We start from the raw sequence: 55,995 nt of genomic DNA on the forward strand, positions 1-55,995 counted from the left end.
TTTGGGATTTTTGGGGTTTTTTTTGTTGTTTTGTTTTTTTTGGGGCTGGGGTCACCCCAGGACCCCCCAAAATTCCCGTGACTGCTCCAGGTTCTCGTCCTGATCGAAGCTTTTGAGGGATTTGAAGGAAAAATCGGGAATTTTGGCTACCCTGGGATATCCTGGAACCTTTTGGAACTCCCTGGAATGTCCCAAAATCCCCCAAATCCTCCCCCAAAAAAACCCCAAAATTCTCCCCAAAAAATCCCTCAAAAAATTCCAAGCCCTCCCAAAATCTCCTAAATCCTCCCCAAACCCCCAAATTGCCCAAAAAACCCCAAACCACTCCAAACTCTCATCCTGTCCCAAACTTTTTATTGGATGGAGAAACAAAACTCCCAGAGGGCCCCGAAATCCTGGGATTTCAGCCCAGAATTCTGGGATTTCATTTGAATATCTTGCCCTGGTTGAAAGGCTCTGAAACCCAAGGATTTTTGCCCAAAATCCCAGGATTTTGACCCAATTTATTTAAAGACCTTGCCCTGCTTGAAAGGGCCTGAAACCCGGGATTTTTGTCCAAAATCCCAGAATTTCAACCCAAATTTTATTTAAATATTTTGACCTGCTTGAAGGGCTCTGAAACTCTTCAATTTCTCACCAAAAAAAATCGAATTTTTGACTGCAAACACTGGGATTTTTGCCCAAAATCACGGGATTTTATTTGCAGATTTTGCCCTGGTTGAAGGGCTCTGGAACCCCGGATTTTTTGCCCAAAACCCGAGGAATTTGCCCCATTTCATTTGAAGATCTTGCCCTGGTTGAAGGGCTTGCCCACGTGCCTGAACTCGCCCTCCCACATGAAATACTCGGTCACCAGCGTCCGGCACTCGGCGCTGTCGGGGTCCAGCTTGCGCCAGGTGTACGACTCGTAATCCACCTGCCAGTCCGGGCACAGCTGCGAAAAATGGGGCAAAAAACACAGAAAATGGGAGTTAGTGACAAAAATCCTGAATTTCCTGCAAAAAAATCTGATATTCCTAGCGAAAACCCCGTGAAAATCGGATATTCCTGTCAAAAACCGCACGGAAATTGGGATTTTGGGGTGTAGGACTCATAATCCACCTGCCAGTCTGGGCACAGCTGGGGAAAAACAGGGAAAATGGGGATTATTGACAAAAATCACAATTTTCTGCAAGAAAATCCGATATTCCCAGTGAAAACCCTGTGAAAATTGGATATTCCTGTCAAAAACTGCACGGAAATTTGGATTTTTGGGGTGTACGACTCGTAATCCCCCTGTCAGTCCTGGCACAGCTGGGAAAAATTGGGGAAAAGCCAGAGAAATTAGGTATTAGTTTAAAAAATAAGTTTTCTGCAAAAAAAATTGGATATTTCCATCAAAAACCCTATGGAAATCGGCATTTTTGGGATATTTCAGCGGAGATTTTTGGGGTTTGCTCCCTGTAAACCTCATCAGACTGATTTTTTGGGGGGAATTTTGTGGATTTTTGCAATTTCCTCACCATGAAAGCACCTCCTGCCCCCTCATCACCCAGACCTTGCGTTTTGGGATATTTCAGTGGGGATTTTTGGGATTTTCTCCCCGTAAACACCATCCCATGGATTTGCTGGGATTTTTTGAGGTAAATTTTGTATTTTTTGGTATTTCCTCACCGTGAAGGCCAGCTCCTGCCCCCTCATGACCCAGACCCCCGAGATGCTGCTGTCGTGGTCCTTCCCAAAGAGCACCACGGAGGCGAAGGCATTCTTCCTCAGCTTGTCCAGACGCTGGAACATCCCTGCGAAAACGGGGGAAAAACGGGAGAAAATGGGAAAAATGGGACAAAAATCACAGAAAAAACATGAAAAAACGGGGAAAAAAAACAGGAAATAATGGAAATGGAAAAGAATGGGGAAAACCTGTAATGAGGCTGCAGCTCATGAAGGTGTGGCTCAGTTCCTTGGGGTGGGACAGGACAAGGACAAGGACAGGGATAGGGATGAACACAAGGAAAAAGAGAATGATGAAGACGCTGAGGATGAGGACGGTGAAGATGAGGGTGAGGAAGGCGCACCTGTGATGAGGTTGCAGCTCATGAAGGTCTGGCTCAGCTCCTCGGGGTACCGGTACTGGCAGTACCACAGGGACCAACCCTCGCGGTCAAAGTGCTCCCAGAAATGGGGCAGGGCCACGCTCAGCGTGTCCTCGTTGGAGTACTTGCGCTTGAACTCGTCCAGGACAAACGGACTGCGGACAGACAGAGTGACGCCTGAGTGACCCACAGTGGCCACTGACCCCTCACAGTGACCCCGACCCCACGGTGTGACCCTAAACCCCGTGGTGGTGTCCCCCTGTCCCCACGCTCAGCGTGTCCTCGTTGGAGTGCTTGCGCTTGAACTCGTGCAGGACAAACGGACTGCGGATGGACAGATGGACACACAGAGTGACCCCTGAGTGACCCTGAGCCCTCAGTGATGACCCCTGACTCCTCAGTGTCCCCAGGTGTGCCCCTAACCCCCCCAGGTGTGTCCCCACCTCTCGAGCAAGTGTGCAAAGGCCTTGGCCTTGGGCTCGGCTGCCAGGACCTGCCAGGCGTGTCCCTAACCCCTCCAGGTGTGTCCCAGGTATCTCAGGTGTGTCCCAGGTGTGTCCCCACCTCTTGGGCAGGTGTGCAAAGGGGTCCTTGGCCTTGGGCTCAGCTGCCAGGACCTGCTCGCACTCGTCCAGCTCCTCCTCGGGCTGCGGCCGCTTCTCCTCCTTCCGGGGGGGCTTCTCCTTCTTGGGGGGCTCCTTCTCCCCCTTCTCCCCCTTCTTGGGGGGCTCCTTGTCCTTGTCCTTGCGGGCCTGGCTCTCCGCAAACTTCTTGGCTTTGTTAACAAAAAAAATCTGATTAATTTGGAGCTTTTTTAGGGAAAAAATGCACAAAAATTCGCTGCATCTCCCCCAGGTTTGCCCAGGTGCCCACAGGTGTGTCCCACTCCCCAGATGTGCCCATGTATCCCCCCAGGTGTGCCCACCGTCGAACTGGGCCATCCTCTGGCACAGCTGCACCTCGCCCAGCACGGCCTTGAACTGGGGCTGGTTCAGGCAGGTGAGGAACCAGCGCGTGACGTTCCCAAAGGGGCCCCGGAACGCCGGGTCCAGCACCTGGGGAGGGATAAACACCCTAAATACACCTGGGATCTCGTAAATACACCTGGGATCCCCAAAACCACCCCCAGAACACCCCTAAACCCCTCTGGGATTCTGAAAAAACCTCCCTGACACCCCCAGAATGACCCAAAATGGCCCCAAATCCCCGTGGTACCTGTTTGTAGAGCCAGAGCAGGGCGCAGACCAGGCTGATGTCAGCCAGGCTCACCCTCTCCCCCACCAGGAACGTTCTGGTTCTCAGGTGCCCGTCCAGGACCCCCAGAACCTTCCGGACCTCCTCCTTCGCCACCTCCGTGGCCTGCGGGACCAAACATCGGTGAATGGAACCCAAAATTGGGATGGGGGACCCCAAAATTGAGGAATGCACCCCAAAATTGGTGAACGCATCCCAAAATTGGGGAATGGACTCTGAAATTGGGGGATGCACCCCAAAATTGGGATGGGGGACCCCAGAATTGGGGAACAAGGCCCGAAATATGGGAATGGGTCCCAAAATTGGGAAACAGACCTTGAAATGAGGGAATGGACCCACAAAATGGGGAATGCATCCCAAAATTGGGATGGGTCACTCTGAAATTGGGGAATGCACCCCAAAATTGGGATGAGGAACCCGAAATATGGGAATGGACCCCAAAACTGGGGATAGGAACCCCAAAACCACCCCTGACCCTCCCAAATCCCCTCAGATCTCCCTCAAGACCCCCCCTAAAAACCACAAATCTCCCCAGACCTGTTTGTCATAGTGCAGGATGCCCAGAGTGGGGAACACCCAAATAATAATATAAAATAAATTAAAAAAAAAAAACTGAAAAAATCTTAAAAAAACCCCCAAAAAATCCCAAAATGTCCCCAAATCCCCCGGTACCTGTTTGTTGTAGTGCAGGATGCCCAGCGTGGGGAACACCCAGGTGCTGGCCGGGGGGACGATGTCGCTGTCGGCGAAGTTCACCCACTGCAGGACAGCAGCTGCGGCCTCAGGGGTGCTGCCCCGCAGCTCCTCCGTGCTCACTGGGTGGGAAAGGGTTAATTCATTAACCAACAGGGTAATTAATTGCCCAGCATGGATATTAATTAGCCACGAGGGTCGTTAATTAGCCAAGGGCTCCGTTATTAGGTGAGACATACATTAAAGGGTAAAGGAACAAGGAACGATCAGAGTTGTGAACTCTTGTCTTGAATTCACTGAGAAGTAAAAAGGGTTAATTAATTGGCCAAGGAGGATCGTTAATTAGTCAAAGGGATCACTAATTAGACAAAGGGGTCATTAATTAGCCAGGAGGGTCGTTAATTAGATGCAAAACTGGTTAAAAGGCAAGAACACATTAAGAGGGGGATTGAAGCAATGAGGTTGGAGCTGACTGGGGGCAGAAGAGTTAATTAATTAACCAGCAGGATAATTAATTAGCCAAGAAGAGCATTAATCAGAGGAAGGACTCGTTAAAGGATAAGAGGAGTCATTAATGAGCAAAAGGGATCATTAATGAGCTATCCCTGATTGATTCTAAGCCCCACAGGAAAGGGTTAATCAATTAATGAATTAATTAACCAAGAGAAAGGAGACCAATTAAGAGCAGAACTGCACTAAATAAGGCCCAATTAGGCCAATTAATTAATTAATGACCCACCATAGTAGGCGATGGCGTTGCTCTCGAAGACGCAGAATCCGTCGTCGCCTTCGAAGGCCGGGACCTGCGGGGGAGATTTGGGGTGAAACTCCCAAAAACCCCAAAAATAAACCCCCAAAAAACCCCAAAACTTTAAATTGTCCCATCAAAAATTACCCCAAACCTTTAAATTCACACCTAAAAAATCCCAAATCCCCCCAAAAACCCCAAATCCCCCAGAAACCTCAAGTTCCCTCCCCAAACCCCAAAATCCCCAAACCCCAAATTCTGTTAACGCCAAACTTCCCAAATTCTGATTTTTGGGGTTTTTAGGGTGTTTTTTGTGGTCAGACCTCAGCTTCCCCAATGGGAACTTCTTGCGGAACTGGGGGGTCTGAACCCCCCCCAAAACCCAAACCAAATTTTTAGGTTATTTTACCTTTCTCAGGGAACTGGGAGGTCTGAATGTCCCAAACCCCAAACTCAAACCCCCCAAACCCCAACTTCTGCGTTATTTTATGACTATTTTACCTTTCCCAGAGGGAACTTCTTGAGGAACTGGGGGCTGCGGTTGGTGTGGCCGAAGCTGAAGTGCGGCGGGGTGGAGAGCACGCGGAGCCGGGCGCCCGAGTACTGAGCGGCAATCAGGGCCTTGAAGGCTCGCCAGTTCTCGGGGTACGTGTACAGGGTCTGGGGATGGCACTAGAGCGTCACCAGGGTGTCCCAAAAAAGTCCCCAAAAATTTGGGACATTGGGTGGCACAGGGGGTCTCGAATTTGGGACCTAAAGTTGGACCCGCGGTGATTGGGGTGTGAAATCGTGAGATTTTGGGGTACAGGATGTCCTGAGGGTCCCCAAAGTGTCCCCAAAAATGTGGGACATTGGGATGGCATAGGGGGTCCCGAATTCGAGAGCCGCAGTGATCGTGGTCTGAAATCGCGCCAGATTTTGGGGTACAGAACGCCCAGAGATCCCCCAAACTGTCCCTAAAGTATCCTCAAAATGTCACCAAAGTGTCCCCAGGGTTTGGGACATTGTGGCACTGGGGGTGCTGAAATGGGGACTTCAAGTTGGACCCCCAGTGATTGGGGGGTGAAATCCCCCCGGGTTTTGGGGTACAGGACAGCCAGAGGGTCCCCAAAGTTGCACCAAAATGTCCCTCAAAGTGTCGCTAAAGTGTCTGCAAAATGTCACCATAGTGTCCCCAAGATCTGGGACACAGGGGTGACAGAGGAGGTCCCGAATTGGGGACTTAAAGCTGTGATTGGGGTGTGAAACCCCCCGGATTTTGGAGTACAGGACGCCCAGAGGGTCCCCAGAATGTTCCCAAGATTTGGGGCTCTGGGGTGACACTGAGGGTCCCCATACGAGGAGGCACAGAGGAATGAGGGCTCTGAAACCCCCCGGATTTTGGGGTACAGAACACCCAGAGGGTCCCCAGAATGTCCGCAAGATTTGGGACAGTGGGGTGACACTGAGGGTCCCGATATGAGGGGGTACAAGAGAATGAGGGCCCGAGCCCCCCGGATTTTGGGGTCCCCGGGCAGGATTTGGGGGGAAATCGGGGCAGGGAGACCCCAAAATGTTCCCAAGGGTGTCTCCAAAAGTGACACCGCCCCCTCCCCTCATGAGGGGACACCCCCAACCCCCCCCCCGCGCCCTCCGAGCCCGGCTCCCCTCAGGGCCGCCCCCCCCCCGCTCCCTTCCCGCCGCCATCCGCGCCCCCCGGAGCATCCCCGCCGCTCCGGATCCGGCCGGGCCTCATCCCCGGTGTCCCGCGGCTCTCCCGGTGGCGGAAGAGAGGCGGCGGGGCGGCGGGGGAAGGAGGATGGCGGCGGATGGCGGCAGCGGCCGCACTCACCCCGGACACCGCCATCTTGGAGGGCGCGGAGAGAAGGCCGGGCCGCGGCCGCAAAGCGCGGAAGGGGGACAGGGCGACAGCGCGACAGCGGCGCGCGGCCACGCAAAGCGCGGTTGCCGTGGAAACGAGGGTGCGCTTAAAGGGGCGATGCCGCCTTAAAGCGGTGATGGCGCGGTGGGGCCCGCTCCGAGGTAAAGACCCCTCCCCAAATTCCAAACCCCGCCAAAAGAAGAGGATAAGGCGCAAAATTGATGAAAAAAGCCTTTTATTTGGAATGTGGAGGGGAAAGGCAGAGCCCCACCAGCTCTGGGGGTGGCCCTGCCACCAGAACCCCCCAAAATTGGGGACAGACCCCCAAAACTGGGGGGGCACAAATTGAGGAGGGGTCGCAGCTGCTGCTGGGGCTCAGCTGACGAGGCCTGGGGGGAGAAGGGGAAGGGGTGAGGGCGGAGAGATCCCAAATCCCCCTCCCCCAAATTCCCCTGGGGGTGCCCCCAGCCCCAAAAGCCCCCCGAGGACCCCCAAAAATCCCCCCTGGACTCCCAGAACCCCTCTGAGACCCCCAGAATCCCCCCAGGACCTCCAGAATCCCCCCAGAACTCACCCAGGTAATCATCCATCAAGGAGCCAATGGCAAACTGCAGGGGAGAGGAAAGAATTTCAGGAATCCTCCCCAAATTTTGTGATTTTCCCCCAGAATATCAGGATTTCTCTCTCAAATCCCAGAATTTTCCCCAATTTTGAGCTTTTTCCCCCTCCCAAATTTTGGAATTTACCCCCCCCCCAAAATATGAGATTTATTTCCCGGATTTTCAGGATTTCCCCCCAGATTTTGGGATTTCTGCCCCCCCAAATTTTGTGATTTTTTTCCCTTCATTTTGGGATTTTCCTCTCCAAATTTTGGGACTTTTCCCCCTCCTAATTTTTGGGTTTTTCCCCCCATTTTTGGGGTCCCCCCGCACTGACGATGTCGTTCTTGTCCACGCGGGTCCCCACGATCTTCAGCCGGATCTCATCGTCCTGCTGGATCACGATGTCCTGGGGGGGACAGACGGACATTGGGGACCCCCTGAGACCCCCCAAAACTCCTCAAACCCTTCAGGACCCCCTCCCCAAATCCCCCAGACCCCTTAGGATCTCCCCAAGCCCCCCAGGGCCCTGCTGGATCATGATGTCCTGGGGAGGTGGACAGACGGACAGACAGACATTGGGGACCCCCTGGGACCCCCCCAAAGCCCCCCAGGACCCCCCAGACCCCCCCAAGTACCTCCAGACCCCCCCGAAACCCCCCCAAACCCCTCAGAACCCCCCCAGGATCCCGAAGAGCCCCCAGATGCCCCAGAACCCCCCCAAAACGCCCCAGGACCCCCCAAAGACCCCCCTCACCTCATCGACGGTTTTGTAGCAGGGGGGGTTGGAGTTGGGGTCGAATTCCATCTCGGAGGGGATGGACTGGGGGGAAAGGGGGCGTCAGGGCGTCCCAGGGGGTCCCCAAAGGGATCCTGGGGCACATTTGGGGTCCCCAAAGGGATTTTGGGGCAGTTTAGGGAGATTTGGGGTCCCCAAAGGGATTTGGGTGGAAATGAGGGGGGGGGTGTTGAGGGGTCAGGGAGGGCCCCAGGAGGAGTTTTGGGGTCCCCTCCCCCCTCAGTGGCACTTTGGGGTGTCCCCTCCCCCTTTTGGGGTGTCCCCTCCCCCTTTGGATTGTCCCTGCCCCCTTTCCCTGTGTCCACGCCCCTTTAGGATTGTCCCCGCCCCCTTAGGGTTGTCTCCGCCCCCTTTCCGAGTGTCCCCGCCCCTCTCACGTGGCGGGAGATGAAGCAGGACATCGGCCCGATCTCGGTGAACAGCCCGACCTGGGGAAATGGGGCAAAAAGGGACAGAAACGGGAAAAAGGGACACAAAGGAACAGAAGGGGAAAACAGGGTTAACAAGGGGGTAAAAAGTGACAAAAAAGGCACAAAAAGGGACAGAAAATGGGTGGAAAAGGGATGGGAAGGGGGGTCAGGGCCCTGCAGAGCCCCAGAATTGTCACCTGGGTGACCCCAAAACACCCCCAGGACCCCCCAAACCTCCCCGGAACCCCCCAAAATCCCCCCAAACCCTCCCGAGACACCTCGGGGTCACCCCCGAAGTGTCACCTTGTCCCCCTGTGTGACCCCTGACCTTGTTGACCTGGGTGACCACGGCGTCCACGACCTCCCCCTTGAAGGGCCGGAACACGATGGCCTTGTAGCGAACGGGGTACAGGACAAAGCCACGGCCGGGCTGGATCACACCAGCCCCAATATTGTCAATGGTGGTCACTGCTATAACGAATCCGTACCTGAAATGAGATTAACTGGAGTTTTATTGGGATTTATTGGGGTTTATTGGGGTTCCCTTGTAGCGGACGGGGTGCAGGATGAACCCCCGGCCGGGCTGGATCACACCGGCACCGATGTCATCGATGGTGGTGACAGCGATGACAAACCCATACCTGAAACAGGGGATTTATTGGGGTTTATATGGGATTTATGGGGTTATTGGGGTTCCCTTGTACTGGACGGGGTAAAGGACGAAACCACGGCCGGGCTGGATCACACCAGCTCCGATATTGTCAATTGTGGTGACAGCAATCACAAATCCATACCTGTAATGGGATTTACATTAAATTTACTGGGGTTTATTGGGGTTTGTATGAGATTTATTGGGATTTATTGGGGTTTTATTGAGGTTTATTGGAGTTTATTTGTGTTTATTTGGATTAATTTGGGTTAATTGGGACTTATTTGGGTTTATTGGGGTTTACTGAGATTTATTGGGGTTTATGCGAAATTTATTGGGGCTTATTGGGATTTATTGAGTTTTTGTGGGTTTTTTGGGCCATTTGGGATTTTTGTGGGTGTTTGGGGTGACCCAGAGGCATCTCAGCAGAATTTAGGGGGATTTTGCGGGTTTTAGGGTGGATTTGGGGGGTCCCGGGGTTGTTTTGGGTTCTTTTGGTGCCGTTTTTAGCATTTTTGGGGTTCTCGGGATACCGGGAGGTCCCGGGGGGCATCCCAGGGATGCCCAAGGGAGGGATTTTGGGTTTTCCGCGGGTGGATTTGGGATTTTTGGGGCTGTTTTTTGGATTTTCGGTCCCTCCCGGTCCGCCCCGGTTCCCGCGCTCACTTCCCGGTGCAGGTCCCCTCCACCTCGGTGAAGAGTTTCTGTTTGACGGTGTTGAGCAGGTTGGGCCCGAAGTACCGGGGGTGCAGGAGGATCTCGTGCTCCAGGGAGATCTGCGGGGGCACCGGGAGGCACCGGAAGTTACCGGGAACGCTCCGGGAGGGCTCCCAAGGGCGGGAACACCCCCGGGACCCCTCCCCGGTGTGACACGTGACCCCCGGTGTGACACGTGACCCTCCCGGTGCCGCACGTGACCCCCCGGTGCCGCTCACGTGGTAAAACATCCTCGGGCCGCCGCCGCTTCCGCAACGCTTCGGCTTCTGCCGGAAGTGACGGAATCCCGCCAGCAAGCGCGGCGCTGATTGGTCGCCGAGGAGCGAAGCCCCGCCCACCAAGATGAGAGCTGCGCCCAGGGAAGGGGCGGGGTTGCGGCCCGAGAGAGGGCGGTGATTGGTCGGTTATGGGCGATGGGCGGGGACAGGTGGGTGATTGACAGGGCGGGGATCGGGAGTGCCCCGGGAGCGCCAAAGACCCTCAGGGACCCCCGGGAGCCCCCAAAACATTCCGGGGACCCCCAAAACACCCCCAGGATCCCCAAACCTTTCCCCAAATCCTCTCTGGACACCCCCAGACCCTCCTGAGACCCCCAAACCTTTCCCTAAACCCCCTCCCAACCCATCTGGTCACCCTCAAGGAGCTTCTGGATACCCAGACCCTCCTGAGACACCCAATACAGCCCCGGGACTCTCCTGAGACCCCCCAAAACTCCCCTGGGACCCCCAAACCATTGCCCCCAAGCCATACAGACACCCCCAAGGACCCCCCAAACACCCCCAGCCCCTCCCAAACCCCCCTCAGGACCCCCACACTCCACACCGTTCTCTCTTTTCTTTCTTTTTATTACAAATCTGTATCTCCGCCTCCCCTGACCCCCAACCCCAAACCCCCGCACCCCCTGTTTTGCCCCCTCAGGGGTAGAACCTTGCGGCCAGCAGCCCCAGGCGGTGGATGTTCCTGTGCAGCACAGCGTGCAGCACCGCCAGGTGTTTGCTGAGGTCGCCGTCCCTGCCGAAGTCCCTGCGGAACACGCCCAGCTCGGGCTGGAAGGTGAATTTCTGGGGCAGGGGGCTGTTCTCGCGCAGGTAGCCCCACACGCTGAGCAGCAGCAGGTGCACCTCGAAGGGCGCCAGCTCGGGGAACAGCTCGTGCATGTTGCCCAGCACAGGCGGCAGCAGGGAGCCCTCGGCCAGCAGCGCCACGAGGGAGCAGGACGCGCGCAGGTGCCAGGGCGAGGCGCCCGTGCTGGGGTCCCTGCAGGCGTCCCAGTGCGCCACCAGCCCGGCCAGGAGCCCGCGGAGCAGCACGGAGCAGTAGCACAGCGCGGGGTGCCCGCCGGCCACGAGCCGCAGCAGCGGGAACAGCAGCGGGTGCTGCCGGAAGCGCCGCAGGATGCGCAGGTCCCGCTCCACCGTGGCCCGGGCCAGCTCCTCGGGCGGCCAGGCCAGCTCGGCGCCCGCAGCCTCAGGGCACACGGCCTCCACCAGCGCCGCTGCCACCGCCTTGGCGGCCTCGGCGGGGCCGGAGCCGCGGCAGCAGCGCAGCAAGAGGCTCAGGAAGGTCTGCGTGTTGCGGTTCAGCTCCTCGGGGCTGCGCTGGCCCAGCCCGGCGTGCGGTTTGAGCCCGCGGCCGATGACGCCGGCGTGGAACACGGACCAGACGCCGCCCGCCGTGGTGAGGCCGGCGGTGAAGCGCTGGTTGGTGTCCAGCAGCGACAGCGGCGGCGGCGCCGGGGCGGCCTCGGGGCCCGGTGGGTCCGCGCTGCCCCCGAACAGCTCGGCGTTGTGCCCGCCCAGCGCGCCCTCCACCAGCTGCGCCAGCACGGCCTTGGCGGCCGCGGGGCTGACGGCGCTGAGCCGCGCCAGCAGCCGCACCCCGGGCGCCAGCGCGGCGGCATCGCCCCGGCGCAGCCCCGCGAAGAATCCGCGCACAGCGGCGCGCACCGCGGGCAGCAGGTGCGCGGGGGGCAGCGCCCGGGGCAGCGGGCACGCCGCCAGCAGCCGGCACGCCGCCTCCGCCACCTCGGCGCACGGGTGCAGCAGCAGCTGCGCCAGGTCCGGCAGGTGCCGCGCCAGCGCCGCGCCCAGCGCCGCATCCCCGGGCTCGCCGTCGTCGCCGCGCGGCTGCAGCAGCAGCGAGAGGTTGCGCAGGAGCTGCGCCAGCTGCGGCTCAGGCAGGCGGCCGGCGTGGATCTGCGCCACGGCCGCGGCCACAGCGGCGGGCAGCGGGTCGGGCAGCACGGCGCGCAGCCCCGCGTGCAGCTGCGGCGCCAGCGCCAGCTCCTCGGGCGTGCGCGCCAGCGCCAGCAGGTAAAACAGCGCCTCGGCGGCGCCGTGCGGGGCCGAGTGCACGGCCAGCAGCGCCAGCAGCTGGTGCTGCCACAGGCAGCGGCGCCGCTCCAGCCGCAGCGTGTCCTGGCACAGCTCCCGTACGTGCGGCCGCAGCGCCTCCAGGAAGGGCACCGGGCGCGCCGGGCACTCGGCCAGGCTGGCCGAGCTGCGTGAGTGCACCAGCTTCTGCAGGTGCAGCAGCAGCAGCTGCAGCAGGCGCTCGCAGGCCTCGCGCACGCCCTCGTGCAGCGCCGGGCCCGGTGCCGTGATCACCGAGGCGGGCGCGGCCGTGGCCAGCAGGAAGCGCAGCGTGCGCAGCGCCCCCGCCGAGGTGTGGCACAGCAGGTGCACCACCACGCCCACCACGCCCTCCAGCTCGTCCCGGGACACCGAGGAGAAGTGCTGGTGCAGCTGGTTGAGCACTGGTGGCTTGAGGGAGTCCACCAGCTCGGGGGACACGGCGGCCAGCAACGCCGGCGACATGAGCGCCAGCTGCAGGAGGAAGGGCACCGTGGCCTTGTGGTGCTCGCGGGGCGAGCCCAGGCTCTCGTGGAACATCCGCAGCAGCTCCTGCTTGATGCTGCCGGCGTGGCGCGAGGCCAGGTGGCCCAGGATGCCCACCACCGAGGCGATCTTGGGCACGCGCTTGTCGCCCGCCGTGCCTGCGGCCTCGGCGCCGCCGTGCGCGCAGAAATCCTTGAGGCCGCAGGACAGCACGCGGCTGATGATGGTGCCGGGGAAGGAGGAGCCCACGTGCGCCACCACCCAGTCGAAGTGCGGCGAGTGCTGCACCGACGTGTCCAGCAGCGCGTCCACGCACGCGTCGGGGCAGCTGCCCACCATGGCGGCCAGGCACTGGCTGTAGATGTCCAGCAGCGCCCGCGTGGCCGGGCACGCCATCCACAGCTGCAGCAGCTCGTTGAGGCTGGCGGCGGGCGGCACGCCGGGCCGGTTGGCGTACTTGCTGCTCAGCTGCCCCATCAGCTCGCTGGCCCACGCGGCCACGCCGGGCGCCCACGCCCGGGGATTGGCGGCCACCAGCTCGGCCAGGGCCCGGCGCGCCTCCTGCAGCACCTCGGCGCCGGGCGTGGCCTTGGGGGCGGGCCCGGGGGCGGGGCTCTCGCGCTGCAGCAGGTGCTGGCACACCTGCTCGTCGAAGAGGCCGCGCAGGTGCTGCAGGGCGGCGTGGCGGGCGGGGGGCAGGCAGCGCAGCAGGCGCAGGGCACAGCGGGCGTGGGCCGGGGGCGACAGCGGCGTGCCCTGGACGGGGTCCAGCCCGCTCAGGAACGCCTTCACCTCCTGGGACAGCTCCTGGGCACTGGGGATAGAGGAGAAAATGGGTTAAAACAGGGTTAAAATGTGTTAAAATTGGGGTACAGTGGGTTAAAATGGGTTAAAAGCGGGGTCCCCTGCACGGGGTCCAGCCCATTCAGAAACACCTTCACCTCCTGCAACAGCTCCTGGGCACTGGGGATAGGAGAAATGGGTTAAAATGGGGTGAAATTGGGAAAAATGTGAATAAAATAGGGTTAAAGAGCGGTAAAGTGGGTTAAAAGGGGCTTTAAATTGTTAAAAAGGGGTTAAAGCGAGGTTAAAATAGGTTTTAAAAAGTTTAAAATGGGTTAAAATGGAGGTGAGGGAGATTCCCAGAGGGGTGAAGGAAGGGGCGGGGGGGGCTCCAACTCGGGGGGACAACGGCGGGATGGGGGAACCGGAGGGGAACCGGAGGTCGGGCCCAGCTCCGGGGGTCGGGTCCGGTACCGGGGGTCTCTGAGGGGCGGGACCGCTCCCAGCTCCGGGGGTCGCGGCTCCCACCCCCAGGGAGGTCCCGCCGCCCTCCCCTCGCCCCCCGGACTGTCCCCGCTCCCCGGACTGTCCCGGTGTTCCCGTTTCCCCCCCGGTACCTGAGCGGCGGCCGGGGGGGGCTGGCGGCACCGGGGGGGTCGCACAGCGCCATGATGGCAGCGGCCGGGCCGGGCGGCTGCGCATGCGTTGAAAGAGTCCAGCACCGGAAATACCCCCCGCCCCTGCGGCCCAGCGCGATGGTTCCGCCCCTCTCGCGGCGTCACCGTGAAAAGGGTCCCCCCTGGGAGGGACTGGGGACTGGGATTTGAGACACTGGTGCCAAACTGGGGACACTGAGAGGGACTGATTTTATTGGTTTTTAGGGGTTTTTACTGTTTTTCCTGGAGCTGTTTTTTTCTTGGACCAGTTTTTACTGTTTTTTACTGGGTTTTTTGCTGATTTTTTTCTGTTTTTTACTGATTTTTACTGTTTTTGGCGGTTTTCACTGGTTTTTACTGGGAGGACCCGGGGGGCGGGGTTCGCGCGCCGCGCGGGGAGGTGGGCGTGGCTCGCGCGCCGCGGCTCGGCCCCCGTCCGTGACGTCTTATATCCGAGCATGTGACGTCATCGCTGTGCGCCGCGGGAGGAGCTCGCGGGACGGCGCCGGTCGGTGGGGGAGGGGTCCCGGGGGTGGGGGAGGGGCTGCCCCGCGTGGGGGAGGGGTCCGGGGGGCGGGGCCCAGCTTGGGGGAGGGGCGGGCCCAGTTTGGGTTGGGGTGGTGGGCAATGATCCCAGTGCGGCCCAGTCTGGGCTCAGGGGCTCCCAGTGTGGGGTCAGCGTGTCCCTGACAGCAGCTCTGGGGACATCTGGGGACATTTTGGGGCCATTCGGTGACGTTTGTGCCGTCCCCCAGCCATGAGCAGTGACCTGGACGTGTTCGTGGGGAACACGACGCTGATCGATGAGGAGGTGTACCGGCTGTGGCTGGACGGACACTCAGGTATGGCAGGGACACACCTGGGACACACCTGGGGACATTGGGGACACACCTGGGACACACCTGGGACACACCTGGGGGATGGGGACAGCAGGGACACAGGCACAGAGGAGGTGTACTGGCTGTGGTTGAACGGACACTCAGGTAGGGACTCACCTGGGGACAGGTGACACCTGGGACATGGGGACACACCTGGGGACGTTGGGGACAACTGTGACACACCTGAGCACACCTGGGGGACATTTACTGTCCCCAATATCTCCAGTGTCCCTTGGTGTCCCCAATGGCCGAGGCGGCGGCCCGGCGGCTCTGCGGCGGTGTCCCATGTCTGTGTCTGTCTGTCTGTCCCAGTGGCCGAGGCCGTGCCCCTGATGTCCCCAATGTCCCCATTGTCCCCAGTGGCCGAGGCGGTGGCCCGTCGCCTGCGGGGCGGGGTCCTCGAGCGCGAGGGGACGTCGGTGGCCGTGCTGCAGAGCGACACCCGCGACCACTACAGAACGTTCCAGATGCTGGAGCGGCTCCTGCACGCCCCCCCCCGGCTGCTGCAGCAGCTGCTGTTCCAGATCCCCCCCGAGAGACAGGCCCTGCTCGTGCAGAGGTACTGGGATGGACTGGGATGGACTGGGATGGACTGGGAACGCTGGGAGGGACTGGGAACGCTGGGAGGGACTGGGGACACTGTTCCAGATCCCCCCCAAGAGACAGGCCCTGCTCGTGCAGAGGTACTGGGATGGACTGGGATGGACTGGGATGGACTGGGAGGGAACTGGGAGGGAACTGGGAGGGACTGGGAGGGACTGGGATGGACTGGGAGGGAACTGGGAGGGACTGGGAGGGACTGGGAGGGACTGGGAGGGACTGGGATGGACTGGGAACGCTGGGAGGGACTGGGGACACTGTTCCAGATCCCCCCCAAGAGACAGGCCCTGCTCGTGCAGAGGTACAAACTGGGATAGACTGGGAGGGACTGGGAGCACTGGGAGCACTGGGAGCTGGTTTTCCCCTAATTTCTCCCCCATTTTTGGGGTTTTTTCCCTGCTTTTATGTTTTTCCATAATTTGTCCCCATTTTGGGGGTTTTCTCTCCCCATTTTTGGCATTTTCTCACAGTTTGGGGGTTTTTTGGCCCCCCCCAGGTACTACGCTTTCGACGAGGCGCTGGCCCGGGAGCTGCTGGGCAAGAAACTCTCCAAGGGCACCAAGAAGGAGCTGGACGAGGTCAGCGCCCGCACCGGGGTGGGGATCCGAAGCTGCCGCCGCCAGGTGCGCCCCGAAAACGGGGAAAAACATCCCAAAAATGGGGGGGAAACCCAAAAAACTGAGGAAAACCCCCAAAATGGGGAGCCCTGAAACGGGGGAAGAAAAAACCCAAAAAACTCGGGGAAAAATACCCCAAAAACTGGGAAAACCCCAAAGATGGGGGTCTGGGGGGGCCCTGGGGGTGTTTTTGGGGTGCTGACCCCCCCTGTCCCCCCAGTTTGACAACTTCAAGAGGGTTTTCAAGGCGGTGGAGGAGCTGCGGGGGCCCCTGGCCGAGAACATCCAGCAGCTCTTCCTGCTGCCCCCGGCCCTGGCACGGTGAGGGGGGGGCACACTGGGGGTCCTGGGGGGTCTGGGGGGGTCCTGGGCTTGGGGGAGCTTTCAGGGCCCCGCAAATGCTCCCGTGGTTGGGGGAGTTTGCCCCATTTTTCCCCTCAGGAACTACACTGCCATTGTGTTCTTTGGGTTTTGGGGGGTATTTGGGGTTTGTGGGGGGTGTTTTGGGGGGTGTTTTGGGGGATGTTTATGGTTTTGGGGGATATTTAGGGTTTTGGGGGTTTGTGGGGGGTGTTTAGGGGATGTTTTGGGGTGCCCTGACCCCCCATTTTCCGCACCAGGGACTATGCCGCCATTGTGTTCTTCTGGATTTGGGGGATATTTGGGGTTTGTGGGAGGGGCTTTGGGGGTTTTTGGGGTCCCCTGACCCCCCTTTCCCCCCAGGGACTACGCCGCCATCGTGTTCTTCGCCAACAGCCGCTTCGAGACGGGCAAGAGGCGCCTGCAGTTCCTGAGCTTCGGGGACTTCGCAGCCTGCGCGCAGAGCATGATGGCCCACTGGAGCCAGGGGGCTCTGGGTACCCAAAAACACCCAAAATCCCCCCAAAAACACGCCAAAACCCCCAAAATCCCCAGAATCCCCAGAGCATGATGGCCCACTGGAGCCAGGGGGCTCTGGGTACCCAAAAATACCCATGACCCCATTGTCCCTGTGACCCCATGACCCCGGTGACCCCACTGACCCTGTCCCTGTGACCCTGTGACCCCAGTGACCATGGTGACCATGGTGACCCCTGACTCCCCTGTGACCCCAGTGACCATGGTGTCCCCACTGTGTCCCCACAGCCCCTGAAGCAGCTGATCCCGACGGGGACCTGCCCAAGTCGTTCCTGCAGGACCTGAAGGAGCTGAAGGTGCTGGTGAGCGACAAGGACCTGCTGGACCAGCACAAGAGGTGGCACTGGGGACGGGGACAGGGACGGGGACGGGGACGGGGATGGGGATGGGGATGGGGACAGGGATGGGGAGAGGGATGGGGACAGGGATGGGACAGGAATGGGGACAGGGATGGGGACAGGGATGGGGACAGGGACAGGGATGGGGACGGGGATGGGGACAGGGACAGGGATGGGACAGGGACAGGGATGGGGACAGGGATGGGGACAGGGATGGGGACAGGGATGGGGACAGGCATGGGGACAGGGACAGGGATGGGGACAGGGATGGGGACAGGGACAGGGATGGGGACAGGGATGGGGACAGGGACAGGGATGGGGACAGGGATGGGACAGGAATGGGGACAGGGATGGGGACAGGCATGGGGACAGGGACAGGGATGGGGACGGGGATGGGGACAGGGACAGGGATGGGACAGGGATGAGGACAGGGATGGGACGGGGGCAGGGACGGGGATGGGACAGGGACACCCCCGGGGACACCCCTGGGACGGAGATAGGCCTGGGAGGGGGACAGGGACAGGGATGGGACAGGGACGGCGACAGGGATGGGAGGGGACAGGACAGGGACACCCTGGGATGGGGACTGGGACACCCCTGGAATGGAGGTCCCCATTTTGGAGGGTCCCTGGGGGGGTGGATCCTGGCTCTGGGGGGGTCCCTGGGTGGGGGTCCCAGGTTTGGGGGGTCCCTGGGGGGGTCCCGGTTTTGGGGGGTTCCCGGGGGGGGGTCTCGGTTTTGGGGGTCCCCAGCCCCCCCAACCTGCCCCTTCCCCAGCCTGGTGTGCTCGGCCCTGCGGGGGAAGATCTCGGTCTACAACGAACTCGAGGCCAATTTCAAGGTGAATCCCCCCAAAACCGGGGTGTACTCGGTGAGGGGAGGGGTTTCCAAAACTCCCGGGGGCTGCTGGGAGGGGGAGGGGCTCCCCCAAAATCCTGGGACCCCCCAAAATCCCGGGGGAGCCCCCGTGCACGTTTGTGGGGGAGGTTGGGTGGGAGGGGAGGGAATTTAGGGGGTTCCCAACGCCCCCGCTGTGTTCCCCCCGGCTCTGGGGATCCCCAATGCCCCCTTGGATTTGGGAGTCCCTGACAGCCCCCGTGCCTCCCCAGGCTCTGTCACGGGCGCTGGTGAACGTGGGGGGGAAGCTGACCCACGCCCGCGACGTGCGGGACTTCTTTGTGGACCTGGTGGAGAAGGTGAGGGGCACCCCAAAAACCGCACCCCAAAAACCACACCCCCAAAATGGCACCCAGAACCCCCCCGGGGACCCCCCTGGAGTGGGACCCCCCCAGATCCAGGTGGGTTTTTGGGGTCCCCCCAGGTGATCGAGCCGTGCCGCTCCGACAAGTGGAGCCCGGGGGACCTGAGGCTCTTCCTGACGCACTACACGGCAGCACCCCGAAACCTGCCGGGCTTCAGGTGGGCCCCAAAACCCAGAAACCCCCTAAAACACCCCATAAACCCCCCCTAAAACACCTCAAATCACCCCGAAACCTGCTGGGCTTCAGGTGAGCCCCAAAACCCAGAAACCCCCTAAAACACCCCAAATTCCCCCGCTGAACCACCCCAAATCACCCTGAAACCTGCTGGGCTTCTGGTTGGACCCCAAACCCAGGAACTCCCCAAATCTTCCCCCAGGAGCCTTTAGGGGAGCCCCAAAGCCGCCCAGAACGGGGCTGGGGGTGGTTTGGAGCTCTGGGGGGATTCCCCAAAAGCGAGGGATCCCCCAGATCCCACTTGTGCCCCCCAAAAATCCCAAAATTTAATTTCTGCCCATTCTGCAGGCACCAAGCGCTGTGGGAGCGCTACATGGCCGCCATCAGCGCCTGCCTGCTGCGCATGTACCACGACTGACCCCAAACTGCGCCCCAAAACTGCACCCCAGAAATGGACACTGCCCTGGAACTGTGCCCCAAAAACAGGACATGGCCCCAAAACCGCACCCCAAAAGCAGCACCCCAAAAACGGCCATCAGCGCCTGCCTGCTGCGCATGTACCACGACTGACCCCAAACTGCACCCCGAAACTGCACCCCAGAAATGGACACTGCCCTGGAACTGTGCCCCAAAAACGGCACCACAAAAACGGGACATGGCCCCCAAACCGCACCCCAAAAAGGGCACCAAAAATGGACACTGCACTGGAACTGTACCCCAAAACCGCACCCCAAAACCAGCGCCCCAAACACGGCCATCAGCCCCTGCCTGCTGCACTTGTACCACGACTGACCCCAAAAACGGCACCCCAAAAATGGGGACAGCCTCAAGGACTGCACCCCAAACTGCACCCCTGAAACGGACACAGCCCCAAAAACGGCACCCCTGGGAAATGAAAGGATCCAGAACCTGCAGTGACCCCGAAATGGGGGTACCCCAAAAGCTGGAGGTACCCCAAAGCTTGGGCAGCCTCCAAATATGGGACCCCAAACAGGACAGGAAACGCGAAAACCCAAAGGGCCGAGGATGGAGCATCAGCACCCCAAAATTTGGGTGTTTGGGGAACCCGCAGGAAGGGACCCCGAGCACCAGGACACCCCAAACCCGGACACCCCAAAACCCAGACACCCCAAATCCCAGACACCCCAATCCTGGGACGCCCCAAATCCCGAGGAGCAGCAGCGGCAGCGCCCCAAAAACTGGGACATTGGGAACGGGGAGACACCAAAAAAGGGGGGATCCCCAAAACCGGGACCCCCCAAACCAGGGGTGCCCCTCCAGTGTGACCCCAAAAATTGGAGTGGGGGGGCAATAAAGAGCCGGAATCGAGGCTGAGGTGGGGCCGTTTGTGGGGGGGGCGGTCCCCAAAATTTTGGTTTTGGGGTGGGAGGGGCAGAGTTTGGGGTGGGCAGAGCGGGGTCCCCAAAATCTGGAAATGGGGAGAGGGAGGGGGGAGGCCCCAGATTTTGGGGAGGGGGGAAAAGGGGAGGAGCGTTGGGGTGGGGGAGGGGCTCTCCCGCGCTCCGGGGCCAATTTTGTGGAGGGGGCGGAGCTGTTGAGCCTGGGGGCGGGGCCAGAGCTGAGCGGGGTGAGTGAGGCCGCGGGGGGTTCTGGGGGGGGTCCTGGGAGGGGGGCTCACACCCCACCCCCCCCCTCCTCTGCGGGGCCCCCCCCGACACCCCTCCCCCACAGAGACGCCCCTCCCACCCGGACCCAGAGGGGCCTTTGGGGGGGGATGGATTGGGGGGGTTCCCGGACGCTCCGGGGGGTCGCGGAGTTGGGGTGACCCCGTGCCCCCCCCCCAGCGCCATGGGCCCCCCCGCGCTGCTCTTCCTCCTCCTCCTCCTCCTCTCGCTCGGCGCCAGCGTGGCCCCCGCGGCCCCCCCGGACCTGGAGGAGCCCGAGGATTACGCGGTGGGGAAGGGGATATGGGGGGAGGGGGGGGCGTGGGGGGGTCCTGGCCCCTTCCCCAAACCTTCCTGCCCCTCCCCCAACACCTGAACCCCCTCCCCAAAAACTCCTCAGCCCCTCGCCCCTCCCCAAACTTCGGGAGCCGCTGTGGGGGAGGGGCTGGGGTGGGGCGGGGGGGTCGGGGGCTGTTTTTGGGGGGGGGTCGGGGGGTGGTTTTGGAGGGGGGGTGACCCCCTCTCGCCCCCCCCCCCCCAGGAGTGCAGCGATGGTTACGAGTGGGACCCCGAGACCGAGCACTGCAAAGGTGGGCGAGGGGATGGGGGTTGGGGGGGTCCGCACCCGGCGGGGGGGGCGGGATCCGCGGGGTTTGGGGGTCCCGGGGTCCGTGGGAGGCGTTCGGGGGTGATTTGGGGGGGGGTTGGGGCTCCCTGGGTGTTTTGGGGGGTCCGGGACAGAGTTGTGGGGATGGGTTCCCCTCTGGGGCTGTATTTGGGTCGGGGGTTTTGGGGCCCCTCTCGGGACGTGTTTGGGTCGGGGTCTCCCCTCTCAGGCTGTTTTTGGGGGGTTTCCATGGCCCCTCTCGGGCAGTGTTTTGGGTCGGGGTCTCCCCTCTCAGGCTGTTTTTTCGGGGGTTTCCATGGCCCCTCTCGGGCAATGTTTTGGGTCGGGGTCTCCCCCCCTGACGCCCCCGTCGCCCCCCAGACGTGGACGAGTGCGCGGTGGGGTCCCCGCCGCCCTGCCGGGGCTCCATGAAGTGCCTGAACCATTTCGGGGGGTACCTGTGCCTGCCGCGCTCGGCCGCGCTGCTCAGCCCCGGGCCCGGGCCCGGCCCCGCCCCGCCCCCCGCCCCGCCCCCGCGCCCCCCGACCCCGCCCCCCGACGGCCGCTGCCCGCCCGGCTTCGGCCCCGCCCCCGACGGCACCTGCGCAGGTAAAGGGGGCGGGGCCTGCGAAGGAGGGGCGGGGTTGGGTGGATGCAAATTGGTGGGCGGGGTGGAAAGGGGTGTGGTTATGTGGATGCAAATTGGTGGGTGGGGAGGGGGACGTGGTAATATGGATGCAAATCAGTGTGCGGGGCTGCGGGAAGGGGCGTGGTTATGGAGTTCCCCATTTCGGGGGGGATTCCCCATTTCGGGGGGCATTCCCCATTTCGGGGGAATTCCCCGTTTCGGGGGTCCCTGTCTCCCCCTCCCACTCTCCCCCCCTCCAGACGTGGACGAGTGCGCGGGGCCCCCCCCGTGCCGGCCCAGCCAGGAGTGCATCAACGTCCGGGGGGGCTTCGAGTGCCGCTGCCCCCCCGGGTACCGGCACCGGGACACCGAGTGCGTGGGTCAGTGCGGGGGGAAGGGGGGGGAGGTCTGGGGGGGTTTGGGTGGGAATGGGGGAGGGTTTGGGGGGGTTTAGGCTGAAGGGGGCTGTGGGGATCCCTGGTGTGGGTGGCTGTGGCTCCCAGGGGTCTTCACGGGCTGGTTTCGGGTTGGTTTTGGGGTGAATTTGGGTGTTTTTGGCGCAGACGAGGACGAGTGCCAGTTCCGCTGGTGCCAGCACAGCTGCGCCAACTCCCCCGGCGCCTTCTCCTGCCGCTGCCACCCCGGCTTCAGCCTCGGCCCCGACGGCCGCTCCTGCCTCGGTCAGAGCCCCCCCAGCCCCGCCGGGACCCCTCCCCGGCCCTGCCGGGGGTCTGGGGGCGGTGAGGCCCCCCGGACCCCGCCCCAAGCCCCGGGGTGTCCCTGTGCCCCCAGACGTGGACGAGTGCTCGATGGGCGCCCGCTGCTCCCAGCGCTGCCTCAACACCTTCGGCTCCTTCCGCTGCCGCTGCCGCGCCGGCTTCGCCCTGGGCCCCGACGGGCACCGCTGCCTCGGTAAGCCACGCCCCCCCGCCCGGGACACGCCCACTGGGTAAATGGACCCGCCCACCAGGGTCTGGGTAAATGGGCACGCCCACAGCGGCAGGGACACACCCACCGCGGCAGGGACACACCCACCGGGGTCGGGACACGCCCAGTTGGTCTGGACACTCTGCCCGCCCCGGGGGTCTCTGTGCCCCCCCCTGGCGATCTCACCAGGGTTTTTCTGTGCCCCCCCCGGGGGTCTCACCTCTCTCTCTTATCCCCCCCCACCCCGGGGGTCTCTCTTTCCCGCCCGGGGGTCTCACGGGGGGTCTCTCTCTTTGTCCCCCCCGGGGTCTCTCAGACGTGGACGAGTGCCGGGGGGGGGTCCGGTGCCAGCACCGCTGCCAGAACCTCCCGGGGGGCTTCAGCTGCGTCTGCCCCCCCGGCTACACCGAGGAGGGGGGGCTCTGCAAGGGTAGGGGGGTTTTGGGGGCAGTTTGGGATGCTGGGGGGGGCTCTGCCGGGTTAGGGGGCGCTGGGGAGGGGTTGGGGGAGATTTGGGGGATGATGAGGGTCTCTGGGGCTGTTTGGGGGGGGTTTAGGGTGGGTTTTGGAGGTTTGGGGGGGCTGGGGTGGGGTTTGGGGGAGCTCTGGGAGGGCTTGGGGGATTTTAGGGGCGGGTTGGGAGTTTTGGGGGGCTGTGGGGCCGTTGGGGACTGGGGGGCACCAGGGTAGCGGGGGAGCCGTTTGTGGGGGGTGGGGGGGCTGTGGGCACCTTTGGGGGGCTTTGGGATTGGTTTGTGGGGGATGGGGGGCACTGGGGGGGGGGGTCTCAGCCCCCTTCCTCCCCCCCCAGACCGGGACGAGTGTTCGGAGGGCTCCCACGGCTGCGGGGGGGCCCAGACCTGCCTCAACACTTTCGGGGGGCACCTGTGCGTGCCTCGGGAGCTCTGCCGGGGGCCCTACGCCCCCCACCCCCGAAACAACGGGTACGAACCCCCCCCAAATCCCCCAAAATCCGGGGGGACTCCCCCTCACCCACCCCGGGAGGGCTCCTGGGCAGTTTTGGGGGTCTCAGCTTTGGGGACCCCCCCTCAATTCTCCATTTTGGGCCCCCAAGGACCTGCGTGTGCGCCGGGGGGGTCCCGGGCTGCGCCCCCCGCCCCCGCTGGCTCCTGCACCGGTTCCTGGCGCTGCCCGAGACCCCCGAGGCGCCCACCGGGATCTTCCAGCTCCGGCACCCCCCGGTCGGGGACCCCCAGAGGCTGCGGCTGCGGGGGGGCCCCCCCGGGACCTTCCGGCTGAGGGTACGGGGGGACGGGGGGCGATGGGGGGGGGTCAGGGGGGCTCTGGGGGGGTTTGAGGTCAATGGTGTATGTGGCTGTATTTGGGGAGGGGGCTCCAGGGTATTTTGAGGGGTCTCTGGGGATCTCTGGGGTCTCTTTGGTGTCTCTGGCTCTATTTGGGGAGGGGTCTCCGGGGTATCTTGGGGGGGGGGGGCGTTCGGTGAGAATTTGGGGTTCATTCGGGCGGAATTGATGTCTCAGCGCGTGGCCCTGCCTCCCCGCAGGCACTGACCAATCACAGCTCGCTGCTGGAGCTCGTGCGCCCCCTGGCGGGCCCGCGGCAGCTGCTGCTGGAGGTGGAGCTTCTGCGCCCGGGGCCACGCCCCCCGCCCCAGGCCCCGCCCCTCGGCACGGAGGGACCGAGCCCCATCACAGAGGGACCGCCCCCCGGCGCCTGGAACCCGCCCCCTCCCACTGGGCGGGGCCTGGCTTTGCTCCGCCTCCATCTGTCAGTGGGGGCCCACCCATTCTAGGTGGGGGGAGACCGCCAAAAATCCACTGGGAACCCCAAAAAATCCACTGGGACAACCAAAAATCCCCCAGGACCCCCAAAATCCACTGGGAACCCCAAAAAATCCACTGGGACCCCCAGAAATCCCCCAAGACCCCCAAAATCCCCCCAGGATCTCCCAAAACTCCACTGGGACCCCAAAAAATTCCACTGGGACTCCCCCAAAATCCCCAGGACCCCCAAACACTCCTTGGGACCCCCAAAAAATCCACTGGGACCCCCCAAAGCCCCCAGGGCCCCCAAACTGTGCCCTGGCACCCCCGAAGAACCCCCAGGAACCCCAAAAAAATGACTGGGACCCCCAGTATGGGGGCAAAGAACAAATGTCCTGATCAGTTTGGTGTGCTGGGAACTGGGAGGGACTGGGACAAACTGGGATGAACTGGAGGGGCACTGGGGAGGGACTGGAGGAACCACGACAAACTGGAAGGCACTGGGAGGAAATTGGGAAGAACTGGGGAGGGACTGGGAGGAACTGGGGGGAACTGGAGAAACCAGGACAAACTGGGAGGGACTGGGAGGGGAATTGGGAGGGACTGGGATGAACTGGGGGGGAACTGGTGCCCCCCAAGGACCACACGGATGCTTCTGCCTCCCCCTCCACAAAGGGGCGCCCTTTATTTGCCCCGCCCACCCGCGGAAGCCCCGCCCCCAGCGGGGGCGTGGTCAGTGCCCCACCCGCACGTGGGGGTTGTTGAGCGGCTCGAGGGCGGGGTCGGCGTCGGCCACGCCCCTGGCCAGGCTGGCCAATAGGATCAGGAGCAGCGCGAAGGCCGCGGCCCCGCCCAGGCACAGGGCCAGCAGGGGGCGCTGCGAGAGCGCGCGGGGGGCGGCACCTGCGGGGGGGGGCACAGGGTGGGGGGGGGCACAGAGGGACCCCTGAGAGATCCTCAGGGACCCCCAAAGGAACCCCCACATGGAACCCCAATTGGTGCACAATAGGACCCCCAGAGGGACCCCATGACCCCCCCCAAGGGACCCCCCAATAGAACCCCAATTGGTGCCCAATGGGACCCCCAGAGGAACCCCATGATCCCCCCCCACCCAAGGGACCCCCAAATGGAACCCCAGGGGTGCCCAAAGGGACCCCATGACATCCCCAGAGGACCCTGAATGACCCCCCAAAGTGCCCCCCAGAAGGATTCCATGACCTCCCCTAAAGTGACCGCAATTGACCCCCACAAAGGGACCCCCAGCCCCCCCAGGGGAGCCCCAAACCCCAGCCGGGAAGCCCCCAGACCCACCCCAGCCCCAGGGCAGCCCCAGACCCACCTGAACCCCGGGGGCAGCCACGCCCGGGGTTTCCTCCGGTATTTTTTCTCCTCCTCGTGGTCGGGGGGGCTCCAGGGCTCGCGACCCCCCAGGGGCTTGCGGGGGGCGGAGCCTGGGTGGAGAGGGCGGAGCGACCCTAAAGCCCCGCCCCCACAATGCCCAGCGTGGGGGGGTCCCAGCCCCAGCGGACCCTTCAGTCCTTGCAGCCCCCAGACTCACCCAGCTCCCCCCAAAGCCCCCAGACTCACCCAGCCCCTCCTGAAGCCCCCAGACCCACCCAGCCCCTCCTGAAGCCCCCAGACTCACCCAGCTCCCCCCGAAGCCCCCAGACCCACCCATCCCCTCCTGAAGCCCCCAGACTCACCCACGTGCAGCGTCGGGGTCTCCCCTCCCCCCATGTGCACCACGGTGTGGGGGCTGGGGGAGCTCGGGGGGGGCTCCGGGGGAGTCACGGGGGCTGTGGGGGCAGAATTGGAGTTGGGGGCTGCCCAGGGGAGTCTCTGGGGTGGTGTTGAGGGTCCTGGAGTGGTTTTGGGGGGGTCCCTGGGGTGTTTTGGGGTCCCAGGGTGGTTTTTGGGGGGCCCCTGGGGTGTTTTGGGGACTTGGGGGCTGTTCCTGGGGGTGTTTTTGGGGTCCCAGGGGGTGGTTTTGGGGGTCCAGGGGCTGTTCTTGGGGTGGTTTTGGGGTCTCCCCTCACCGTCCCAGCCCCTGTCTGGCTCCGGGCACGTCTCAGGCTCCGGCGGCGTCTCCGAGTCCTCAATCTGGGGGGAGATTGGGGGTGTCAAGGGGGTCTCTGTGTGGGTCTGGGGGCTCACTGGGGTCTCTCTGGGTCACTCACCAATGGCAGTCCCAGCCCGGGCCGGGCCCAGGCCGCCGTCCGGAGCCGCGCCCGCAGCGCCTCGGCCACGGGGCCCTGCAGGTTGGGGGGGGGGAACAGCGCCCCCCCGCACTGGGGGCAGCGGTGCCCGGCGGGGGCCGTGCGGGGGGGCAGCGCCCGAGCCCACCCCGACAGGCAGGGCCAGTGGAACACGTCTGGGGGGAAAATGGGGGGTCAGGAGACACCCAGGAACCCCCTGGAATGCCCCCAGGTCACTCCCAGCCTTCCCTGGAGCCCCCCCAGGCCCCCAGACCCTCCCAGACCCCCCCAGACCACCCCAAATCCCCTCAATTCTGCACCCACCGTAGCAGAGCAGGCGCACGGTGTCCCTGTCCCCCAGCGGCGCCTGGCACAGCGGGCACTGCGGGCTGTAGTCGCTGTCCTGCAGCCACTGCAGGTACGAGCGCACGATGCACTGCGGGGACAGGGGGGGTCAGCGCCGATGAGCCCCCCCGGAGCTCCCCGGGACCCCCCGGAGCCCCCAGCCCCACCTTGGGGTGGGCGCTGACCAGGCAGCTCTCGCAGACGTTGACGCGGTGCTCGAAGCAGAAGAGCGTTGTGACGCGGCGCTTGGGGCACTTGCACAGCCCCATGGCGGCCTGGGGGGCTGCAAATGAAATGGGGGGTCCTGGGGGGCTGGAAATGGGGGGGTCCTGGGGAAGAGTGGTGATGCAGCGCTTGGGGCACTCGCACAGCCCCATGGCGGCCTGAGGGGAAATGGGGGGGTCTGGGAGGCTGAAGGGGTCCTGGGGGGCTGGGGAGGCCTGAATTGGGGGGGGGAGGGAACGGTCTCGGGGGGCTGGGGCTTTCCTTGGCCACGAGAACATCCAGGACCCCTCCCCAGAAAAAGCCCCCGAGAAGCTCCTAGGACCCCTCCCCAGAAGGAGCCCCCCCAGAATATCCAGGACCCCTCCCCAGAAGAAGATCCCAAGACCCCCCCGCAGGAGAAGCTCCCAGGACCCCTCTCGCCCTCTCCTGCTGCCCGAGACCCCTCAGGAAGTCCCGGGACTCCCCAGAGCCCCCCGCACACCAAGGGGACACCGCAAAGCCGCGCCCGGCGCTCCCCAGGATCCCCCAGCCCCTCCTGGAGCCCCTGGAGCCCCCCAGACCCCCCAAATTTCTCCCCCCCCCACCCCCCACTCACACGTTCCTATGGCGACGCGCTGCCCCGCTGGCGCTTCCGGGTGCGTCGCGTCCTGGTGGCGTCACCGGCCGCCGCCGCGCGGCCACACCCAACATGGCCGCTCCCCGTGACTGCCTTGGCGCGCGGCGCGGGGAGATGACGCAACTTCCGGCGGTTCGAACCGCCATGGCGGGAGCTGGTGGCGGGCGGCGCTCGGCGGGGGCGACCCCGAGGGGTGAGGGGGTGTCCCGGGAGGGACTGGGGGGTCCCCGAGGGGTGAGGGGGGTCCTGGCGGGACTTGGGGGAGTCCCGAGGAGGGGTCTGAGGGAGGGCCTGGGGGGGCTCCTGGGAGCGTCCGGGGGCTCTGGGTGATTTCTAGGAGGCTCGGGGGGCTTCTGGGGGTCGCGCCCCCCCCCTCACCCCCTCCCATCTCCCCCTCCCCAATTCGCAGTGACTCGGAGCAGCTCCCTGCGCTCGGTGGTCTCGGAGCCGCGGGGGGGCCGGAGCCCCCGGGACCCCCGGGACCGCAGCCCCGTGAGTGGGGGCCGGGGGGGCGCTGGGGGGGCACCAAGGGGGTGGGGGAGGGTCCTGGGGGGGTCTCGGAGCTGGGGAGGTTTTGGGGGGGGTCCCAGGCCGGGTTTTGGGGGGGATGTCTCGGGGCAGCTCTCAGACCACTCCCGTCCCCCACAGGACTTTGAGCGACCCCGACGGAGCCCCCGGGTGAGTTGGGGGAGGGGTGGGGGGGGGGGGTGAGGGGGCGTCCTGGTGATCCCAGGACCCCTCCCCACACTGACCCCCCTCTCTGCCCCTCCCCCACAGCTGCAGAGCCAGAAGGAGAACGGCCCCTCCCCCCCCTGCGCCCCCTCCCCCGTCTGTGCCGCCCCCTCCCCCTCCTGCGCCCCCTCCCCCCCCGCCCTCCCCCCTCCCCTCCCCCCTCCCACGTGTCCGTCGCTCCTACAGCCGCCTGGAGGGGGGGGCGGGGGGGTTCAGCCCGCGGGGGGGGCTCCCCCTGAGCCCCCTCCCTCTCAACGTGCCCCTCCCCCCCCCCGAGCCCCTTCCCCCCCCGCCCCCCCAGATCTCCCCCCTCGGCCTCCCCGGCATCGGCCCCGCCCCCCCTGAGCGCAGGAGGAAGAGGAAGGTGACGCCCATCGATGTGAGTGACACCCCGGGGCCCGCCCACACTGCTGGGACCCCCCCCAGGACCCCCAGGGACCCTCCTGGGACCCCCCCGGGACCCAACCCTAACCCAAGGACCCTTTCCATGCCACTGGGACCCCCAGGCACCCCCCCCAGGGACCCCCGCTGCCCCCTCGGACCCTCCTGATCCCCATTTCCCCCCACAGAGCCAACACTGCCCCAGACCCCCCCCCTTTTCTCCCCCTGACCCCCCCCATTCCCCTCGCCATGCTGCTCCCGGCACCCCCGGGCCCCCTCAGCCCCACAGACCCCCACAGCCCCCCCCCACAGACCCCCCCTGACCCCCCATCTCCCCCTCATCCCCCCCAGGTGTCAGAGCTGGAGGCCTGGGCCGCCTCCATGAACGCGCTCTTCGAGGAGGCCGAGCGCTTCCACCTGGTTGTGGAGTGACCCCAGACCCACTGAGACTCCCAGAGACCCCCGGAGACCCTCGAGAACTCAAGAGACCCCCAGAGACACCTGGAGACCCCCAGAGACCTCTCAAGACTGCCAGAGGCCCCTGGAGACCCTCGAGAGCTCAAGAGACCCCCAGGAGATCCCCGGGAGAAGCCCCCAAGACCCCTGGAGACCTCCAAGGATACCTGGAGACCCCTGGAGACCCCCATGGACACCCCTGGAAAGCCGCAAGAGCTCAGGAGACACCTGGAGACCCTTATGGGACCCCTGGACTCCCCCCAGTGTGTGAGACCCCCCCCCCCCCCCCCAGTGTGGGACCCTTCCCACATGTGAGGTGAAACCCCCCCGATTTTTGGGACCCCCTCGGGTACGCCCCCCGCCCCCGTTTGTTGTTTTTTCCTCAATAAATTCGGGTTTTCCCGCGGCCTCGCTGTGTAATGACGCAGTTTGCGACGTCACAGACCTGCAAAATTCGGTCACTGTCTCTTTAAGAGCAGGGGCGTGGCCGTGCTGGAGCCAATCACCGCGCGGTGTGGTGACATCACCTGCCGGAGGGGCGTAGTTCCTGCTAAGCCACGCCCCCGGGGCGCCCAGGACCCCCCCAGGAAACCCCCCCGGCCATGGAGCCCCCCCGAGTGGCGCCCCCTCCCCCCGAGCTGGAATTTGGGGGGCCCTGGGGTGAGGGGGGGCGGGGGGGGGCACGACCGGGGCCCTTTTTTGGGGGGGGGGGGAGGGGCGTCCTGAGCCCCCGGTCCCCTTCGGGGGGGGCGGGGTCCCTTTTTGGGTCTGGGCCCCCTCGGGGAGGGGTGGGGAGTGACCCCTGTCCATTTTTTGGGTGTGGGGTCACACCTGGGGGTCCCCAGGTGCCTTTTTTGGGGAGGGGGGTCTTGCCTGGTGGTTGAGGTCCCCATTTTGGGTCTGGGGTCCCCCTAATTTGGGTCTGGAGTCCAACCTATGGGTATCTTGGGTCTGGGGCACCTGTTTTGGGTCTGGGGTCTCACCTGTAGGTATTTTGACTCTGGAATCCCCCTAATTTGGGTCTGGGGTCACACCTGGGGGTATCTTGGGTCTGGGGTCCCTGTTTTGGGTCTGGGGTCTCACCTGCGGGTGTTTTGGGTCTGGGGTCTCTCCCCCCCAGGCACGGGGGCTCTGTCGCTGCTCCTCCCTTTGGGGCTCGTGGGGGTCGTGAGTGCCACAGTGGGGGAGGGGCGGGGGGGGGCCTGGGGGGCCCCTTCCCCCCCCCTGGCCGCGCCCACCCCCCCCGCGCTGGCGCTGGTGCTGGCGTGGGTGGGGGCGCTTGGGATGGGGGCCCGGAGACCCCCGAGGGTGAGGGGGGTCGGGGGGTGTTTGGGCGGCTTCTGGGGAAATTTGGGGGTCTGGGAGGGATTTGGGGGGCACTGGGGCGGTTTGGGGGGATTTGGGGAGCCGGGATGGGGGATGTGGGTAAGTTTGGGGGGGGATGTGGGCAGGTTTGGGGGGGGATCTGGGCAGGTTTGGGGGAGATTTGGGGGGTCACGGGGGGGGTTTGGGGGGTCTCGGGGGGGCTCAGGTGCTGTTGGGGGGCTCCGGGGGGTCCCATGGGGGTCTCAGGGTGACGCCGCTGTCCCCCCAGAGCCCCGGTGACCCCCCAGGACCCCTCCGGGACCTCGGCTGTGAGTGGGGGGCGCTCGGGGGGGTCTCTGGGGGGGCTTCAAGCTCCGGGCCCCTCGGGGGGGTCCTGGGGGGGTTCAGGGTCCGTTCAGGTCCTTTGGGGGGGGTTTGGGTGCGGGCGGGGGGCTCGGGGGCCCCCTCGTGGTCAAAGGGAGTCTCGGGGGTCGTGGCCCTTACTGGGGGGGTCCGCTTGGGGGTCTGGGGGAGGGTCCCGGGGGGGTCCCCGCGGGGGTCGCCCCCCTCACGGCCGCTGTCCCAGGGCTGCTGTTGCTGGGGGCGGCCCTGGGGGGGTCGCTGGCCCTGGGGGTCCCTCTGCCCCCCCTGTGCCCCCTCCTCCCCCCGCTGGCCGCGGCCGCCTCCAGCGTCGCCTTCGGCCTCGCCCTCCTCATCCTCGCGCGGCGGCGGCTGCGGGGCGGCGGCACCGGTGAGCGGGGGGGCGGGGGGAAAATGGGGGTCTGGGGGAGAAATTGGGGGTCTGGGGGCCGGGGGGGGAATGGGGGGGGGAATTGGGGTCCGTGGGGGGAGGTTGGGGGGCTGGGGGGGGAAATTGGGGTTTGGGGGGGAACTGGGGTCCTGGGGGGTAATTGGGGGCAGAATTGGGGTCTGGGGGATTTTGGGGGGTCCTGGGGGGGTCCCGGGGGTGCTGAGGCCGTGCCCCTCACCCCCCCCAGGACACCCCGTGTATGAATTCTTCGTGGGGGGAGGAGCGGGGACCCCCCTGGAGCCCCCCGAGAATCTGAGCTGGGAGCGGGTCGGGCTCTGCGCCTGGGTACGGGGGAAACTGGGCAAACTGGGGGGACTGGGGTAACTGGGAGGAACTGGGGGGGGAATGGGGGGACCTGGGCAAACTGGGGGGAATGGGGAGGGAATGGGGGGAACTGGGAAGGACTGGGGGGGGAATTGGGGGAACTGGGAGGGACTGGGGGGGGAATGGGGGGAACTGGGCAAACTGGGGGGGCTGGGGGGTGGAACTGGGGAAACTGGGAGGGACTGGGAGGGAACTAGGGGAGAGACTGGGAGCACTGGGAGCAGAGCCCAGGAGATTAACGAGCTCTTCCCCCTCTGTCCCCCCCGTCCCCACCCGTGTCCCCAATGTGTCGCCCCAGTTCCTGGTGCTCTCCGCGGCCCTGGGGGAGCAGCAGCGCCTTTGGGGCTCCCCCTCGCTGCCCCTGGCGCTCGTGGCGGCCGCGCAGGGGGCGGCGGTGCTGCGGCGGCTCAGGGTGGGGGGGGCACATGGGGGGAGGGGGACACGGTGAGGGCAGTGGGGGTGAGCATGGGGTGGCACATGGGGGGGGCATATGGGGGCGGTGCTGTGGTGGTCAGGGTGGGGGGGGGCAGTGGGGAGGGGTCTGTGGGGTCTCCAGGGGGGTTTTGGGATGTGTTTGGGGGTAGGGGGTGTGTTTGGGTATCCAGGAGGTTTTTGGGGTTTTTGGGGATGTGTTTGGGGTGGGGGCGTTGTGGGATACCCCTGGGGAATTTTTGGGGTGTTTTTGGGGGGGTTTTGGAGTGCCTTTGGGGTGGGGGGGGGGGTTATGGGGTGTGCTTGGGTCTCCAGAGGAATTTTGGGGTCCCCGGGGGAGTATTTTGGGGTGTATTTGTGGGTGGGGGGTCTGTGGGGGTCTCACCTCTCGCCTCTCCCCAGGAGCTGAGCGTGAATCCTGCCCCCGGCCCCGGGGGGTTCCTGGGGCTCTTTGGGGGTCTCGCCTGGGGCCCTTTCGGGGCTCCCCTCCCGGTGCTGCTGCTGCTGAGGAGACCCCAGCAGGGGCTGGGGGGCGCCGGGGGGGCGGCCTGTGGGGGGCTCTACGGTGGGCATGGGGGGCACTGGGGGGATTTTGGGGGAATTGGGGGCATTTGGGGGGCACTGGAAGAGATTTGGGGGGCACTGGGGAGATTTGGAAGGAATTGGGGGCAAGTGGGGGAATTGGAGGAGATTTGGGGGGAACTGGAAGAGATTTTGAGGGGAACTGGGGGGATTTGGGGTCAATGGGAACACCAGGGATTAATTGGGGATTATTTGGGGGAATTAGGGGTGTGGGCAGGATCGGGGTGGGGTGGGTTCAGGGGAACTGGGGGGCTTTGGGGGCGTCCCTGAGGAGCTTGGGGCAGTTTAGGGGGGCCCTGACATCCCCCTCCCCTCCCATTCCCCCCCAGCTCTGGGCTTGTGGATCTTCCATGGCGCCACCACCCAGAGAAGCCTCTTCAGCCGCGACCCCCGAGACCCCCGGGTGGCCGGTGAGAGCCCCCAGGGCCGGGACACCCAAACGGCCGCGGATCTCCAAATGCAGGACCCCCCAAATCCCTGTTCCACCCTCTCCCCAGGTCTCGCCACGGTTCCCACGGCCACGGGGCAGCTGCTGCTGGCCGGGGGCTGGTGGGGGCTCGTGCGACGCCCCGATGACCTCGGGGAGCTGCTGATGGCCTTGGGCTGGACCCTACCCTGCGGTGAGACCCCCAAAACCCCGTGTCCCTCCCAGATACCTGAGCCTCCCAAAACCCCGCCGGGGTGCCCCTCCTTCACTGGGGTCACCCCAAAACCCCGTGTCCCTTCCTCCCAGACACCTGAGCCCCCAAAGTCCTGTGTCCCCCCCAGATAGACGCATGAGCCCCCCAAAACCCCGTCTCTCTCTCCCAGATACCTGAGCCCCCCAGAACCCCGTGTGCCTCCCTGCCACACACCTGAGCCCCCAAAGCCCCGTGTCGCACCGTGTCCCCACCTCTGAGCCGCCCCTGTCCCCCCAGGTCTGTCCCCACCGCTGCTGCTGCTCCTGGCAGGGGCGGCGCTCCGGGAGCTCCGGGCTCTGCAGGGGGAGCGGCGGCAGCGGCGCCGCTTTGGGGGGGCCTGGGGGGGGCTGTGCCAGCGCGTGCCGCACCGCCTGCTGCCCCTGCTCTACTGAGGGCCCCCGAGACCCCCGGCATTGCCCACATTGCCTGTGGGAGCCCCCGGGATTGCCCACATTGCCTGTGGGACCCCCCAGGCCCCCCGGGATAGCGCACATTGCCTGTGGGACCCCCCGGGATCGCCCACATTGCCTGTGGGACCCCCAAGGCCCCCCTGGGACCCTCCTGGGCTCACCCACATTTCCTGTGGAACCCCCCAAGGCCCCCCCCCCATCTATTGAAGCACCTTTGGAACCTCCCCATCTCAACTCTCATGTGGTTGTTTCTATTTAATGTGGTTGTTTCTAATTAATGGCCAATCACAGTCCAGCTGTCCTGACTGTCTCGGTCAGTCACAAGCCTGTTATCATTCTTTTTCTATTCTTAGCCAGCCTTCTGATTAAATACTTTCTTCTATTCTTTTAGTAAAGTTTTAATGTAATATATATAATAAAATAACATATTGGCCCTTCTGAAACATGGAGTCAACGTTCTCATGTCTTCCCTCCCATCCTGAGACCCCAGCGAGCACCACCACCCCACACTCCCACTCCCCACCGTTTACTGGCGCTGCCGGGACCTCTCCCATCAACTGAGGGGCCCCCTGGGACCCCCCACACCCGCCGAGAGTGGGGACGTCCATCAGTCCTGTCCCTTAATGAGCAGCTTTTCTGGAAGTTCATTAATCCTGTTCCTTATGGAGCAACTTTCCCGGACAGTAATCAGTCCTCTCCCTTAACGAGCAGATTTCCCGGATGTTAATCAGTCCTGTGCCTTAAGGAGCAGCTTTCCAAGTCCCGGTTCTCTGGACGTTCATCAGTCCTGTCCCTTGACCAGCGGATTCTCTCTCGGGCCGTTTCCTTGCCGCCTGCCCATCTCAGTCCAGCTCCTCGATCAGCCGCCGACCCTGCACCCCCCTGTCAGCCGGGGGCGGCCGGGGACCCCCGAAACCCTCCTCAACCCCGTCCCTGACCAGCCAGGGTACCCGATCCTCCTGCCCCTCCCTGGGGGACGGCCGAGGCCCTCCCCAGACCTTCTCCAGCCCCTCCCTGATTTCGGCCACCGCCGCCTCCTCCGCGGCCACCTCGGCGTGAACCGCCCGCGCCTCCCGGGCGAGCTGGGCGAGCTCCTCGGGGGCGCCGCGGCTCCAGCTCAGCAGGAACCCGGCCTTCTTGCGCGCCGCTCGGAAGCGGCTCCGCTCGGGGGGCGGCAGCGCCCGCGCCCCCGCCTTCAGCAGCCGCCACAGGTGCCACAAAGCTGCCGCCACGTCGGCGCCGGGGTCGCGACTATCGCGACCCTCCAGCAGCTGCGCCACGGCCAGGAGCGCGCCGCTGTCGCCGAGCGGGCTCAGGGGCAGCCCCGCGGCGCGGGCGTCGCGCCGGGCGCTCAGCAGCGCCTCGGCCGTGCTGCCGAAGGGGCGGCGGGCGCGGAGCGCGGCCGAAGCGGCGATGGCGGCCGCGGGGAGCTCGGGCAGCAGCGTCTCGTCCCCGCCGTGCAGGCTCAGCGCGAAGGCGTAGCCGAACAGCGCGTTCGGCAGCTGGAACCGCACCAAGGGCGACGGGGCCGCGGCACGGAGGGCGCTCAGCGGCGGCACCGAGGCCGGGACGGGCGGCGCGGGGCCGGGCCGGCCTTCGCCGCCCTCCTCATCCTCCTCCTCGACCCCCGAGCCACCGCCGAGCTCCTCCACTGGCCCCCGCCCGCGCCACCACCAGGGCCGCCACTGCGGCAGCAGCGCCGCGGCCTCCCCGGAACTCAGCAGCTGCCGGAACCCGTCGCGCTCCGCCTCGCTCAGCTGCTCCCACAGCCCGCGGCCCACAGGCCGCGCTGGATCCCCGGGCTCGCGTAGTTCGCGCAGCCCGGGCGGCGCGGGGCCCCGGGGGGGAGAATCGCGCTCGGCGCGCAGCGCCTCAAGAACCTGGTCGCGGTAAAAGGCCTCGGCGCAGGGGCCGTGGGCGCGGTAGCAGCGCAGGGAGCAGAGGCGGCGGTGACAGCGCGGGCAAGTATAGGACGCCGCGGAGGCGCTGCAGAACCTACACGAGCCGTCCGCCACCTCCGCCGCCATGGCGGCGTCTGAGGCCGGCGCGGGGGCCGGGCCCCCCGAGGCGATTGGCCAATCAGGGCTCGGAGTCTGGGTGTCCCCGTCCGTTCGTCGCCTTCCGCCGAGCTCCGCCGCTCGGGTTTTTCCGTCTCCGCCCTCTCCGCCATTCGGACATCTCCGGCAGCACTCGGCTCTTTTCGCCGCCCACCTCCGAACCAGACCCCTCTCGCTGTAACTAGTTAATTAACGCTCCCCCTTAATTAGCACCCTATGACAGAGCCTGCCAGGAGAGGAGTGGCCAGGACAGAGGGTGCTCTGGGTGCGAGATGAGGGGGAAGGATGAGCGGGATCCCCCAGGCAAAAATTTTTTACAATTGCAGGGGAAGGGCATTCCCCCTTAGTTTAAAAAAAACTTTTTTCATCATTGGAGAGATTTAAAGTGAGGAAAACCCCTCTTTTCCCAATACTTAAGGAGAATGAATTAAAGGGCAGAAACTATTTATTTACCATTGTATTAGTTTCAGTAGAGGTAACTGCTCCATTTCCTCTTGTTAAGGGGTTCACTAGAAGGAAGCTCTGCCTTTTTCAGCATTTTAAGAGTTTAAAACCACATTTCAGAGCACTTTTTTCTGTGCAGTAAGACCAAGTATCTCAGAGAAGGGTGAGCCTAGCATGCACTTAATCCTTACACTGCCTGGGAGGCTTTTATTTTTCTTATTTTTACTTATAATGTAGATAGCCAAAATTAGAGGTCCTAAGGAGACTTAGACTATTCATATCATTAGTATTCTTCTCCACCCAGCTTAATCACATGGGAAGTACTACTTAGTAGTCACTAAGAATAGGTATGTAAGTTAACAGCAAATTACCCAATTTATCTAGTTATGCTGCCTAAACAGAAAGCTTTATTTCTTACCAGTTTTCTTCACTTGTGCTCCAAGTAGCTGTTGTAAAAAAGAAAGTGCTGTTATTTTTCTCAAGAGTTTTTTTCTATAACAAGCCCTTCACTCCCCTTCAATTCAAGTCTGAGGGGCGAAACAGCGGCAGCTGCTCTGAGGGCTTTTATACCTGGTGGGAGTCGCCCCCTCCCTTTTCCCGGGTGCCATGGGAATGAGAGGCGGGCACAATCAGGGGTATATTAACCCCAGCCTTGGCTGAGGGGCTTCATTTCCTCTCTGGGATGTGCTGGGGTAAGAGCTCTACTCTCATTTCAGTGAAGAGGCTCTTTCAGCTTATCTCAGCTTCTTTTCAGCAGGTGTTTCTGGGCATCTAAAGAACAGAGGCTTTGAAGATTCTGTGAAGTAAACAGCATGGAATAGAAGGCGTATTTAGGTTCATGATTTTAGATTCTGTGTTTAGGGGTGGTAGAGTGCATTTGTAATTTCTGGTTTAGTTATTGTTTGGGGTTTTTTTTTGTTTTTTTTTTTTTTTTTTTTTTTAGAAGGAGTGCAGCTTCCAGAGATTCCTGGTTGTGTCAAGTACCATGCTTTTTTCAGCAGATTCATCATGTCACAAGAGGGATCTGCCCAGTGTCAAGGATGATGTTTGAGATTGAGGCTTCAGGTGAGTTGAGGATTGTGATTAGGAGAGGGAGGGTGAGCAGGTATGCAGGTATACAGTTAGGAATTATTGTGGGTGGGGGGAGGTTTGAAGGTAGCAGGGTGAAAAAGGATGTTTATTTGAGGAGCCCCCTAAGGCTTCTCAGAAGCCTAGCAGAGGCATTCCCATGTCCTACAGCACACAAGGTTATCTACTGCACTCATAGGAATGCCATTCAACTTTGCCTTTCTCTAACCCAGGTGTCACCCCTAATAAAGGCCACAGCCTTGTAATCAGGGTGAAGCTGGAGCCTGAAGGCGCCAGGCACACTCAGGAGAGGGCAAGTAGCTGCCTTGCTGGGATTTGGCCCACATAACTCTGGACTCACACTTTGGTTTTGGTTTTCTTTATTGTAGCTGACCCAGAAGCTCACAGGCCACCACGGGGCCCTCCAAGGCAGACTCATTTCAGGTGCAATGTGGATCCACATCACCAATCATCCAAAAGATAAGTTGGGGGCTATAGCTTGGAGATGGGATGATGGGAGAGTAGCAGGTTGGGAGTTCTGGGGCCAGATTTAAAAATGAGCAGAGGGAAAAGCAATCTTCTCCAAGGGCCTCTTAGGACAGCTAAAGGGAGAGGCTTTACTTTTGATGGCAGCTTTCAGGTGGGCCGTGCAGAACAGCTCTGGTTTGTGTCGTGTTGTCTGGTGTGCCGTGTTACCTGGTGTGTCTTTGGGGTCCCTTTTCCCTTCCCCCCTCAATCCCCTCACCACAAGCATGCTGTGTCGTGTTTCATGTCCCCCTGTTTGTCACGTTCTGTGTCACGGGTGCCTGCACACGTTTGTGCCGGAGCTGTTCTTCCCTGCCGCATGGCCTGCTGCAATAGGACAAGCCTGGGGAGTTGGAATTTGTAATGTGGGGTGTACTTGGGCTCTAGATGCTATTCCTAGGTTGGCATAAGGTGTTTGCAGCTTGTGAGTTGTCCTGCAGATGTTTGACATATGTTCTAACTTTCTTTCAGGTGCAGATGCCTTGCATCCCTGGCCGAGGGTCAGGGTTAGGAGTAGGAGGTGCCGGGCCTTCTTAGGAGCACTGTGAGTAGCACACTGGTGGGGTTTTGGGTGATGTGGTGCCAAGATCAGGCACTGATGTTTAGTTTTCTCTATAATACAGCTGTCTGAGAGACACCAGCGCGGTGACAGCAGGACCTTCCCAGCTGACGAGGTGGCCTTTCTTTGCACCTGAGACCAGCATCCCCTGATGTCTGAGAGATAAGTAGAGGGCCATGACCCACAGAGGGGATGAAAGCAGTGTGCTGGTTTGGGAATTACTGGGAGGGGTTTTGGAGTCCCCTTGGAGCTGGGGGTGTCCATGAAGTGGCCCCTTAGGCCCCGTAAAAGCCAAGTCTCACTTTTGATCACAGTGCTGAGGTGTGCAGGAGGGCAGAGCAGTCCCGGTGTGTATCGTGTCACTTGTCTATTGTGCATTATGTGTTGCTTGTGTATCTCATGTCTTTTTCCTTAGCCCTTTGAGGGTCCTGTCAGAAACCCTGGCATCATTGGTAGCATCTGTCATCTCTGCATTCCTTGGCCTGGCACCCAGGCAATAGATGCAATTCTGATACCTGTCTGAGCTCCCCAGTCAAAAGTTCTCTGTTTAGAAGCATCCAGTCAGTTGTCTTTTCAGGTCTTGTTCTCAGCTGCATGGACAGCTATGCCCCACCAGGATCCATTATGGTGGATTAGGACTTTGTAATAATACGAAGTTAGGTAGAGGCTTCTGATTGTAGGATTCCTAGGCATCCATCTTTGTAGTTCTTGGAAGAAATAATTCAGTTTAGCATCCTCTTCCTCCAGGGTTCTGTGAGCCTCATCAGCTCACCATCGGTCTCAGCTCGGTCATCTTTTGCATTCTCTCAGTCCTTGCAGCTGTTTTCCTTGCTAAGAGATTTCTGTCTGTGTCTTGTGTCCTTTGTTTGTCACGTCTGGTCTGTCCTGTGTCACGGGTGTGTGCACACATTTGGGACGGGGCTGCTCTGCCCTGCCACATAGCCAGCTGCAATAGGAGAATCCCAGGGACTTGAAGTTTGTAATCTGGGGTGTACCTGGACTCTAGATGGGATTTGTAGATGGACACAGGATATCTGGAGCTCATCAGTTATCCTGCAACAGTGTGACTCTTGTCCTAACTTTTTTTTCAGATTCAGATGGATTAAATCTGTGCCAGAGGGCCCCATGTCAGGTGAGGGGATTCCCCCGAGCCGGTGAGGCCCCATTTGTCTCTGCAGCAGCAGTGTATGTGGTGACTCTGTTACAGCTCTGTTCTTTGTATTTCTTTTTAGGAAGTCAATCTGGATGCCAGCAGTCAAGGTGAGCAGCGGAGAGAAGTGGTTGTTATTGCTCAGCTCTCAAGCACAACAATTTTTCAGCAGATTCATCATGTCACAAGAGGGATCTGCCCAGTGTCAAGGATGAAGTTTGAGATTGAGGCTTCAGGTGAGTTGAGGATGGTGACTGGGAGAGGGAGGGTGAGCAGGTATCCAGTTTAGGAGTTCTTGGGAGGGGGTTTGAAGGCAGCAGGGTGAGAAAGGGTGTTTATTTGAGGGCCCCCCCACACAAGGCTTCTCAGAAGCCTAGCAGAGGCATTGCCATGTCTTAGAGCACACAAAGTCATCCACTGCACTCAGAGGAATGCCATTTAACTTTGCCTTTCTCTAACCCAGGTGCCAGTCCTAATGAAGGCCACAGCCTTGGAATCAGGATGAAGCTGGAGCCTGAAGGAGCCATGCACACTCAGGAGAGGGCAAGTAGCTGCCTTGGTGGGATTTGGCCCACATAACTCTGGACTCACACTTTGGTTTTGGTTTTCTTTATTGTAGCTGTCCCAGAGGCTCACAGGCCATCACAGAGTCCTCCAAGGCAGACTCATTTCAGGTGCAACGTGGATTTCCCTCACTGATCATCTAAAAGATAAGTCGGGGGCCACAGCCTGGAGATGGCGGAGTAGCAGGTTGGGAGTTCTTGGGACAGATTCAAAAATGAGCAGAGGGGAAAGCAATCTTCTCCAAGGGCCTCTTAGGACAGCTAAAGGGAGAGGCTCTACTTTTGATGGCAGCTTTCAGGCGGGCAGTGCAGAACAGCTCCGGTCTGTGTCATGTTGTCCGGTGTGCTGTGTTCCCTAGTGTGTCTTTGGGGTCCCTTTTGCCTTCTCCCCTCGAGACCCTCACCACAAGCATGATGTGTCGTGTTTCATGTCCCCCCTGTTTGTCATGTTCTGTGTCACGGGTGCGTGCACACATTTGTGCTGGAGCTGTTCTGCCCTGCTGCATGGCCTGCTGCAATAGGACAAGCCTGGGGAGTTGAAATTTGCAATGTGAGCTGTACTTGGACTGTAGATGCTGTTCCTAGATTGACATAAGGTGTTTGCAGCTTGTGAGTTACCCTGGTGGTGTTTGACATATGTTCTAACTTTCTTTCAGGTGCAGATGCATTCCACGTGTGGCAGAGGGTCAGGGTCAGGAGGTGCCAGGCCTTCTTAGGAGCGCGGTGAGTAGCAGAGTGGTGGGGTTTTGGCCGATGCGGTGCCAAGATCAGGCACTGATGTTTGGTTTTGTTTAATACAGCTGTCTGAGAGACCCCAGCCCCGGTGCCAGCAGGACATTCCCAGGTGACAAGGTGGCCTTTGTTTGCACCTGACAGGGACCAGCATCCCCAGATGTCTGAGAGATAAGTAGAAGGCTGTGACCCACAGAGGGGATGAAGGCATGGTGCTTGTTTGGGAATTCCTGGGAGGGGTTTTTGAGTCCAGTTTGGAAGGGGAGTGTTCATTAAACGGCTCGTTAGGCCCCATGAAAGCCAAGTCTCACTTTTGATCACAGTGCTGAGGTGTGCAGGGCAGAGCAGTCCTGGTGTGTCTTGTGTCACTTGTCTGTTGTGCATTGTGTGTTGTTTGTGTATCTCCTGTCTTTTACCTTAGGCCTTTGAGGGCCCTGTCAGTACCCCTGGCATCATTGTTAGCATCTGTGATCTCTGCATTCCCTGGTCTGGCACCCGGGCCACAGAACTTTTGACTAGGGAGCTCAGACAAGCATCAGACTCTCTTCTCTCTTTGGAAGCATCCAGTCAGACATCTTTTCAGGTCTTGTTCTGAGCTGTATGGACAGCTGTGCACCACCTGGATCCATTATGGTGGATTAGGACTTGTAATAGTACGAGGTTAGGTGCAGCATTCTGACCGTAGGATTCCTAGGCATCCGTCTTTGCTGTTCTTGGAATAAATCATTCAGTTAGCATCTTCTTCCTTCAGGGTTCTCTGAGCCTCATCAGCTCACCATCGGTCTCAGCTCGGTCATCTCCTTTTGCATTCTCTCAGTCCTTGCAGCCATTTTCCTTGCCAAGAGATTTCTGTCTGTGTCTTGTGCCCATTGTTTGTCACGTCCTGTCCTGTGTCACGGGTGTCAGCACACATTTGGGATGGGGCTGCTCTGCCCTGCCCCATAGCCTGGTGCGATAGGAGAAGTCTAGGAGACTTGGAATGTGTAATGTGGGGTGTAGTTGGACTCTAGATGGGATTTGTAGATGGACACAGGATATCTGGAGCTCATCAGTTATCCTGCAACAGTGTGACACTTGTCCTAACTTTTTTTTCCGATTCAGATGGATTAAATCTGTGCCAGAGGGCCCCATGTCAGGTGAGGGGATTTCCCCGAGCAGGTGAGGCCCCATTTGTCTCTGCAGCAGTAGTGTATGTGGTGACTGTGTTACAGCTCTGTTCTTTGTCTTTCTTTTTAGGAAGTAGCTCTGGATACCAGCAGCCAAGGTGAGCAGTAAAGTGGTTGTTATTGCTCAGCTCTCAAGAACAACAATTTCTCAGCAAATTGATCATGGCACAAGAGGGATCTGCCCAGTGTCAAGGATGATGTTTGAGATTGAGGCTTCAGGTGAGTTGAGGATCGTAACTTGGAGGGGGAGGGTGAGCAGGCATCCAGTTAGGAGTTCTTGGGAGGGGGTTTGCAGGCAGCAGGGTGAGAAAGGGTCTTGATTTGTTTATTTGAGGGCCCCTCCCAAGGCGTCTCAGAAGCCTAGCAGAGGCATTGCCATGTCTTAGAGCACACAAGGTGATCCACTGCACTCACAGGAGTGCCATTTAACTTTGCCTTTCTGTAACCCAGGTGCCACTCCTAATGAAGGCCACAGCCTTGGAATCGGGATGAAGCTGGAGCCTGAAGGAACCAGGCACACTCAGGAGAGGGCAAGTAGCTGCCTTGGTGGGATTTGGCCCACATAACTCTGGACTCACACTTTGGTTTTGGTTTTCTTTATTGTAGCTGTCCCAGAGGCTCACAGGCCATCACGAGGCCCTCTGAGGCAGACTCATTTCAGGTGCAACGTGGATTCCCATCACCGATCATCCAAAAGATAAGTCGGGGGCCTTGGCCTGGAGATGAGAGAATAGTGGGTTGGGAGTTCTTGGGGCAGATTTGAAAATTGGCAGCAGGAAAAGCAATCTTCTCCAAGGGCCTCTTAGGAGAGCTAAAGGGAGAGGCTCTACTTTTGATGGCAGCTTTCAGGCGGGCAGTGCAGAACAGCTCCGGTCTGTGTTGTGTTGTCCAGTGTTCTGTGTTCCCTAGTGTGTCTTTGGGGTCCCTTTTGCCCTCTCCCCTCGAGACCCTCACCACAAGCATGCTGTGTCGTGTTTCATGTCCCTCTGTTTGCCACGTTCTGTGTCACGGGTGTGTGCACACACTTGTGACGGAGCTGTTCTGCCCTGCTGCATGGCCTGCTGCAGTAGGAGAAGTTGAAATTTGTAATGTGGGCTGTATTTGGGCTCTAGATGCTATTCCTAGATTGACATAAGGTGTTTGCAGCTTGTGAGTTACCCTGGTGGTGTTTGACATATGTTCTAACTTTCTTTCAGGTGCAGCTGCATTCCATGTGTTGCAGGGGGTCAAGGTTAGGAGGTGCCGGGCCTCCTTTGGGGCACTGTGAGTAGCAGAGTGGTGGGGTTTTGGCCGATGCGATGCCAAGATCAGGCCCTGATGTTTGGTTCTCTTTGATCTAGCTGTCTGAGAGACACCAGCCCGGTGCCAGCAGGACCTTCCCAGGTGATGAGGTGGCCTTTGTTTGCACCTGACAGGGACCAGCATCCCCAGATGTCTGAGAGATAAGTAGAGGGCTGTGACCCACAGAGGGGATGAAGGCCTGGTGCTTGTTTGGGAATTACTGGGAGGGGTTTTTGAGTCCAGTTTGGAAGGGGGGTGTTCATTAAATGGCTCGTTAGGCCCCATGAAAGCCAAGTCTCACTTTTCATCACAGTGCTGAGGTGTGCAGCAGGGCAGAGCAGTCCTGGTGTGTCTTGTGTCACTTGTCTATTGTGCATTATGTGTTGTTTGTGTATCCCATGTCTTTTACCTTAGGATGCCTGACATTAATCTTGGCATCATTGTTAGCCTCTGTGATCTCTGCATTCCTAGGCCTGGCACCCAGGCCACAGAACTTTTGACTCGGGAGCTCAGACAGGCATCGGAATCTCTTCTCTCTTTGGAAGCATCCCATCTGATGTCTTTTCAGGTCTTGTTCTGGGCTGTATGGACAGCTATGCCCCACCTGGATCCATTATGGTGGATTAGGACTTGTAGTAATATGGGGTTAGGTAGAGGATTCTGACCGTAGGATTCCTAGGTATCCTTTTTTGCAGTTCTTGGAATAAATCATTCAGTTATCATCTTTTTCCTTCAGGGTTCTCTGAGCCTCATCAGCTCACCATCAGTTTGAACTCGGTCATCTCCTTTTGCATTCTCTCAGTCCTTGCAGCCATTTTCCTTGCCTAGGGATTTCTGTCTGTGTTGTGTCCCCGTTTTCTGTCCTGTCCTGTCTTTCCTGTGTCACGGCTGTCAGCACACATTTGTGCCGGAGCTGCTCTGCCCTGCCACATAGCCTGGTGCAATATGAGAGGGCCGGGGGATATGGAATATGTAATGTGGGGTGTAGTTGGACTCTAGATGGGATTTGTCGATGGACACAGGATATCTGGAGCTCTTCAGTTATCATTGAACTGTCTGACTGTTGTCCTAACTTTTTTTTCAGATGCACCTCCTCAGATGACTGCAGTAGTTCTGTAGGTTCCTTCTTCTGAAAGGGAATAGGGCTCAAGAATTCATATTCCAGCGAATTTTTGCAAGTCCTGGCTTGTATTGTATCTTCCTATGGTGGCTTATGTTGTATGTACCTATACATCTGTCTTTTATTGGATTTTGGGGTAGAAAATTTATCAGTCCAGAGTGGGGACAAGTCCTAGCTGCCAGATAGCCACTTGTTGACACTTCCTTTCGTCTCGCAGGTCCCTGAGGCTGCTGATTTCCCCAGGATCTGCCATTTCACCTCAAGGAGCGGCAGCCAGAAGATGTGTCAAAGCACCTTCTTCAGCATCTCAGGTAAGGGCCACCGTGAGCATGTAAGTGGAAGGAGTATGTGTGAGAGCACGTGGCTGTGTCTGTCTGCTCGTCTCTGTGTCTGTGAGCGCATGCTGACTGGATTTAACCTTGTGTGTGTGACTTTTGCTTTCCAGGTTTTGCAACTCCTTGTTAAAATGTAGAATAAAAAATCCCCAGCTGCCTTCCACCCTGGCTGATTTTTTTTTTTGGTCCCGGCTAAGGAAAAACCCAGAAAAATACCACAAGATAGGCTAGAAAAGAACCAAAAAACCAAGAAAAAAAACCCAATATGGGTGAGAATACCGAGAAAAAAACCCCCAAGATGGGCAAGAAAAAAATGCAGAAAACACCCACAGAAAACCAAGAAAAAAACCCCAGGATGGGCAAGAAGAATCCCAGAAAAACAATGCTACATGGACCAGAAAAAACCCAGGAAAAACCAGAAAAAAAACCGGAAAAAAAAGGGAAAAAAATCCCAAGATAGGCAAGGAAAAAAACCCCCCCCAAAAAAACCACAAGATGGGCAAGGAGAAGATCAACAAAAAACCCAGAAAAATCACAGAAAACCCCCACGAAGGGCAAGAAAAAACCCAGAAAAAAACACAAAAAAAAACCCCAAGATGGGCAAGAAGAAATCTGGAACAAACACCCCAAGACTGGCAAGAAAAAACGCCAAGATGGGCAAGAAAAAACTGACGTAAAACCGGCCGCAAAGCGCGACTGTCGTAAAACCAGCCGTAAAGCGCGACTGTCGTAAAAGGTGCCGTAAAGCGCGACTGTCGTAAAACCGGCCGTAAAGCGCGACTGTCGTAAAAGGTGCCGTAAAGCGCGACTGTCGTAAAACCGGCCGTAAAGCGCGACTGTCGTAAAAGGTGCCGTAAAGCGCGACTGTCGTAAAAGGTGCCGTAAAGCGCGACTGTCGTAAAAGGTGCCGTAAAGCGCGACTGTCGTAAAAGGTGCCGTAAAGCGCGACTGTCGTAAAAGGTGCCGTAAAGCGCGACTGTCGTAAAACCGGCCGTAAAGCGCGACTGTCGTAAAAGGTGCCGTAAAGCGCGACTGTCGTAAAAGGTGCCGTAAAGCGCGACTGTCGTAAAAGGTGCCGTAAAGCGCGACTGTCGTAAAACCGGCCGTAAAGCGCGACTGTCGTAAAAGGTGCCGTAAAGCGCGACTGTCGTAAAAGGTGCCGTAAAGCGCGACTGTCGTAAAAGGTGCCGTAAAGCGCGACTGTCGTAAAACCAGCCGTAAAGCGCGACTGTCGTAAAAGGTGCCGTAAAGCGCGACTGTCGTAAAACCGGCCGTAAAGCGCGACTGTCGTAAAAGGTGCCGTAAAGCGCGACTGTCGTAAAACCGGCCGTAAAGCGCGACTGTCGTAAAAGGTGCCGTAAAGCGCGACTGTCGTAAAAGGTGCCGTAAAGCGCGACTGTCGTAAAACCGGCCGTAAAACGCGACTGTCGTAAAAGGTGCCGTAAAGCGCGACTGTCGTAAAAGGTGCCGTAAAGCGCGACTGTCGTAAAACCGGCCGTAAAGCGCGACTGTCGTAAAAGGTGCCGTAAAGCGCGACTGTCGTAAAAGGTGCCGTAAAGCGCGACTGTCGTAAAACCGGCCGTAAAGCGCGACTGTCGTAAAAGGTGTCGTAAAGCGCGACTGTCGTAAAAGGTGTCGTAAAGCGCGACTGTCGTAAAAGGTGCCGTAAAGCGCGACTGTCGTAAAACCGGCCGTAAAGCGCGACTGTCGTAAAAGGTGCCGTAAAGCGCGACTGTCGTAAAACCGGCCGTAAAGCGCGACTGTCGTAAAAGGTGCCGTAAAGCGCGACTGTCGTAAAACCGGCCGTAAAGCGCGACTGTCGTAAAAGGTGCCGTAAAGCGCGACTGTCGTAAAAGGTGCCGTAAAGCGCGACTGTCGTAAAACCGGCCGTAAAGCGCGACTGTCGTAAAAGGTGCCGTAAAGCGCGACTGTCGCAAAAGGTGCCGTAAAGCGCGACTGTCGTAAAACCGGCCGTAAAGCGCGACTGTCGTAAAAGGTGCCGTAAAGCGCGACTGTCGTAAAAGGTGCCGTAAAGCGCGACTGTCGTAAAACCGGCCGTAAAGCGCGACTGTCGTAAAAGGTGCCGTAAAGCGCGACTGTCGTAAAAGGTGCCGTAAAGCGCGACTGTCGTAAAACCGGCCGTAAAGCGCGACTGTCGTAAAAGGTGCCGTAAAGCGCGACTGTCGTAAAAGGTGCCGTAAAGCGCGACTGTCGTAAAAGGTGCCGTAAAGCGCGACTGTCGTAAAACCGGCCGTAAAGCGCGACTGTCGTAAAAGGTGTCGTAAAGCGCGACTGTCGTAAAAGGTGCCGTAAAGCGCGACTGTCGTAAAAGGTGCCGTAAAGCGCGACTGTCGTAAAACCGGCCGTAAAGCGCGACTGTCGTAAAAGGTGCCGTAAAGCGCGACTGTCGTAAAAGGTGCCGTAAAGCGCGACTGTCGTAAAACCGGCCGTAAAGCGCGACTGTCGTAAAACCGGCCGTAAAGCGCGACTGTCGTAAAACCGGCCGTAAAGCGCGACTGTCGTAAAAGGTGCCGTAAAGCGCGACTGTCGTAAAAGGTGCCGTAAAGCGCGACTGTCGTAAAACCGGCCGTAAAGCGCGACTGTCGTAAAAGGTGCCGTAAAGCGCGACTGTCGTAAAAGGTGCCGTAAAGCGCGACTGTCGTAAAACCGGCCGTAAAGCGCGACTGTCGTAAAAGGTGCCGTAAAGCGCGACTGTCGTAAAAGGTGCCGTAAAGCGCGACTGTCGTAAAAGGTGCCGTAAAGCGCGACTGTCGTAAAAGGTGCCGTAAAGCGCGACTGTAGTAAAACCGGCCGTAAAGCGCGACTGTCGTAAAAGGTGCCGTAAAGCGCGACTGTCGTAAAACCGGCCGTAAAGCGCGACTGTCGTAAAAGGTGCCGTAAAGCGCGACTGTCGTAAAACCGGCCGTAAAGCGCGACTGTCGTAAAAGGTGCCGTAAAGCGCGACTGTCGTAAAAGGTGTCGTAAAGCGCGACTGTCGTAAAAGGTGTCGTAAAGCGCGACTGTCGTAAAAGGTGCCGTAAAGCGCGACTGTCGTAAAAGGTGCCGTAAAGCGCGACTGTCGTAAAACCGGCCGTAAAGCGCGACTGTCGTAAAAGGTGCCGTAAAGCGCGACTGTCGTAAAACCGGCCGTAAAGCGCGACTGTCGTAAAAGGTGCCGTAAAGCGCGACTGTCGTAAAAGGTGTCGTAAAGCGCGACTGTCGTAAAAGGTGTCGTAAAGCGCGACTGTCGTAAAAGGTGCCGTAAAGCGCGACTGTCGTAAAACCGGCCGTAAAGCGCGACTGTCGTAAAAGGTGTCGTAAAGCGCGACTGTCGTAAAAGGTGTCGTAAAGCGCGACTGTCGTAAAAGGTGCCGTAAAGCGCGACTGTCGTAAAAGGTGCCGTAAAGCGCGACTGTCGTAAAACCGGCCGTAAAGCGCGACTGTCGTAAAAGGTGCCGTAAAGCGCGACTGTCGTAAAAGGTGCCGTAAAGCGCGACTGTCGTAAAAGGTGCCGTAAAGCGCGACTGTCGTAAAAGGTGCCGTAAAGCGCGACTGTCGTAAAAGGTGCCGTAAAGCGCGACTGTCGTAAAACCGGCCGTAAAGCGCGACTGTCGTAAAAGGTGCCGTAAAGCGCGACTGTCGTAAAAGGTGCCGTAAAGCGCGACTGTCGTAAAAGGTGCCGTAAAGCGCGACTGTCGTAAAACCGGCCGTAAAGCGCGACTGTCGTAAAAGGTGCCGTAAAGCGCGACTGTCGTAAAAGGTGCCGTAAAGCGCGACTGTCGTAAAAGGTGCCGTAAAGCGCGACTGTCGTAAAACCGGCCGTAAAGCGCGACTGTCGTAAAAGGTGCCGTAAAGCGCGACTGTCGTAAAAGGTGCCGTAAAGCGCGACTGTCGTAAAAGGTGCCGTAAAGCGCGACTGTCGTAAAACCGGCCGTAAAGCGCGACTGTCGTAAAACCGGCCGTAAAGCGCGACTGTCGTAAAAGGTGCCGTAAAGCGCGACTGTCGTAAAAGGTGCCGTAAAGCGCGACTGTCGTAAAACCGGCCGTAAAGCGCGACTGTCGTAAAAGGTGCCGTAAAGCGCGACTGTCGTAAAAGGTGCCGTAAAGCGCGACTGTCGTAAAACCGGCCGTAAAGCGCGACTGTCGTAAAAGGTGCCGTAAAGCGCGACTGTCGTAAAAGGTGCCGTAAAGCGCGACTGTCGTAAAAGGTGCCGTAAAGCGCGACTGTCGTAAAAGGTGCCGTAAAGCGCGACTGTAGTAAAACCGGCCGTAAAGCGCGACTGTCGTAAAAGGTGCCGTAAAGCGCGACTGTCGTAAAACCGGCCGTAAAGCGCGACTGTCGTAAAAGGTGCCGTAAAGCGCGACTGTCGTAAAACCGGCCGTAAAGCGCGACTGTCGTAAAAGGTGCCGTAAAGCGCGACTGTCGTAAAAGGTGCCGTAAAGCGCGACTGTCGTAAAACCGGCCGTAAAGCGCGACTGTCGTAAAAGGTGTCGTAAAGCGCGACTGTCGTAAAAGGTGCCGTAAAGCGCGACTGTCGTAAAAGGTGCCGTAAAGCGCGACTGTCGTAAAACCGGCCGTAAAGCGCGACTGTCGTAAAAGGTGCCGTAAAGCGCGACTGTCGTAAAACCGGCCGTAAAGCGCGACTGTCGTAAAAGGTGCCGTAAAGCGCGACTGTCGTAAAAGGTGTCGTAAAGCGCGACTGTCGTAAAAGGTGTCGTAAAGCGCGACTGTCGTAAAAGGTGCCGTAAAGCGCGACTGTCGTAAAACCGGCCGTAAAGCGCGACTGTCGTAAAAGGTGTCGTAAAGCGCGACTGTCGTAAAAGGTGTCGTAAAGCGCGACTGTCGTAAAAGGTGCCGTAAAGCGCGACTGTCGTAAAAGGTGCCGTAAAGCGCGACTGTCGTAAAAGGTGTCGTAAAGCGCGACTGTCGTAAAAGGTGCCGTAAAGCGCGACTGTCGTAAAAGGTGCCGTAAAGCGCGACTGTCGTAAAAGGTGCCGTAAAGCGCGACTGTCGTAAAAGGTGCCGTAAAGCGCGACTGTCGTAAAACCGGCCGTAAAGCGCGACTGTCGTAAAAGGTGCCGTAAAGCGCGACTGTCGTAAAAGGTGCCGTAAAGCGCGACTGTCGTAAAAGGTGCCGTAAAGCGCGACTGTCGTAAAAGGTGCCGTAAAGCGCGACTGTCGTAAAACCGGCCGTAAAGCGCGACTGTCGTAAAAGGTGCCGTAAAGCGCGACTGTCGTAAAACCGGCCGTAAAGCGCGACTGTCGTAAAAGGTGCCGTAAAGCGCGACTGTCGTAAAAGGTGTCGTAAAGCGCGACTGTCGTAAAAGGTGTCGTAAAGCGCGACTGTCGTAAAAGGTGCCGTAAAGCGCGACTGTCGTAAAAGGTGCCGTAAAGCGCGACTGTCGTAAAACCGGCCGTAAAGCGCGACTGTCGTAAAAGGTGCCGTAAAGCGCGACTGTCGTAAAACCGGCCGTAAAGCGCGACTGTCGTAAAAGGTGCCGTAAAGCGCGACTGTCGTAAAACCGGCCGTAAAGCGCGACTGTCGTAAAAGGTGCCGTAAAGCGCGACTGTCGTAAAACCGGCCGTAAAGCGCGACTGTCGTAAAAGGTGCCGTAAAGCGCGACTGTCGTAAAAGGTGTCGTAAAGCGCGACTGTCGTAAAAGGTGCCGTAAAGCGCGACTGTCGTAAAAGGTGCCGTAAAGCGCGACTGTCGTAAAACCGGCCGTAAAGCGCGACTGTCGTAAAAGGTGCCGTAAAGCGCGACTGTCGTAAAACCGGCCGTAAAGCGCGACTGTCGTAAAAGGTGCCGTAAAGCGCGACTGTCGTAAAAGGTGTCGTAAAGCGCGACTGTCGTAAAAGGTGTCGTAAAGCGCGACTGTCGTAAAAGGTGCCGTAAAGCGCGACTGTCGTAAAACCGGCCGTAAAGCGCGACTGTCGTAAAAGGTGTCGTAAAGCGCGACTGTCGTAAAAGGTGCCGTAAAGCGCGACTGTCGTAAAAGGTGCCGTAAAGCGCGACTGTCGTAAAACCGGCCGTAAAGCGCGACTGTCGTAAAAGGTGCCGTAAAGCGCGACTGTCGTAAAACCGGCCGTAAAGCGCGACTGTCGTAAAAGGTGCCGTAAAGCGCGACTGTCGTAAAAGGTGTCGTAAAGCGCGACTGTCGTAAAAGGTGTCGTAAAGCGCGACTGTCGTAAAAGGTGCCGTAAAGCGCGACTGTCGTAAAACCGGCCGTAAAGCGCGACTGTCGTAAAAGGTGTCGTAAAGCGCGACTGTCGTAAAAGGTGTCGTAAAGCGCGACTGTCGTAAAAGGTGCCGTAAAGCGCGACTGTCGTAAAAGGTGCCGTAAAGCGCGACTGTCGTAAAAGGTGTCGTAAAGCGCGACTGTCGTAAAAGGTGCCGTAAAGCGCGACTGTCGTAAAAGGTGCCGTAAAGCGCGACTGTCGTAAAAGGTGCCGTAAAGCGCGACTGTCGTAAAAGGTGCCGTAAAGCGCGACTGTCGTAAAACCGGCCGTAAAGCGCGACTGTCGTAAAAGGTGCCGTAAAGCGCGACTGTCGTAAAAGGTGCCGTAAAGCGCGACTGTCGTAAAAGGTGCCGTAAAGCGCGACTGTCGTAAAAGGTGCCGTAAAGCGCGACTGTCGTAAAACCGGCCGTAAAGCGCGACTGTCGTAAAAGGTGCCGTAAAGCGCGACTGTCGTAAAACCGGCCGTAAAGCGCGACTGTCGTAAAAGGTGCCGTAAAGCGCGACTGTCGTAAAAGGTGTCGTAAAGCGCGACTGTCGTAAAAGGTGTCGTAAAGCGCGACTGTCGTAAAAGGTGCCGTAAAGCGCGACTGTCGTAAAAGGTGCCGTAAAGCGCGACTGTCGTAAAACCGGCCGTAAAGCGCGACTGTCGTAAAAGGTGCCGTAAAGCGCGACTGTCGTAAAACCGGCCGTAAAGCGCGACTGTCGTAAAAGGTGCCGTAAAGCGCGACTGTCGTAAAACCGGCCGTAAAGCGCGACTGTCGTAAAAGGTGCCGTAAAGCGCGACTGTCGTAAAACCGGCCGTAAAGCGCGACTGTCGTAAAAGGTGCCGTAAAGCGCGACTGTCGTAAAAGGTGTCGTAAAGCGCGACTGTCGTAAAAGGTGCCGTAAAGCGCGACTGTCGTAAAAGGTGCCGTAAAGCGCGACTGTCGTAAAACCGGCCGTAAAGCGCGACTGTCGTAAAAGGTGCCGTAAAGCGCGACTGTCGTAAAACCGGCCGTAAAGCGCGACTGTCGTAAAAGGTGCCGTAAAGCGCGACTGTCGTAAAAGGTGTCGTAAAGCGCGACTGTCGTAAAAGGTGTCGTAAAGCGCGACTGTCGTAAAAGGTGCCGTAAAGCGCGACTGTCGTAAAACCGGCCGTAAAGCGCGACTGTCGTAAAAGGTGTCGTAAAGCGCGACTGTCGTAAAACCGGCCGTAAAGCGCGACTGTCGTAAAAGGTGCCGTAAAGCGCGACTGTCGTAAAAGGTGTCGTAAAGCGCGACTGTCGTAAAAGGTGTCGTAAAGCGCGACTGTCGTAAAAGGTGCCGTAAAGCGCGACTGTCGTAAAACCGGCCGTAAAGCGCGACTGTCGTAAAAGGTGCCGTAAAGCGCGACTGTCGTAAAAGGTGCCGTAAAGCGCGACTGTCGTAAAAGGTGCCGTAAAGCGCGACTGTCGTAAAACCGGCCGTAAAGCGCGACTGTCGTAAAAGGTGCCGTAAAGCGCGACTGTCGTAAAAGGTGCCGTAAAGCGCGACTGTCGTAAAAGGTGCCGTAAAGCGCGACTGTCGTAAAACCGGCCGTAAAGCGCGACTGTCGTAAAAGGTGCCGTAAAGCGCGACTGTCGTAAAAGGTGCCGTAAAGCGCGACTGTCGTAAAAGGTGCCGTAAAGCGCGACTGTCGTAAAAGGTGCCGTAAAGCGCGACTGTCGTAAAAGGTGCCGTAAAGCGCGACTGTCGTAAAAGGTGCCGTAAAGCGCGACTGTCGTAAAAGGTGCCGTAAAGCGCGACTGTCGTAAGAGGTGCCGTAAAGCGCGACTGTCGTAAAAGGTGCCGTAAAGCGCGACTGTCGTAAAAGCGGCCGTAAAGCGCGACTGTCGTAAAAGGTGCCGTAAAGCGCGACTGTCGTAAAAGGTGCCGTAAAGCGCGACTGTCGTAAACCGGCCGTAAAGCGCGACTGTCGTAAAAGGTGCCGTAAAGCGCGACTGTCGTAAAAGGTGCCGTAAAGCGCGACTGTCGTAAAAGGTGCCGTAAAGCGCGACTGTCGTAAAAGGTGCCGTAAAGCGCGACTGTCGTAAAAGGTGCCGTAAAGCGCGACTGTCGTAAAACCGGCCGTAAAGCGCGACTGTCGTAAAAGGTGCCGTAAAGCGCGACTGTCGTAAAAGGTGCCGTAAAGCGCGACTGTCGTAAAAGGTGCCGTAAAGCGCGACTGTCGTAAAACCGGCCGTAAAGCGCGACTGTCGTAAAAGGTGCCGTAAAGCGCGACTGTCGTAAAACCGGCCGTAAAGCGCGACTGTCGTAAAAGGTGCCGTAAAGCGCGACTGTCGTAAAAGGTGTCGTAAAGCGCGACTGTCGTAAAAGGTGCCGTAAAGCGCGACTGTCGTAAAACCGGCCGTAAAGCGCGACTGTCGTAAAAGGTGTCGTAAAGCGCGACTGTCGTAAAAGGTGCCGTAAAGCGCGACTGTCGTAAAACCGGCCGTAAAGCGCGACTGTCGTAAAAGGTGCCGTAAAGCGCGACTGTCGTAAAAGGTGCCGTAAAGCGCGACTGTCGTAAAACCGGCCGTAAAGCGCGACTGTCGTAAAAGGTGCCGTAAAGCGCGACTGTCGTAAAACCGGCCGTAAAGCGCGACTGTCGTAAAAGGTGCCGTAAAGCGCGACTGTCGTAAAAGGTGCCGTAAAGCGCGACTGTCGTAAAAGGTGCCGTAAAGCGCGACTGTCGTAAAAGGTGCCGTAAAGCGCGACTGTCGTAAGAGGTGCCGTAAAGCGCGACTGTCGTAAGAGGTGCCGTAAAGCGCGACTGTCGTAAAAGGTGCCGTAAAGCGCGACTGTCGTAAAAGCGGCCGTAAAGCGCGACTGTCGTAAAAGGTGCCGTAAAGCGCGACTGTCGTAAAAGGTGCCGTAAAGCGCGACTGTCGTAAACCGGCCGTAAAGCGCGACTGTCGTAAAAGGTGCCGTAAAGCGCGACTGTCGTAAAAGGTGCCGTAAAGCGCGACTGTCGTAAAAGGTGCCGTAAAGCGCGACTGTCGTAAAAGGTGCCGTAAAGCGCGACTGTCGTAAAACCGGCCGTAAAGCGCGACTGTCGTAAAAGGTGCCGTAAAGCGCGACTGTCGTAAAACCGGCCGTAAAGCGCGACTGTCGTAAAACCGGCCGTAAAGCGCGACTGTCGTAAAAGGTGCCGTAAAGCGCGACTGTCGTAAAAGGTGCCGTAAAGCGCGACTGTCGTAAAAGGTGCCGTAAAGCGCGACTGTCGTAAAAGGTGCCGTAAAGCGCGACTGTCGTAAAACCGGCCGTAAAGCGCGACTGTCGTAAAAGGTGCCGTAAAGCGCGACTGTCGTAAAAGGTGCCGTAAAGCGCGACTGTCGTAAAACCGGCCGTAAAGCGCGACTGTCGTAAAAGGTGCCGTAAAGCGCGACTGTCGTAAAACCGGCCGTAAAGCGCGACTGTCGTAAAAGGTGCCGTAAAGCGCGACTGTCGTAAAAGGTGCCGTAAAGCGCGACTGTCGTAAAAGGTGCCGTAAAGCGCGACTGTCGTAAAAGGTGCCGTAAAGCGCGACTGTCGTAAAAGGTGCCGTAAAGCGCGACTGTCGTAAAACCGGCCGTAAAGCGCGACTGTCGTAAAAGGTGCCGTAAAGCGCGACTGTCGTAAAAGGTGCCGTAAAGCGCGACTGTCGTAAAAGGTGCCGTAAAGCGCGACTGTCGTAAAACCGGCCGTAAAGCGCGACTGTCGTAAAAGGTGCCGTAAAGCGCGACTGTCGTAAAAGGTGCCGTAAAGCGCGACTGTCGTAAAAGGTGCCGTAAAGCGCGACTGTCGTAAAACCGGCCGTAAAGCGCGACTGTCGTAAAAGGTGCCGTAAAGCGCGACTGTCGTAAAACCGGCCGTAAAGCGCGACTGTCGTAAAAGGTGCCGTAAAGCGCGACTGTCGTAAAAGGTGCCGTAAAGCGCGACTGTCGTAAAAGGTGCCGTAAAGCGCGACTGTCGTAAAAGGTGCCGTAAAGCGCGACTGTCGTAAGAGGTGCCGTAAAGCGCGACTGTCGTAAGAGGTGCCGTAAAGCGCGACTGTCGTAAAAGGTGCCGTAAAGCGCGACTGTCGTAAAAGCGGCCGTAAAGCGCGACTGTCGTAAAAGGTGCCGTAAAGCGCGACTGTCGTAAAAGGTGCCGTAAAGCGCGACTGTCGTAAACCGGCCGTAAAGCGCGACTGTCGTAAAAGGTGCCGTAAAGCGCGACTGTCGTAAAAGGTGCCGTAAAGCGCGACTGTCGTAAAAGGTGCCGTAAAGCGCGACTGTCGTAAAAGGTGCCGTAAAGCGCGACTGTCGTAAAACCGGCCGTAAAGCGCGACTGTCGTAAAAGGTGCCGTAAAGCGCGACTGTCGTAAAAGGTGCCGTAAAGCGCGACTGTCGTAAAAGGTGCCGTAAAGCGCGACTGTCGTAAAAGGTGCCGTAAAGCGCGACTGTCGTAAAACCGGCCGTAAAGCGCGACTGTCGTAAAAGGTGCCGTAAAGCGCGACTGTCGTAAAAGGTGCCGTAAAGCGCGACTGTCGTAAAAGGTGCCGTAAAGCGCGACTGTCGTAAAAGGTGCCGTAAAGCGCGACTGTCGTAAAAGGTGCCGTAAAGCGCGACTGTCGTAAAACCGGCCGTAAAGCGCGACTGTCGTAAAAGGTGCCGTAAAGCGCGACTGTCGTAAAACCGGCCGTAAAGCGCGACTGTCGTAAAACCGGCCGTAAAGCGCGACTGTCGTAAAAGGTGCCGTAAAGCGCGACTGTCGTAAAAGGTGCCGTAAAGCGCGACTGTCGTAAAAGGTGCCGTAAAGCGCGACTGTCGTAAAAGGTGCCGTAAAGCGCGACTGTCGTAAAACCGGCCGTAAAGCGCGACTGTCGTAAAAGGTGCCGTAAAGCGCGACTGTCGTAAAAGGTGC

At 59.8% G+C, this 55,995-nt stretch overlaps 9 protein-coding genes across 13 annotated transcripts; 4 read left to right on the forward strand and 5 right to left on the reverse strand.

Annotated features, from left to right (window-relative positions):
• Positions 1-337: 337 nt before the first annotated feature.
• Positions 338-6,654, reverse strand: EEF1G (eukaryotic translation elongation factor 1 gamma). The gene is made up of 10 exons (XM_059491501.1): positions 6,599-6,654; positions 5,269-5,427; positions 4,759-4,822; positions 3,999-4,141; positions 3,288-3,431; positions 2,998-3,127; positions 2,637-2,847; positions 2,055-2,227; positions 1,654-1,778; positions 338-934 (listed from the first exon to the last, which is right to left on the reverse strand). The coding sequence occupies exons 1-10, from the start codon at positions 6,611-6,613 to the stop codon at positions 776-778; spliced, it is 1,323 nt and encodes a 440-aa protein (XP_059347484.1). The 5' UTR covers positions 6,614-6,654; the 3' UTR covers positions 338-775.
• Positions 6,655-6,846: 192 nt separating this feature from the next.
• POLR2G (RNA polymerase II subunit G) lies at positions 6,847-10,077 on the reverse strand. Its single transcript, XM_059491527.1, has 8 exons — positions 10,021-10,077; positions 9,752-9,861; positions 8,765-8,924; positions 8,404-8,454; positions 7,985-8,050; positions 7,565-7,636; positions 7,203-7,236; positions 6,847-7,017 (listed from the first exon to the last, which is right to left on the reverse strand). Exons 1-8 carry the CDS (start codon positions 10,030-10,032, stop codon positions 7,004-7,006), a joined length of 519 nt encoding a protein of 172 aa, XP_059347510.1. The 5' UTR covers positions 10,033-10,077; the 3' UTR covers positions 6,847-7,003.
• Positions 10,078-10,716: 639 nt separating this feature from the next.
• INTS5 (integrator complex subunit 5) lies at positions 10,717-14,100 on the reverse strand. Its single transcript, XM_059491499.1, has 2 exons — positions 14,040-14,100; positions 10,717-13,453 (listed from the first exon to the last, which is right to left on the reverse strand). Exons 1-2 carry the CDS (start codon positions 14,090-14,092, stop codon positions 10,717-10,719), a joined length of 2,790 nt encoding a protein of 929 aa, XP_059347482.1. The 5' UTR covers positions 14,093-14,100.
• Positions 14,101-14,289: 189 nt separating this feature from the next.
• On the forward strand, positions 14,290-20,173 carry FIBP (FGF1 intracellular binding protein). Of its 2 annotated transcripts, none has more exons than XM_059491517.1 (11): positions 14,290-14,586; positions 14,834-14,920; positions 15,317-15,515; positions 16,053-16,179; positions 16,394-16,494; positions 16,897-17,030; positions 17,299-17,407; positions 18,186-18,249; positions 18,518-18,604; positions 18,730-18,827; positions 19,193-20,173. In XM_059491517.1, exons 2-11 carry the CDS (start codon positions 14,836-14,838, stop codon positions 19,260-19,262), a joined length of 1,074 nt encoding a protein of 357 aa, XP_059347500.1. In that variant the 5' UTR covers positions 14,290-14,586; positions 14,834-14,835; the 3' UTR covers positions 19,263-20,173. The 2 variants fall into 2 exon arrangements, with proteins under 2 accessions (XP_059347500.1, XP_059347501.1); XM_059491518.1 differs by having other exon boundaries at positions 16,053-16,134.
• Positions 20,174-20,409: 236 nt separating this feature from the next.
• On the forward strand, positions 20,410-24,647 carry LOC132086072 (EGF-containing fibulin-like extracellular matrix protein 2). Its single transcript, XM_059491537.1, has 11 exons — positions 20,410-20,432; positions 20,650-20,758; positions 21,011-21,059; positions 21,458-21,685; positions 21,965-22,084; positions 22,268-22,384; positions 22,497-22,616; positions 22,948-23,061; positions 23,443-23,575; positions 23,707-23,893; positions 24,157-24,647. The coding sequence occupies exons 2-11, from the start codon at positions 20,654-20,656 to the stop codon at positions 24,403-24,405; spliced, it is 1,422 nt and encodes a 473-aa protein (XP_059347520.1). The 5' UTR covers positions 20,410-20,432; positions 20,650-20,653; the 3' UTR covers positions 24,406-24,647.
• Positions 24,648-25,029: 382 nt separating this feature from the next.
• ZFPL1 (zinc finger protein like 1) lies at positions 25,030-27,911 on the reverse strand. The gene is made up of 8 exons (XM_059491534.1): positions 27,737-27,911; positions 27,084-27,199; positions 26,896-27,007; positions 26,554-26,747; positions 26,413-26,476; positions 26,080-26,172; positions 25,713-25,827; positions 25,030-25,275 (listed from the first exon to the last, which is right to left on the reverse strand). Exons 2-8 carry the CDS (start codon positions 27,183-27,185, stop codon positions 25,110-25,112), a joined length of 846 nt encoding a protein of 281 aa, XP_059347517.1. The 5' UTR covers positions 27,186-27,199; positions 27,737-27,911; the 3' UTR covers positions 25,030-25,109.
• LOC132086068 (basic proline-rich protein-like) lies at positions 27,873-29,687 on the forward strand. Of its 4 annotated transcripts, XM_059491531.1 has the most exons (5): positions 27,896-27,950; positions 28,167-28,249; positions 28,406-28,435; positions 28,535-28,868; positions 29,222-29,687. In XM_059491531.1, exons 1-4 carry the CDS (start codon positions 27,902-27,904, stop codon positions 28,832-28,834), a joined length of 462 nt encoding a protein of 153 aa, XP_059347514.1. In that variant the 5' UTR covers positions 27,896-27,901; the 3' UTR covers positions 28,835-28,868; positions 29,222-29,687. The 4 variants fall into 4 exon arrangements, with proteins under 4 accessions (XP_059347513.1, XP_059347516.1, XP_059347514.1 ...); XM_059491533.1 differs by lacking the exon at positions 28,535-28,868 and having other exon boundaries at positions 27,887-27,950; XM_059491532.1 differs by lacking the exon at positions 28,406-28,435.
• A 241-nt stretch (positions 29,688-29,928) lies between these two features.
• Positions 29,929-34,300, forward strand: LOC132086039 (delta(14)-sterol reductase TM7SF2-like). Its single transcript, XM_059491500.1, has 6 exons — positions 29,929-29,986; positions 30,499-30,634; positions 30,921-30,960; positions 32,601-32,763; positions 33,110-33,400; positions 33,698-34,300. The coding sequence occupies exons 1-6, from the start codon at positions 29,929-29,931 to the stop codon at positions 33,850-33,852; spliced, it is 843 nt and encodes a 280-aa protein (XP_059347483.1). The 3' UTR covers positions 33,853-34,300.
• ZNHIT2 (zinc finger HIT-type containing 2) lies at positions 34,244-35,978 on the reverse strand. The gene has a single exon (XM_059491521.1). The coding sequence runs from the start codon at positions 35,895-35,897 to the stop codon at positions 34,713-34,715; it is 1,185 nt and encodes a 394-aa protein (XP_059347504.1). The 5' UTR covers positions 35,898-35,978; the 3' UTR covers positions 34,244-34,712.
• Positions 35,979-55,995: the final 20,017 nt, after the last annotated feature.

The sequence above is a fragment of the Ammospiza nelsoni genome, chromosome 35 (genome assembly GCF_027579445.1).
Source record: "Ammospiza nelsoni isolate bAmmNel1 chromosome 35, bAmmNel1.pri, whole genome shotgun sequence".
Classification (NCBI taxonomy): Eukaryota; Metazoa; Chordata; class Aves; order Passeriformes; family Passerellidae; genus Ammospiza; species Ammospiza nelsoni.

Bases quoted from the DNA above. Each gene is read 5' to 3' on its own strand.
- EEF1G (XM_059491501.1), bottom strand. The intron at 1,779-2,054 runs GTGCGCCTTCCT...CCGTTTTCGCAG, and splicing joins GAGCTGCAACCTCATCACAG to GGATGTTCCAGCGTCTGGAC. The intron at 935-1,653 runs GTGAGGAAATAC...CATTTTTCGCAG, and splicing joins GGCAGGAGCTGGCCTTCACG to CTGTGCCCGGACTGGCAGGT.
- POLR2G (XM_059491527.1), bottom strand. The intron at 8,925-9,751 runs GTGAGCGCGGGA...ATCTCATTTCAG, and splicing joins GAGGGGACCTGCACCGGGAA to GTACGGATTCGTTATAGCAG. The intron at 7,637-7,984 runs GTGAGGGGGGTC...TGTCCCCCCCAG, and splicing joins GCTACAAAACCGTCGATGAG to GACATCGTGATCCAGCAGGA.
- INTS5 (XM_059491499.1), bottom strand. From the start codon at position 14,092: ATGGCGCTGTGCGACCCCCCCGGTGCCGCCAGCCCCCCCCGGCCGCCG. The intron at 13,454-14,039 runs GTACCGGGGGGG...CTCTATCCCCAG, and splicing joins CCCCCCCGGCCGCCGCTCAG to TGCCCAGGAGCTGTCCCAGG.
- FIBP (XM_059491517.1), top strand. From the start codon at position 14,836: ATGAGCAGTGACCTGGACGTGTTCGTGGGGAACACGACGCTGATCGAT. The intron at 17,408-18,185 runs GTGGCACTGGGG...CCCCTTCCCCAG, and splicing joins CTGCTGGACCAGCACAAGAG to CCTGGTGTGCTCGGCCCTGC. The intron at 18,250-18,517 runs GTGAATCCCCCC...GTGCCTCCCCAG, and splicing joins AACTCGAGGCCAATTTCAAG to GCTCTGTCACGGGCGCTGGT.
- LOC132086072 (XM_059491537.1), top strand. From the start codon at position 20,654: ATGGGCCCCCCCGCGCTGCTCTTCCTCCTCCTCCTCCTCCTCTCGCTC. The intron at 21,686-21,964 runs GTAAAGGGGGCG...CCCCCCCTCCAG, and splicing joins CCCCGACGGCACCTGCGCAG to ACGTGGACGAGTGCGCGGGG. The intron at 22,085-22,267 runs GTCAGTGCGGGG...TTTTTGGCGCAG, and splicing joins CCGGGACACCGAGTGCGTGG to ACGAGGACGAGTGCCAGTTC.
- ZFPL1 (XM_059491534.1), bottom strand. From the start codon at position 27,185: ATGGGGCTGTGCAAGTGCCCCAAGCGCCGCGTCACAACGCTCTTCTGC. The intron at 26,477-26,553 runs GTGAGTGACCCA...ATCTCCCCCCAG, and splicing joins CCGGGCTGGGACTGCCATTG to ATTGAGGACTCGGAGACGCC. The intron at 25,828-26,079 runs GTGAGTCTGGGG...CTCTCCACCCAG, and splicing joins GACCCCGACGCTGCACGTGG to GCTCCGCCCCCCGCAAGCCC.
- LOC132086068 (XM_059491530.1), top strand. From the start codon at position 27,902: ATGGCGGGAGCTGGTGGCGGGCGGCGCTCGGCGGGGGCGACCCCGAGG. The intron at 27,951-29,221 runs GTGAGGGGGTGT...CATCCCCCCCAG, and splicing joins GGCGGGGGCGACCCCGAGGG to GTGTCAGAGCTGGAGGCCTG.
- LOC132086039 (XM_059491500.1), top strand. From the start codon at position 29,929: ATGGAGCCCCCCCGAGTGGCGCCCCCTCCCCCCGAGCTGGAATTTGGG. The intron at 29,987-30,498 runs GTGAGGGGGGGC...GGGGGTCGTGAG, and splicing joins GGAATTTGGGGGGCCCTGGG to TGCCACAGTGGGGGAGGGGC. The intron at 30,961-32,600 runs GTGAGTGGGGGG...GCCTCTCCCCAG, and splicing joins ACCCCTCCGGGACCTCGGCT to GAGCTGAGCGTGAATCCTGC.
- ZNHIT2 (XM_059491521.1), bottom strand. From the start codon at position 35,897: ATGGCGGCGGAGGTGGCGGACGGCTCGTGTAGGTTCTGCAGCGCCTCC.